The sequence below is a fragment of the Adiantum capillus-veneris genome, chromosome 22 (genome assembly GCF_014529385.1).
Source record: "Adiantum capillus-veneris isolate H3 chromosome 22, ASM1452938v2, whole genome shotgun sequence".
NCBI classification, from domain to species: Eukaryota; Viridiplantae; Streptophyta; class Polypodiopsida; order Polypodiales; family Pteridaceae; genus Adiantum; species Adiantum capillus-veneris.
This window is the reverse complement of record NC_140952.1, coordinates 103061340-103133428: the sequence shown is the minus strand read 5'-3', so window position 1 is coordinate 103133428 and position 72089 is coordinate 103061340. Positions and strand designations below refer to the sequence as shown.

The 72089-nt window shown below is 42.2% G+C and overlaps 1 protein-coding gene and 2 pseudogenes across 1 annotated transcript; 1 reads left to right on the top strand and 2 right to left on the bottom strand.

Annotated features, from left to right (window-relative positions):
- The first annotated feature begins 39152 nt into the window (after nucleotides 1–39152).
- On the top strand, nucleotides 39153–40182 carry LOC147429939 (uncharacterized). Its single transcript, XM_086495507.1, has one exon. The coding sequence runs from the start codon at nucleotides 39772–39774 to the stop codon at nucleotides 40117–40119; it is 348 nt and encodes a 115-aa protein (XP_086351633.1). The 5' UTR covers nucleotides 39153–39771; the 3' UTR covers nucleotides 40120–40182.
- A 1984-nt stretch (nucleotides 40183–42166) lies between these two features.
- On the bottom strand, nucleotides 42167–43008 carry LOC147429938 (uncharacterized; annotated as a pseudogene).
- A 10796-nt stretch (nucleotides 43009–53804) lies between these two features.
- On the bottom strand, nucleotides 53805–55518 carry LOC147429937 (uncharacterized; annotated as a pseudogene).
- Nucleotides 55519–72089: the final 16571 nt, after the last annotated feature.

Here is a 72089-nt window from a genome sequence, read left to right as displayed (position 1 = left end):
CTCAGTGGAAAACCACAACAAAAATGATGGATACCAAGATCTTGCATGAATTGATGTCTTCTCCTAGACAACGCACACTTTCTCTCTCAGAGTTGTAAAAGTTAGACCGCATCTATGGGGCCAAATGGAAAACCACTTGGAAAAGATGGGATTGATTATCCCTTCACATTACCAACTTGCATATGAAAACATGGATGACACCTCGCCTAAGAAACCACGGACAAAGCTGGTACCAGTGAATAAGGTGGGTGATTACTGCGAAGGCGATGAAGGAAACACCACCTTACCACTTGAGTACAAAGGAGTAAAGACTGTTGCGATATTAGATAGTGGGGCACGAATTGCCATTACAACCAAGGAGATGTGGGAAAAATGGGAAAGCTTGCTCTAAGGAAAACTTGAATGAAACTACAATCAGTAGATGGATACATGGAAAAATTAATAGGAATTTTAGAACAAATCATTGTATCCTCATGTGGCATTGAGTATGAACACACCTTTGCCATAATGAATTTTGCCGAGAGCAGCAACTTTGATATCATATTGGGCAGAACATTCATGCGTTAGCTCAAAATAGTATTGTCATAAAATATAATATCTAACTTTGCGAAATGATTTTCTCATATTAAACTGATCATTTAATACGGGCAGATAAAAGGGGAACAAGATTTAGGATAAGATATGTGCTTATAGACCTATCTCAACAAGATTTAGGATATAGATATGTGCTTATAGACCTATCTCAACAGGGGACCAAAAGGAGAAATGGTTGCATCTTAATAGGGGTCCAAAAGGACACGGTCTACCAAAGAGCAATGTGCAAAAAGTGCTTGTAGATTTACCTCAGCAAGGGACTAAGAGGAGAGATGGTTACATCTCAATAGGGTTCCAAAAGGAGTTACTCCATCAAAGAGAAACCTGCATCTAATGGAGCTTAAAAGACCTTAGGATTAGCTTCATTAAAGACCTCCAAAAGTTAGTGTTAAAAAGTCCTTTGACCTTAGGCAAGCTAGGGATGACCGTGAGGTGGGAATCCTACCCAAGCATGGGGTGCTTGTTGGCTTGCTAACTAAAGTTCTTAAAGTGTTTGTGGGAACCTTGCCCAAGCTTGAGGTGATTCTCATGCTTAAATGACTAAGGTTCTTGAAGTGTTCAATGCAAAGATAAACTCTCAAGAGGCATAAACGGTTTCCATGCTTAATTGACTAAGTGCTTCAAGTGTCCAATTCAAAACCAAATGACTTAAGAAACATAAAAGACACATGTCAAAATTCTCCACATGTGGCCCTCATGGTGTGCTTGAATCCTACTGGATAGGCTTTAAAGGGGCCCAATGAGAATTTAGATGCATAAAAATAAATAATTAAATTATTTCCTTCAAAGAGGAAAAAGAGGACACATGTCCAAATGATATAATTAAATAATACGAGAGAGAGAGAGAGAGAGAGAGAGAGAGAGAGAGAGAGAGAGGTGGACCAAGCTTGAGAGGGGGTATACTCTCCCACACACACACATTCTATCATTGTGTGGAGTGCAAAGTGTAAGAACTCCATCTCCTTCTCCAAGCTTGTTGAGAAGTTGAGAGCCTACACCAACAATCTTGGCTATGGAATGCAAATCCAACCAAGAGCCATGCTTCAATGCTTAATCTTGCTATCTTCTTCATCTTCATTGCTACGCTATTATGCTATGCTAAGCAAGAAGAGTGATGATGAATGATTCTTCTTCCTATTCCCTACCCTCATTCCCCGCTAGCTCTCTCCACCTTCAAAGGTGTTTGAGGCCTTGGGACTGAGGCTTGGGATAGTTAATGATTTTTGCAAAGTTTATCTTATGTCTGTGATGCATGAAGCTTTCCATCTTCATAGCATCACCAAGGTCACAAGTATTTTTTTGTTTTCTTGAAAAGAAAAATCTAACTTCTGCTGAGATATCCACTTTAAAGTTTGTAATCAATAATTTCACAACACAAATGGTGGATGCCTGGGGGGAGACACACATAACACATTACATGGTGGGTTGAACACCTTGTCTTTGCAGTAAAAAGACATCAATGTTTGAACTAAAGGTTTATATTTTTGCAACGTATTCTTTTTGCTCATAGCTCATTTGTTCTCCACACATTCGGCTCATTGGGAATTTGGAGTAGCCAATGAATGGAGCTCTCACACTATCAAACAAGAGCAGTGTATTTCAAAAATACAAGGCATGGAGGTGGGAGGAAAAATAACAATGCCCTGCACAAAATGTTCAATTGGTTCTACAGAGTTTTAGGGGCAAGAGAAAGGAAGAAGACTAGAGTGCAAAGAAGCTTGAAAAGCAGAATAGAGAAAGTGGTTAGCATGAGGCGATCGCAATCATATCATGCTTCTAGTGCAAAAGATCAATTTTGATGGTGGTTGGTGAGACAAGGCGACGAAATGGTAGACATTGGGTGCAAAACCAATAAATTTCTGACTCTAACCATTCCCATATTACGCATACATTGTAATGTCACGTGATTTGTTGACGCCCCACTTAGTGGTTTCATGTAACAAATCTCGACAATTTTGGAGTTTCTTTGGATTTTCAATGGTATTATTGAGTTTTTTAAGTTTTTTTTTTTTTAGTACTTTATAAGTCAAAACTCACAACTTGAAGTTTATTTCTTGTTTGCACATTCTAGAAGATCCACTCGAGCACAAACGCACACGCACTCACATCTTGTACCACATGGACGATTCACATGAGCAGGTTGGCACTATGTACAACAATACCACCACAACCACTCACACCGCAAAAAATTCATAGTCGGAACCCCATGCAGAATCTACGGCTTCAAATCCACATCCCGAACCACAAGTGGATAACCCAGTGACCCAGCCTGCTCCAAACACCCAAGAGCCTCCCCAACCATCAAATTCAGATGATCTAAGAAACATGCAACACATATTTGAAGGTGTTGGCGATATAACCCATGCCACTCGTACATCTCTTCTAGATCCCCCACCAATTTCACCTCTTCATAGAGCAACGCAAGAAACTAGAGAAATAGAAGAGGAATATCGAGGTCCGCTTGAATATCCACTGCAATCGCCCCCTGCCACAACCACTGGTGCTCAGGCCGCCCCACATACTATGCCGTGAAAGTTTCCACAAAGAAAGAGTAATCAAGGTAATACTAGGCGACCCGGTAACTAAAGCAAAAGAGGCGAAGAGTAGAAAAAGACAAAGGGAGAGGGGAAAGAAGGAGGCAGCTGAGAAGGAAGCCCTTAGAGTACAAGAAGAGCAGAGAAGACAGAGAGAGAAAGAAGAAAGGAAAAGAGCTGAGGCCAAGAGAGCTCATTTGGACAACCTACAAGCACGAGTAGAGGTAGAGAAGAAGGTGGCATAAGATAGATCTCAAGCCACCCAACAAGCAAAGGCTGGGAGCTCAAAGCCTTAAAAAATCCCTTAGAGAGCCAAGCAATGTGCCAAAAGAAAAAGGAACAAGGTGACACAAGAAGAGCAGCAAACCCAAGAGAAGAGGAGGAAAAAATGCAAAGATGATGCTCCTCAATGGGCTAGGCAGGCGGTTCCTCCACCACCACCAACAACACAAAAAAGCGGAGATGGAAGCCACGCACAGTGGCTATGCATGAGATCAAGAAATATCAAAAGAGCAGTGAGACAATCATACCCAAAGATGCCTTCTCTTGGGTGGTGAGAGAGATGATCGATGAATATAGTGACTCCGTTACAAGAATACAACCTGCAGCTTTACTGGCCCTACAGGATGCCGCCGAAGACATTTTGGTGCATCTTTTTCAAGATGGTGTCTCCTGTATGGCGCATGCAAAGCGTGTAACTTTAAAAAATACGGATTTATCCTTAACATTAAATTTAAGAAATGAAGGATTCCTTCATAAGATGTAGCTTATCCCATGTACTCTCTCTTTATGAGATTTGTAATATTTTTTTGGAATATTAAATGACGAATTTCTACCATTTCGTGCAATTGTTCAATTTTAATTTGTACATTTTTTTTTGTAAGTATTTGAATTGTTGGATATGTTAAATTTAAGTTCAGCATCATGGCTCCGTTTTTGCCCGCTGAGGCACACACATGCCTAGAACCTCGAACATGCAGCCATCGGGCGGTCGAGGGGAGTGTCTCGGAGGTAATTTTACGAAACAGAGTGACAGGGGGGGCGTATGGGGTCAAGAAGGGCATGTGACGCATCGACGGCGCCGGGTGGGGTCGGACGGGGCATAAAAAGCCCCTTTGTGCCACGGTGCACAGGGAGAAATTCTGTCAATGGATTTCTCCCTACGTGCCGTAGAGCATAGGGGTTTTTTATGCCCCATCCGACCCCGCCCGCCATCGTCGATGCGTCACATGCCCTTCTTGACCCCATACGCCCCCCTCGTCGCACCGTTTTGCAAAATTATCTCTGAGACGTTCCCCTCAGCCGCCTGATGGCTCCATGTTTGAGGTTCTGTGCACGTCTGTGCCTCGGCGGGAAAAAATGGAAATTATTGAGCAATATGAATAAAAAAACAATTATTGAATGGTGAAAAAAATCATTGAGCAAAACATTTATTCTTTATTGATTCGGATATTACATCATGGTTGATTGGTTTTTCTACAAATTACATCTTTGGGTATTGGGTGAATGGCTGACTTGACACGAAGGGATTTTACAATTTCCTCTGGGTTTGTCAACCCTTGACCTAGGCTCAAGGCGCAGTAGGAGAGGATCGAGCTTGGGTGTTTTCCTGTAAAGGCAAACGCCTATAAAGGCATACAATGCTACCTCTCGGTCCACCAATATACATTTGTGAGCATTTAAGGTGAGAGAATCTTCAACGAGTATGCCACTTAATGCCTTACACTTTAGCAGCTCTACAGAACCATTCTTGGAGAACTCTGTGTGAGCAATTCTAAGAATCGATGGCCCCAGATGTCTCAGGTAGTGCTAAAGAGAGCTATCCCTACCCGTGGAGACGTTGCACAAACCTCCAGTATGCATTGCAAGCTTATCAACATGATAAGCCATCTGTAAAACATTTTAATTGATGTTAACACTTGTAGTAAGGAATACTAGAAATTCTACCAGGTTAAGGTTTATTTACCTCAGTTTCTTCATCCCTCTCTTCAAGATTTTTCTTTGTAAGATCAATGCTAGATTGATCATCTTTACCAAGTGCAATGAGTGGTTTGTGTGGATGAAATGTGCTCTCCGGTACGTTTTCGTAGAAAGAGGCACATGATTTTATTTCCACTAGTGTACTTGCTACTGTTTGCATCAACTGTTGTTCGTTTTCACTGGGGAGGAAAGAGAGGATTGCTGGGAGATCTTGGTCTTCGAAATCAATTTGAAAATTGACTTTCTCTTCCTTCCCACTGGGATCCTTCATGCCTGCATAGATAGAAAGCATTGCAACTTCTCTGAGTCCTAACATTTTGGCAATGTTGTCAAGGAAGAGAAACTGACGATCATCCACCACCACTAGATGAAAAGTGAGAATTTGGAGGTCCGGGACCTGTTCCAGCACCTCATCTCCCTCTATCATTTGATCTTCCTCCTCGGTGGCACTGGGTCTTGCAACAGTACGAGTGCCATAGATGCTTGGGCCTGCTCATCTATGTTTCTGATAACTTCATTTGATTCCTCCACAATGGTCACAGGAGGTCTTTGGTTGAACTTTTCCTTTGATTTTCCCTTGTCCATGCCCTCAAGCACAAGTAATGCCCGAACCATGTCCCATGAAATAAATTGGGTGCCTATGCAACCCATGCCCAAATCCATGAGATCAACCTCATCCTCTATCTTGAAGTCCCATTCCGTGAGGCCTTTAACATACCTCAACAAGTGAAACTGGACATTTTTGTCAGCCGCATATGGCAACCATGCCATGTTGGATCCCTCGAAGATTACGGCATATTCCTCCATGTGCTGTGCCATGTAGTCAAGAAAGCTTTTGAATGCCTCTGCATGAAGGTTGGCAGTGGCCTGCATGTCAATTGTCCCCCAAACACACTGAGTAGTTCATGTGCTCGATCTACAAGTCCTACCTTTTCTAATTGTGTGAGAAGTGCATCAGTAGAGGCTGCCATGGGTTCATTCGCAAAGAAAATGCGAAGAGAGCTTAGAGCTAGATTTTTGTTTGTGAGAAATGAAGTTTAAAAACTAGAGTGTCACTTATATACCCAAATCCACTTTTTAAAAATCACTTAAATTAATGTCAAATTAACTTAAAACTTTAATTTTAAACAAAATCACACACGACAAAGCATTGAAAGACACCAACATTGAAACATTTGTCTTGCACAACAAATGAATTGCACGTTTCAATTGAAAACTTGAACAAGTTGAGAATAAACAAGTATGCGCAGAAACGAGATTCAAAACACCTATGTATTAATGTGGACAAAATCCATGTCAGTTACAAGCTTTTACAAAAATACATCGTGGAAACGGAACGTTCTCACACAGAAAGCTCTTCTCTTTCCTGGAGCGAACAATCTTTTTCATTGATTACAAAGAGATATTGATTGGGCAAGGTATATCTGAGATTAAGATACTCACGAAGGTGACTCAGATGCCAGTCATTGTTCACTGTAATGTGGTGCACTGCGTCGTCATGGAGATGTATTTGTAGGTCAATTGATTCTCTAGTAGCAACCCTAGAGTCCAGTGCCTCCCATTCTCCCATCGTCAGCTTCCGTCTTCTATAGGGAAAGACATTCGACAAGCTTTGCTTCGCAATATGGTATCTGAACACCACCTTGTCACAATGACACTGCACATACTTTTATGGGAAAATCACCTTACGGGGTAAAAGGAAAGATCCAAAAGTCCCTTACCACTTAAAGTACATAATAATATCTTCGTTTTGCTGATGAATATAGCCGAGACTCACAAGAATCTTTTCCAGAGATTTAAGAGGTTATATCCATCTCAAAGCAAAGGCAAAAGGGCTGCTGCTAATAAGCACAAAAGAGCCTTAGACTTTAAGGAAAATAATTGGGTCTTGCTAAAGTTTCTCAAGGCTCGTCTAAAGCATACTACGGGCAAGAATCCCATGAGCCACCAAGAGTATTATGCTAAACTAGCAAAAAGATACTATGGTCCTTTCTTTTAAAAATTCTTAAGCCAATCAATGAGATGGCTTATTAGTTAAAGTTACCCAACCATTGGCTCATTCACAATTCTAACCATGCGAGTCTACTTAAGCCTTACAAAGGAGCACCACCAAAAGAAGCAATAGTTGCAAAACCTCCAAAAATCAAAGATCAAGAAGAATTACTTCAATGTGAGTCCATCCTATGACATGAAGACAACATATTAAGAAACGATAAGATTATCCGACGGTATCTTATCAAGTTTAAGGATTATCCTTTTAAAGATGCTAGAGGAATGCAGGGAACCTAGATTAAGGATAATATGAACCTTGTCAGTGCTTACAATGCTACACTATAGTAAGCAAATGATAATGCATTTTAAATCAACAATGTTTTTGTCTTATAAGACTCGTTCTCTTCTTTTATTGTGCACAAAATTTAAGAAATATGCATGCTTAGAATCATGTTTGTGGTGACGACGTCTCCCAAACACCAAGTAGAACATGTCACTCTACTTTGGAAGTATGATATGGACTAAAGAGCAGACATGCTTTCCATAGCTAAGTCTCTTGAGCACCAAATGGATTAGTCATCCATTCTGGAATGATGTAGTAGGGTAAAAAAGAATCCTCTACCTACTAAGAGACATGGACTAATGACTAGGCTTTATCTTCTACCTAATAGTCGAGGACAATTATGATTTAAAGAGAGAGGTAATGTCATAAAAGATAATATCTAACTTTACCAAATGATTTTCTCGTATTAGACTGATCAGCTAATATGGGAAGATAAAAGGGGAACAAGAGCTAGGACATAGATATGTGCTTCTAGACCTATCTCAATAGGGGACGAGAAGGAGGAATCATTGCATCTCAACAGGGGTACAAAAGGAGACGGTGTACCAAAGAGCAATGTGCAGTAAGTGCTTCTAGACTTACCTCAGCAAGGGACCAAGAGGAGAGATGGTTACATCTCAATAGGGGTCCAAAAGGAGGTAGTCTATCAAAATGCAATGTGCATCTAATGGAGCTTAAAAGACCATAGGGTTAGCTTCATTAAAGACCTCCAAAAGTTAGTGTTAAAAATTCCTTTGACCTTAGGCAAGCTAGGGCTGACCTTGAGGTGAGAATCCTACCCAAGCATGAAGTGCTTGTCGTATTGCTAACTATAGTGCTTAAAGTGTTTGTAGGAACCTTGCCCAAGCTTGAGGTGATTCTCATACTTAAATGACTAAGGTTCTTAAAGTGTCCAATTCAAAGATAAACTCTCAAGAGACATAAACGGTTTCCATGCTTAATTGACTAAGTTCTTGAAGTGTTCAATTCAAACCAAATGACTTAAGAAGCATAAAAGACACATGTCCAAATGATATAATTAAATAATAAGAGAGAGAGAGAGAGGTGGACCAAGCTTGAGAGGGGGTATACTCTCCCACACACAGACACACATTCTCTCATTGTGTGGAGTGAAAAGTGCAAGAGCTCCATCTTTTTCTCCAAGCTTGTTGAGAAGTTGAGAGCCTACACCAACAATCTTGACTATGGAATGAAAATCCAACCATGAGCCATGCTTCAATGCTTAATCTTGCCATCTTCTTCATCTTCATTAGTATGCTATTATGCTATGCTAAGCAAGAAGAGTGATGATAAGTGGAAAACTATTTCTTTCTCCTATGAATGACTCTTCTTCCTCTTTCCTACCCTCATCCCCCGCTATCTCTCTCCACCTTCGAAGGTGTTTGAAGCTTTGGGACTGAGGCTTAGGATAGTTAATGCTTTTTCCAATGTTTATGTTATGCTCGTGATGCATGAAGCTTTCCATCTTCATAGCATCACCAAGGTCACAACAAGGAACACAAAGATTGTATTGTACCAAGTCTCTCTTGATGGGAGAATCTATAATACAAACGCATTTTGGAGGGGGGACTAGCTCCAAGTAAATTTGGTCCTCAACTATTATTATGTTCTCTAATACTCTTTCTCTTGCAAAAGTATTGTTCATGCCAAGTTAATTAAGTTCTATGTTCATGTTTCTACCATCAATTAAGTTCACCCTCTATGTTCTCAAAATAATCTCACAAAAATGCTCACTCTAATTCTCTTAATTTGGCTATTCTCAAAGGTCATAGGGCATTTCCATTATAGATACAAGACTGGGGCTATGACTATATCTAATTGAGACACAAAGTGGTCACTAAAGAAATCAGTGTTAAAAATCATAGTTATAGAGATGTAGAGCAAACACCGGGGGAAGACTTACACTTCACAATTGAACAAGAAAATGAGGCACCGACTGGGTAGCAAAGCAAAGCGCATATTTGGATGTGCAAAGCATCAGAATGCGGGAGTCTCAGAATGGAAGATTACATATTGGAGCATTCAGTGGAAGATGAAGCTCACATTAAGGAACCATTTCTAAAGAATTTGTTTGACCCCTTTGGATGGGATCAAATACTGGCAACTCTTGCTGTCTGTGTAAATGAGGCAACCAACACCAAATTTTGCGATGAAGATGGCTATGATATAACTCCCTTATTTACGATAAAGGTGTTGAAGGAAGCTAATGAGGTTTGTGAGTGTGAAAGAAGAAAAGTTGAGAGAGATGGCTATGTAATGGGGTATGATACCAAAATGCACATAAAGAAGGCAGAGCAACAACAAGAATATGTCATCATTGACATACATGAAGAATCGACAAAGGTTGTTTAAAAGAAGCCAACTCCAAAAAAAGTGCAAACGAAAGTAGATGAAGGAGCAAAGTTTCCAAGTTCAGCATCAAATATCCAACAAACACAAGGTCAAAAGAAGAACATGGACAAGAAAGAAGATCTACTGTCTCCTACGAAGATCAAATACAGCATAAGCGGAGAAACAAGACTTAAAATCACATGCTCAGCTGTGATAGATCCATAAGCAAAAAATATATAATGTATTATGAAACATGGACAATGATGGGAAAGCCACCAGTCATTGAGCTAGAGCAGATAGTGTAAAAAAGTTCCAAAATGGCAATTCCTAGCTTTGGCATGGTAGAAGCCGTAATCAAGTTGAGTACTGGGGAGTATAAGGATACTTTCCACATAATTGACTCCCATTACATCAAGGAGAATCTGGTCCTAACAAAAAGCTGGAGGAACGTCTTCTTTCAACCACAAGGAAAAGGTTCAACAACAACTCCAAAAGCCCCAGAAAAACCTCAAGTACATGTAAACAAGAAACAACCAACCATCACGGAGAAAGGTAAAGCTAAAGCAACCACTAAAGTTGATCAACCGTGCAAGATGATTTTACCCTCAACAAGCTTCCATCAAACTTCCGGCGAAGCGTCTACATCAAGAGCCACACCATCAACAATGAAATGGAAACCAAAACAAAAAGTTGATTAGAGCAATGTTCCACTGATGCACAGTGTCACTAATCATTTTTCTGCCAAAATGGTCTCTGGGGTACATGGATCGCGATCCATGTTCCTTCAAAGATTCTGGCCAAACTTTCCAAATTGCTTCTAGAAAGTCTGGTAATTCTCTTATCCAATTTTTTAAAAACTTGAATCATTGAGGTCTCTACCATCAAATTTTTAGAATTTCAGAGTTATGGTCATTTCGGCCAAACTATGGTTTTTACCCTTTTTTCCCTCAATCTTTTAGCCCAAATTTGATGGTGGTAGCTTCTACTTACCCTAGTCCTAAGTACGGAAAAGAAACATGAAACAAAAACAAACAACACGGTACAAAATAAAGTCAGAACGGAAAATGGAAGAACACTCTAAAAGAATAGAGAAATTTGAAGAATGAAATGCTTTTGGCTATCTCACTCACAACTCTCTTTACCTCTCGAGAATAGATCTAGCAAGTCCTCGACTTCTAGACTATACCAAGCACTAAATCCCGTATCTGGCTGCTTCACTGCTAAAGTGTAAATGGAATGGAGAGACAAATCTTAGAAAAGAACGCTCTAAATACGCACTAGGTCACTCACCATCTAAGGATCATATCCCCGACAATGACGCCAATGTTAGCGAGAAAGTTACAGTATGATTAGTGGTGCAAAGGTAGAGAAGATCACCTAAGTTGGGAGCATTTTGCATATTTGGGAGGAGATAAATAAAGCTAATGTGAAGGGGGGGGGGGGGGGGGGGGGGAGAGGGAGAGAGAGAGAGAGAGAGAGAGAGAGAGAGAGAGAGAGAGAGATTTGACTATATAGGTCTTTTCCAAAGCAAAAACTTGTAGAAATAGCATGTGTATGGGTTTTTCAAATCACATCAAAGCACTATGCTCTTTCAAAGTGGAAAACTTGTCAAGGCTCTCCAATCCCACAAACACTATCGCCTACGCGTGCATCTTGAAGGCATGTGAATCTACGCAAGATGCTCTTGAAAGAGATGTTGTGCTTGGCTAGGTCAATATGTATGCCAAATGTGGTGCACTTGAGAAAGCAAAAAAGTCTTGAGGGGCTGACTCTTTGGAACGACATGTACTAATTGTGGGATACGCATAGTAGGTCTAGAAAGTTGTAGTCTGTTTTCAGCAATTGCAAAGGAGGGACTTTGTCCAGATGCAATCACCTATGCGTGCATCTTGAAGGCATGTGGCTCTATGCAAGGTTTCAATATGGGCTTAAAAATTCACTTGGATATTGTTAGTTAGGGGCTATTGAAAAAAATTGTCGTGCTTGGCAATGCCTTGGTTGATATGTATGACAAATGTGGTGCTCATGTGCAAGATATTGTCTTTTGGACTGCATTGATTGTAGGATATTCTCGACAAGGGCAGGGCTAAGCTCTGGGCTATTTTTAGCAGGTGCAAAGCGAGAGTCTTTCTCTAGATGCTATCACCTACGTGTGCAACTTGAAGGCAAGTGGCTCTATGCAAGATGCTCTTGAAAATAGATGTCGTGCTTGGCATTGACTTGGTTGATATGGATGCCAAATGTGTGGCGCCTTAAAAATCACAGAAGGTGCTTGATGAGCTTACCGCTCGAAACAATGTGCATTGATTTTGGGATACGCACAATAGCAATAGGGAAAGAAAGATCTAGGTTGTTTTTAGCGGATACAAAGTGAGGGTCTCTATCTAGATGCAATCACCTACATGGCATTTTGAAGGCATGCGATTTTGTACAAGATGCTGATATGAGCTTAAGAATTCATTGCTCCTAAGATGGTTTGTGGTAGAAGTCTCTGTGGGATTTTCCAACCCTACCAACACACAAAATGTGCCTTCCCTAGAAGAGCATGTAGAATCATGAGGAATATGTAGAGATAAAGCTCTTTGGCTTGGCATATCAACAAGGGTGTACCTTTCCAGCAAATCATGCCTTGTGTTGTCACTAGCCGTGCGAAGCATGTGCCTTTTTCCAGACGCTATCACCTACACGTGCATATTGAAGGCATGTAGCTCTACAAATGATGCTCTTGAACAGAGATGTCATACTTGGCATTTCCTTGGGTGATATGTATCCCCAAATGTGGTGCACTCAAAAATCACAAAAAGTACTTGAGGAGATTAGTCATTGGAGCAACATGCATTGATTGAGGGATATGCACAACAAGAACATGGAGAAAAAGATCTAGGGTATTTACAACAGATCCAAAGTGAGGGTCTCTATCCAGATGCAATCACCTATGCATGCATATGAAGGCATGTGATTTTGTGCAACATGTTGACATATTTATTCCTCCTATGTTAGTCCATGGCGGAGGACTCTATGGCATCTTTCCGACCTTGCCACGTAGAACATGCCTTCCCTTAAAGAGCACATAGAATGATGAGGAATATGCAGAGAGAAAGCTCTTTGGCTTGGCATGTCAACAAGGGGTGTAACCTTTCCTACTAGTCATGCCTTGTGTTATCGTTGGCCAAAGGTAGTCAGGCATCCATGCAAGGCTTAGGGAACATGCTGGTCAATATGTATGTCAAGTGTTGTGCACTTAGTGGGGCACAACAAGTATTTGGTGATCTTTCTGTGCAAGATGTCGTCACTTGGAAGGCATTGATTGCAAGATATGCCCAAGAGGGGTAGGTCCAGAAAGTTGTGGGCTATTTTCAGCAGATGCAAAGCAAGGGCCTTTCTCTAGATGCAATCACCTACACGTGCATCTTGAAGGCATGTGGCTATACGCAAGATGTCGATATGGGCTTAAAAATGTACTTTGACATTGTTAGTCAGGGGCTATTGCAAAAATTGTTGTGCTTGGAAATGCCTTGGTTGTTATGTATGACAAATGCGGTGCTCATGTGTGGAATGTTTTCTTGTGGAACGCACTCATTACAAGATATGCCCAACAAAGATAGGACAAGGAAGCTATGGGCTATTTTTAGCAAGTGCAAATCAAGGGCCTTTCTCGCATCTTGAAGACATGTGGCTCTATGCAAAAGAGATGTTGTGCTTGGCATTGCCTTGGTTGATATGCATGCCAAAATTTGGTGCACTTCAAAAATCACAAAAAGTTCTTGAGGAGCTTATTGTTTGGAATGGCGTGCATTGATTGCAAGATACACACAACAAGAGCACGGAAAAAAAGATTTAGACTATTTTTAACGAATACAAAGTGAGGGCCTCTATCCAGATGCAATCACCTACGCGTGCATCTTGAAGGCATGGGACTCTACACAAGATGCTGATATGGGCTTTAAAGTCAGTTTGATACTGTTAGTCAAGGGCTGTTGCAAAACATTTTCATGCTTGGCAATGCCTTGGTTGATATGTATACCAAATGTGGTGCACTTTAGAAAGCACAAAAAGTACTTCAGGAGCTTTCTATCTCGAATGCCGTCTCTAGGAGTGCATTGATTGTGGGATATGCGCAATAGGAGCAAGACCAAAAAGCTCTCAATTGTTTTTAGTGGATAGAAATCAAGGGCCTCTATATAGATGCAATCACATGTGTGTGCATCTTGAAGGCATGTGGCTCTATGCAAGATACTCATATGGGCATAAAAATTCATGTTGAGTTTGTTAGACAGGGATTGAAGAAAAAAGATGCCATGCTTGGAAATGCCTTGGTGGACATGTTTGCTAAATGTGGTACACTTTAGAGAGCACAAAAACTGCTTTAGGAGCTCCCTGTTTGGAGTGTGGACTCCTGGAATGCAGTAATAATAGGATTTTCCCTACATGGGTAGGGCCAGAAAAATTTCAGTTGATGCAAAGCTAGGGCCTCCCTCCAGATGCAATCACCTATGCATGCATCTTGAAGGCTTCTGGCTCTATGCAAGATGCTAATATGGGAACACAAAATTTACAATTATATTGTTGTTTAGGGTCTATTGAAAAAAGATGTCATTCTCCTGGTCAATATGTATGCCAAATATGGTGCACTTTGGAAAGCACAAAAAGTGCTTAAGGAGCTTTTTGTTTGGAATTTTTCATCACTTATAGAATTCATTGATTGCAGGATACACAAAAAAAAAGAACAGGGCCAAAAAGATGTAGGTCATTTTTAGTGGATGAAAGCGAGTGTATCTCTTCAAATTTAGTCACCTATTCTTTTGTCTTGAAGGCTATGATTACATCTCGAAGGAATTACGCAGGACGATGACATTTGTAATGAGATTCTTAGCTAATTTTTCTTCCTTTTGGTCCTAAGCATGACAAATAGGTGGAGAGCACTCACCAAGGGAGTAAAATTAGCAGGAGGGTGAACATGGTCGGGGAACCTTGAGAGTACATTAGGGCATGACAATTTAGAATACCACAAGCATACATAAATCGGCGATTAATGAGTTCTTTGTTGTGCAATTGCAAGATTTTTGAAATAAGAAAGTCACTCCAACAGTGGAAGAGAAGCATAAGTCCCCCTTCAACACCGGAGGAGATAAAAGTGTGGTGGAGGAAGGGCACATTATCTATGGTATTATTTTAAATGTGAAGAAAGATGTCAACTCCACACCATGCATATGTATGGTTTTTCTTTCTTTTAATGGGCACAAGCATCCCAATCCATGAGATGCATCTTCTTCCATCTTCAAAATTTACTGTTTGCAAATTTTCTCCTCCACACATTTGTTAATTCCAACTTCTATTTGTCTTGCAAGGTTGTGGAGATTCTGGTAAAAGCTTTGAGGTGAGATGCTTCAAAACCTCCAAAATAAGAGACGATATGCGGTGAAAGGTACAACGCTTCTCCTTTTCTTTAATTCACACATTTTTACAATGAGTCAATCAGGGCATACTATTTGTCACAAGATATCCAATAGGGGCAGATTGGCCAAGTAGTAGATTGTTCTCAGTGCAGAGTGAGGGTGTCTCGCTAGAGCTAGTCTCTTAGGATGTATGCAGTGGAAGATACAACCAACGAAGGTATGGAATGTTAATATATGGATGTGTTTTGTGTCATACATAACCCATATGCAACCAGCCGTATATTTAGTACATATAGTTTTGCTTTTCCATCCTTATATTGTTTCAATCTCCTATATAATGGGTCTAGCAAGGGAAAGTTGTGGGCAATTGTCATCGAATATGAAGGGAGAGGAGTGATTCTCTCATAATGGAAGTATAAGCTTGCATCTTGAAGAAATGTGGCATTATGCAATAAGCTATCATGGACAAATAAATTCATAATGATATTGTCACTCTCGAGCATTAGAAAAAATATGAACTTTGAATAGGCCTTGTAAGAAAGCCTAATTTTAAGGGATTAAGTCTAATACTGTGTATGGTTAAGGGGACAAGTGCATGTATTAGGCTATTTTTTCATAGGTTTCTCTAGCAACTTTTAGGCCCAAGTAGGGGGTGGGGTGGAGCTAAGAAGTTAGTTTATCTCTCTACCTTTTTGAAAGTGATGGGAGAAAAGGTGGATGTCATTAACTCCCCATAGTCAACATCTGTTTCCATGTCACATCATGAATAGCATGCATAACCAAGAGCCAAAAAACGACTTAAAAAAATTAAATCATTTGGACCCATTTTCAACTTAAAACTTCTTCCCAAATCTTATATTTTTATATTTATAAGACTTTTTAGGCAATTTTTTCTACATCTATACTCTATATCATTTTATGTTCTCTTTCTCCTTCCTAAAATGCTCAGTTCTATTGAACCATGTCCTTTCAAAATCTCCTCTCTCTCTCTCTCTCTCTTTCTCTCTCTCTCTCTCTCTAAGATTGCTTAACCTTCTATTCTTTAACATAGTACAGCTTAAACATTAATTTACCTCTATCAAAATTATTTTCTATAAATTTCAGGTTGATGCTTTCAAATCCACGGTTATTGGAGGTGGACAATCTCACCAAAATGTTTACATCTTTTAGTTCAAGTTGGAGTACTTGTAAATTAGTACACCCTATACATAGAAATCTTGTTTATTATACAAATTGCAAATGTTGAACGCATGCATGTTTTTTAGCAGATCTTTAAAAGAAAACCATGGCACAAGGTGGGCTCGTATGATGTTAGTTAAGTTATCTTCATGACAAAGGATCAAGATATTGTCATAAGATGACTCTCATAAGGCATCACAAAACTCTCCTCAAGCAATGTGATTGCTTAATGGAATGTGGCTCTCATACGTCAAGAACCTGTTCTAGATCACCATGAGCACACCATGTCATGGAATGGATGCAAGAAAAATCATAGAAATTCCCTTTGTAAACTCCTCTCATGAATGTATCTTGATCAAAGTTAATGTGAAGAAATTTGGACCTATTGTTTGTTGTTGTGCAAGATCACTCTAGCTCTATTATATTTTGAGCTTCTCGATAAATTTGTAAGCATTACAAATGTAAATTTATTTTTGGAAATATTTCACATAATAAGACATGATTGAGAAGAGACCAATCTACAAACAATGCCTAAGGAATAAACCTTGGTGAAGTTCCCACCGTGAAATTGTGGGATCAAAATTAAGCATCATGTTGTTGCAATAAATTTGTTGCATGACCACAGATTAAGGTCCATTTTCACCATCTTTTCTTGAGCCCTTTGATTTCTATTGCCATTGGGGGGGGGGGGGACATGTTATGGAGCCCCCTCCCCCTTTGGCGGAAGTGTTCGAGGGAATGAAGTATTTTATGATTACTCACATGGGATTAACAAAACCAAGATGGGAATTGCCACTCAAGTAGCGAAAAATCATCTTGACTTATTGCCAATGCTTAGACCCTAGGCTATGCATAAATCTACTGACCTGTGAGACTGCAAACTAGATATCTAGCCTTGTGTTGCATATATAGATAAGGCATCAACATAAGTTTGGTAAAGAGTGAAACCAAAACAATCACAAGCATCATGAAGACTCAATTTCAAACATGTTTCCATGGGAGTGGCAATAGGTTTTCAATTCTCAAGTCTAAACTTACATAGCAATGTCTCTATGTAACTTTTTTGACACAAGGCAATACCACCATCACACTGCTTAAACTGTATACCCAAGTAATGATGGAACAACCCCGAATATTTCATCTTGATAGTAGCATTCAAATCAATATTTAATTAAAAAATATGTCTCTCATTTGGTCCAATGATCAGCAAATCATCCACATAGAGAACGGCAATGTGTTTTCTGTGGGACTGTTACAAAAGCCTCGTTTGACCAAGTGAGTGTCAACCTTTGCATACCAAGCACGAGGAGATTTCTTCAACCTCCATACAAAGATTTCTTATATTTTCACACTTTATCCTCTTGTCCCTTTTTTCTATTCTTGGCAAAACCATGAGGTTGTGTTACATAAACTTCCTCAAATATGTCACCATTCAAGAAAGCATTAACAATGTCCGATTGATGCACATCCCAAACAAAATGAGCTGCCAACACACATAGAAAATTAATAGTAGTCATATGACAAGTGGGAGAAAAAGTCTCTTCATAACATATTCCTTTTTGATGTGCATAACCCTTTGCAATAAGTTGAGCCTAATAGCGATCAAACTCACCATCCGACTTGTGTTTCAACTTGTAAACCCACTTTGTACCAATGGAATTTTTGCTAGGAGGCAAGTTATGTAAAGTCCATATGTCATTTTTTATAAGTGCATCATATTCTAATTGTATGGAAGCCATCCAATTTTTTGAACATTGTGCTTCATCAAAAGACAGAGGTTCCTCAAAATCATGTAAGCTAGACACCAGTCAAAGCATAGAAATATGATGAATAACGTGCATGGCGAGAACCTGAACAAGGACGACTAGACAGAGGTGCATCCAATTTATAATCATGCAAAGTATGAACCAACCATTTTGGCTTACTCTAGCCTTCTCATTCTCGTCCCTTTCCTCATCAAGTACATCATGTACATCTGCATCAATAATGGGCCTATCTATTACATTTTCAAAAACCCCCATAGGCTATACATTTGCCTCATTGGAATTTACATTTGAATTTCCACCATTGAAAAGAGGCAACAAAATGTCATAAATGTCATGTGATCTTACATTACTGTCTCTAGTACATGACAGTAAGGGCTGAACAAAATATTCCACAAACACAACATTTTGTGAAACCAAGATACGCTTTGTTTGTGGATGATACAACATGTAACCTTTGCTTTTAGTACTATAACCAACAAAGATACATTTGACATCCTTATCATCCAATTTCTTGCACCACGTTTGTGACACCAATGCATATACCAAAGAGCCAAAAACATGCATGTGCTCAATAGAAGGCTTTCTATCATGTTGCCATGCTTCATATGGAGACATAGACTGCAAAGCTTTTGTAGGACAGCTGTTTAGTACATAAGTGGCACAATGATGGCCTCAAGCCAAAATGAAGGCGGTAAAGCTTGACTTTTGACCATGCATCGTGCCATTTCTATAAGTGATCGATTTTTCCTCTCAGCAACACCATTTTGATAAGGTGTATAAGGCACTATAAATTGGTGTTTTATCCCATGACTAGTGTAACATTTAATGGCCTAAAATCTTATGTGTAGCGGAAGTTAGCATGAACATAGTGAGCATTTCATTAGAGTTGATTCCTAATGAGAATTACAAGAGTGCTTGGGTGGAGAGAGCAACAAAAAGCACAACACCTAGTTAGATAGCATCGACAATACTTTCAAAAGAGAGAGCAATTAAACTATTGACAACAATTGAGGACCGGATTTGCATGGAGCCGGTCCCCCCTCCAAAAGGCTTTGTATTATGGTTTCTCCCATCAAGAGAGACATTGTACAATACAATTCTTTGTGTTCCTTCAAGACTAGCTAGTGCAATGAAGATGGAAGCTTCATACACCAAGCAAAACACTTAATCAAACACAACTTGAATTATCCCCGTTCTCAGACCCAAGACCTCACACACCTTCGAAGATGGTGAGAGCTAGCAGGGTATGAGAGTAGATTGAGAGGAAAAAGAAGTATCTTACGAGAAAGAAGTACATCTCCTCACATAATCACTCATATTAGCATAGCTTAGCTTAGTAATTAGCTTGGTAGAGAAGATGAGCATGCATTGAAGCTTGGCTCTTGGTTGGATTTGCATCCACATGCCAAGAGAGTGTTGATGTAGGCTTCTATCTCACAAGCTTGGAGTAGGTGATGAGCTCTCCATTAAAGCTTGGGAGGAGATAGAGTATTTTCCCTTCACACATGGTCAAGTGTGAGAGTGTTGAGAGTGAATGCCAAGCAAAAATCAGCCCCCCCTCTCTCTTGGGCGAGCCCTAGCTGCTAAATTAGGCTGGCTTTTGCCTCATTGGACCTCCCCAGGTCAAGCCAATAGGGATTAAGCACATAAGTGATAGCCTTCTGACATGTGTCCCCCTTTCCCCTTTTGTGAGAGCTTTAGATAATTAAATAATTAAACTAAAATCTCATTGGACCCCTTTGCCTCCTGGCCAATAGGAATCAGGCAAGCCATGGGGCTCCTGAATGCTCATTGGACCCCTTGGGAGACTGCCCAATAGTCTTCTAGGACACTTAATTCTTATTGGTTTCTTTTATTAAATGTTTTTAAATTAATTAAACTAGATTTACTCTAGCCTAATTCTCATTGGTCCACTTCAAGGGTCTTCCAATAGGAATTGGGCATACCTTGTGGGCATCTGGCCTAGGGAGCTGACATGTGTCCCTCATTCCCTTTGTGTAAAGGGAGCCTGTGTGTGTGTGTGTGGTTTTCTCTCTCATCCCCTAGCTTTGGGGCTCGCCCCCTCCCTTGTAGGGATGCAGAAAGACTTTTTGGGCACACACACTAAGCATCCAATTTTCCCTAAGGTTGACCTTTGGACACAACCTTTGAATTTTGGAACCTTAGCATTTTGGAAGTCTTAATGGGCTGAACCTTAGGGTCTTTTTAGCCCGTTGTTTCACATGGCTCTTTTGCAGATGGCCCCCCCTTTGGATCCCTATTTTCCCTCCTTTGGATCCCTACTGTGGCCGGTCTGCTAACTTAACCAATATTCTAGCTTTTTCTCCCTTGGCACTTCCCCACATTAAATGATCAGTTTAATATGAGAAAATCATTTAGGAGAATTAGATATTGATTATTATGACATTACCTCTCTCTTGAAATCATAGTCGTCCTCGACTATGGTGTAGAGAAGATAAAGCATATGCATGAGTCCTTTTCTTAGCGGGTAGAGGATCCCTATGTTACCCTACGACATCATTCCATAATGGATGACTAGTCCATTTGGCGCTTGAGAGCCTGAGGCTGCCGCAAGCATGTCTGCACATTAGTCCTATCAGTCTTCCATAGTAGAGTGACAAGCTCTACTTGGTGTTCGGGAGACGTCGTCTCCGCAAACTTGATCTAAGCATGCATACTACTTCATTTTTGTGCACAAATAAAGAAAAAGAGAGTCTTATAAGACAAAAATTTTTGTTCATTTTTAACATTTTGTACATTTGCTTACTCTTGGGAAGCATTGTAAGCATTGACAAGGTTTAGGTTATCCTTTAATTGTATGCCTTGCATCCATCTAGCATCTTCAAAAGGATAATTCTTAAACTTAATAAGATATCGTCGGATAGTCTTACCGCCTCTTAATACCTTGTCTTCATGTCGGAGAATGGACTCGGGCTGCAGCACCTCCTCGTGGTCCTCGATCTCCGGTGGGTCTTCAATAGTTGGTTCTTGAGGTGGCTCTCCTTTGTAAGGCTTTAAGAGGCTCACATGAAAAGCATTGTGTATGAGCCAATGATTGGGCAACTTAAGTTGATAGGCCATCTCATTGATTGGCCTAAGAATCTGGAAGGGACCATAGTACCTTTTTGCTAGTTTAGCATAGTACTTTTGGTGGCCGGTAGGATTCTTGCCCGTCGTGTGCCTTAAGCGAGCCTTGGGAAACTTTAACAAGACCCAATCGTTTTCTTTAAAGGTTTGGGCTCTTCTGTGCTTGTCAGCAGCAGCCTTTTGCCTTTGCTGTGAGATAGAGATAGCATCCTTAATCTTTTGGAAAGATTCTTGTAGGTCTCGGCTATACTCATCTGCAGCGAAGATCTTCCCATGTACCTTAAGTAGCAAGGGACTTTTTGATCTTCCCTCAATTACCTCGAAAGGTGCTTTTCCTGTAGAAGTATGTACAGTGTTATTGTAAGCATACTCTACTAAGGGTAAGTACTTCTCCCATTGGGATCTTTGATCTACTTCCGTTACATAGGCTTTTAGTAGATCGAGAATAGTTAGGTTAGCTATTTCACTTTGGCCATCAGTTTGTGGATGATAGGCCGAAGAGAAGTTTAGCCTTGTTCCTAAATTCTCAAAGAGACCCTTCCAGAAATTACTGGTCATTCTAGGATCTCTATCCGACACTATGGACATTGGCAAGCCATGGTACTTGAAAATTTGTGAAATGAAGAGGGTTGCCATTTGATGGGCTTTGATAGTCTTTTTGACAGGTATAAAATGAGCTTGTTTACTGAACCTGTCTACTATCGTCCATATTCCCGTATTCCCATGGATAGACTTAGGCAATCCAAAGATAAAATCCATGGATATGCTCTCCCACGGTGAATTAGGGATTGGCAAGGGTTGAAGCAATCCAAGTTGCTTCCCTCTATCAAATTTTGTCTTTTGACATACCACACATTTGGAAACATACTCATGTATGTTCACTTTCATGGTAGGCCAATAGAAATATGTTTCAATTCCCTTTAGGGTAGACTGAATCCCTCTATGCCCCGCATATGGGGGAGCATGAGATTCATACATTACTTTCTCACGTAGTGAGTTAGTAACGCATAGTCTATTGCCATAGAGAAGATAACCATCTTGTAAAGTAAATGGTTCTTCTTTCTTCCCTAAGGCAAGGGCTGAAATCACATCTCTAAAATCGGGATCAATAGCATACTCATCTATCATTAAAGATAGATCATTGTGAGTTGCTATGGAAACCGCATTCACTCTCGGTCGTCTTGAGAGTGCATCGGCTACTTGATTATGCTTGCCAGCAATGTGAGCAATATGAAAATGAAATTGCGAAAGGAAATTTGCCCACCTCATTTGTTTGTCGGAGAGCTTGGTCTGCGTCATGAAGTACTTAAGACTTTGGTGATCCGTTCGCAGAATGAAAGGAGTCCCCAATAAATAGTGCTTCCATGAGTCTAAGGCATGTAGAACTGCAAGGAGTTCTTTTTCGTATATGCCTAGAGCTTGCTCAACAGGGTCGAGCCTTCGACTCTCATAGCCTATGGCGTGCCCTTCTTGGAGCAAAACAGCCCCAAGGCAATCACCACAAGCATCACATTGGACCTCAAATGGTTTTGAGAGATCCGGTAGTGTAAGCACAGGTTGAGAGATAAGCTTTTCTTTAAGCTTTTCGAAAGCATTGTTCTCCTTAGCAGACCACGTATACCTAACATTTTTCTTTGTTAGGTCATGTAATGGTCCCGCAATTTGTGAGAACTTTTCTATGAAGCGTCTATAGTATGCACACATACCTATAAAGCTTCTTAGTTCATGAAGATTCCTTGGTTTAGGCCATCCTTTTATTACCTCTAACTTGGATGGATCCATTTGGATTCCATCTTGAGAGATAATGTGACCTAAATATTGAATCTCTTGCAAGAAAAATTCACTTTTCTTTCGATTAACATAAAGTTTATTCTCTCTTAAAACTTGAAATATTACCTGGAGGTGTTGCTTATGTTCCTCTAATGAATTAGAGTAGATGATAATATCATCAAAGAACACTCCAGTGAAGGTTCGATGAGGTCTGAACAGCTTCTCCATCAAGCGGTTAAATGTGGCTGGTGCATTAGTCAAGCCAAAAGGCATGACAATGTATTCGTAAAGACCAAATGTAGTACGAAATGCGGTCTTTACAATGTCTTGATCAACTATCCTTATTTGATGATAGCCACTTTTTAGGTCAATCCTACTGAAGTAGGTCGATCCTTGTAGCTTATCAAATAGGTCTTCTACCCGTGGAACGGGAAACCTATTCTTGATAGTGATCCTATTTAGTGCTCTATAGTCGACACACATACGATATGTGCCGTCTTTCTTTTGCACTAATAGCACAGGTGAGCAAAATGGAGATGAGCTAGGCCTAACCATGCCCTTCTCAATTAACTCATGCACTTGCCGCATAATCTCCTCTTGTTGAGCTTGAGAAACTCTATAAGGAGGTTTGTTAGGCGGTGAACTTCCTGGAAGAAGTTCAATTGCATGGTCGTCATTACCTCGTTTAGGAGGTAGCTCACAAGGGATGTCGTCAATAAAGACATCTTGAAACCCCTTGAGAAAATTGGATAACTCTAATTCCTTTTGGTTGCTTTTATTTTCTTTTGCTAAAGCATTAGGTTCATTTTGAGAATCTTTAACAAAAATCATGTACACGGAAATAGAGCTCTTTATTGACTTGTTGAAAGCTGGTGTATGTACAATGGGAATGGTGTTACCCATCTCCCTAGCATCTATATACATGTCTTTTTCCCTGAACTTAAAGGAGATTCTCCTTTCAGGAAATTTAACATGGGCAGCCAAACGGTCAAACCATGGTGCCCCTAGGATTACATCCTCATGCTTGAGAGGAGAGATAAAGAAATCCTCTTTGTCCACATAGCCTTGGACATGAAGCCTCAATTTCCCGATTAAGGGAGTGACTGAAGCTTCTTGCCCCTTGAAGGCACTGTCTGCGGGTAGGATATCTCCCATCTCGTAGGATTGTATGCCTAGCTTGGTGGCTAACTCCATAGATATGAAATTGTGAGTAGAACCAGGGTCAAAGAGAATAAAAGCATCATGTTCTCTTACCTTTCCCCAAGCATGGCATAGAGGAGATCCTTTGTGGTGAGTTTGGTGAATCTCCTCCTCTTGGATTTCAACCAAAGAAGCTCTAGGAGGATCTTGGCGGTTGTTCTTTTGGGGACAAGCGCGGTACGCATGCCCTTGTTCGCCGCACTTGAAACACCGGTTATCTTTACGATAACGCTCAAGCTCTTCAGGAGAGAGTTTATTCTTTCCTTTGTAAACTCCCTTCTCTTTAGCTTTGTTGGAATTGCCCTTAGGAGACTTTTGGACATTGTCCTTCCCCTTAGGCTCATTGGTACCTTTGTTTTCCGGGGGCTTATTATTTCTTTTACCCCCCGTTTGGAAATTGATTCGCGAGGCCACCATAGTATGGTGTATTACCGCCGATATGGTACGTGGCCTTTGGGAGTTGACATACTCCGCCATTTCTTCGGTTAAGCCCGCACAAAATTGTTGCTTTTGCTCTCCAAAATCCAACTTTTTGAAGACAGTGGCTTTGAGTTGTAGGTCCCAAAACTTGTCTACATATTTGTGGATGGATTCATTGGGAGAGAGCTTTAAGCTTCGCCATTCGGTGAGTACTTTGTCTTTGGCATCGGTGGCCAAAAACTGCTTCATAATGGAAGCTCTTAAAGCCTTCCATGTTCGTGGAGCTTCACCGTTGGCTCGTAGGCTAGACCACCATTGTTTGGCGGACTTTTGAAAGTGCATAGCTACATGGCGTAGCTTAGAGGACTCCGTGAAGCCCTCATCTCCAAACGCCGCATCGAATTGCTGGATAAAGGCCAAAACTTTGTCTGTAGCACCGAAGGTGCCATCATAGGTAAGGAAAGAGATGCTCTTCCCTCCCTCTTTGAATTTCTTCAGCTTGGACGACCTCTTCCATGCGGCATAGGATTTCCTATGGCCTCTTCTTTTTGATGGTTCAAAAGTTGCACCATCACTTTCTTCAGAAGATGAAGAATTTGAAGAAGGTGGAGAAGAGGGTGACCTCTTTCTCGCCTTTTTCTTGTCTTGATCTTTGTCGTCTTCACCATAGCTTTCATAAGAGGAAGAGGATAAAGAAGATGGAGAAGAGGGTGTCCTCTTTCTCGCCTTTTTCTTCTCTTGCTTTTTATCATCCCTCTTTGAATTATGGCGTGGAGAAGAGTGTGATGGTCTTCTCCGCTTTGGTGGTGATGGAGAGCGTTTAGCCCGCCGTCTTCGTGGAGCCATCTCCGCCGAGGTGGCGGGAGACTCGCTTCTTTCTCGTTCCTTCGGTGGAGGCTCTTGAGTTCTCCTTTGGGAAGGAGATGCATCATCAAGAAGTAAGTTCTTGAGCCCTTCATATGGATTCTCTTCTTCTTCCCGAATCGGAGAGAGACCTCTTTTGGTAGTCTCACAAGGAGGCTTCCTAGGTGTTCTCTCGTCATGGTGATGAGCTTGGAGAATCCCGTGAGCACGGAGCTGCCGTTGCACTTCACTTTGGAGAGATGGATTGCCCATGGCTTGTTGAAGCCTAGAAACAAGATAATTAACAAGCATTGAAGCATCATTAGTAGCTTGCTCATGAGCAAAATCAAAGTTATCAACATTAATTTCACTCTCTTTAATATTGTCAGCCATTCTAACAATTTTTAGGTGTAAACTTTTTAGGTGTACTTTGGCACTTCAAGCCCTAGTTGCTACTCCTCTTTACCCCTTTAGAAAAAGCACTCAAGCTACTGTACCCGCGGCTCGAATACCATTAATTGCAAGGAATAGAAGAGAGGGTCTTTCGACACCAAAACAGCACCGGCTCCTGTCAAGCTTCTAATAGCTCAATAGTGGTTAAGCCGTAGGCAAGCCCCGTAGGACTCCACTATTAAGACCATAGCTCTCGACGGTGATGCCCCGTTAACTGCACAAAGGCAGGCGCACTGCAAGGCTGAAAAATCCCTATTCTACTTACTCACAGGCAATTAATAATACCAACCATTTGTAGCTAGCTTGAGGACCTCCCTTCTTGAGCAAGAAAAGAGAAACCTTGAGCTCTGATACCAATGTAACATTTAATGGCCTAAAATCTTATGTGTAGCGGAAGTTAGCATGAACATAGTGAGCATTTCATTAGAGTTGATTCCTAATGAGAATTACAAGAGTGCTTGGGTGGAGAGAGCAACAAAAAGCACAACACCTAGTTAGATAGCATCGACAATACTTTCAAAAGAGAGAGCAATTAAACTATTGACAACAATTGAGGACCGGATTTGCATGGAGCCGGTCCCCCCTCCAAAAGGCTTTGTATTATGGTTTCTCCCATCAAGAGAGACATTGTACAATACAATTCTTTGTGTTCCTTCAAGACTAGCTAGTGCAATGAAGATGGAAGCTTCATACACCAAGCAAAACACTTAATCAAACACAACTTGAATTATCCCCGTTCTCAGACCCAAGACCTCACACACCTTCGAAGATGGTGAGAGCTAGCAGGGTATGAGAGTAGATTGAGAGGAAAAAGAAGTATCTTACGAGAAAGAAGTACATCTCCTCACATAATCACTCATATTAGCATAGCTTAGCTTAGTAATTAGCTTGGTAGAGAAGATGAGCATGCATTGAAGCTTGGCTCTTGGTTGGATTTGCATCCACATGCCAAGAGAGTGTTGATGTAGGCTTCTATCTCACAAGCTTGGAGTAGGTGATGAGCTCTCCATTAAAGCTTGGGAGGAGATAGAGTATTTTCCCTTCACACATGGTCAAGTGTGAGAGTGTTGAGAGTGAATGCCAAGCAAAAATCAGCCCCCCCTCTCTCTTGGGCGAGCCCTAGCTACTAAATTAGGCTGGCTTTTGCCTCATTGGACCTCCCCAGGTCAAGCCAATAGGGATTAAGCAGCATAAGTGATAGCCTTCTGACATGTGTCCCCCTTTCCCCTTTTGTGAGAGCTTTAGATAATTAAATAATTAAACTAAACTCTCATTGGACCCCTTTGCCTCCTGGCCAATAGGAATCAGGCAAGCCATGGGGCTCCTGAATGCTCATTGGACCCCTTGGGAGACTGCCCAATAGTCTTCTAGGACACTTAATTCTTATTGGTTTCTTTTATTAAATGTTTTTAAATTAATTAAACTAGATTTACTCTAGCCTAATTCTCATTGGTCCACTTCAAGGGTCTTCCAATAGGAATTGGGCATACCTTGTGGGCATCTGGCCTAGGGAGCTGACATGTGTCCCTCATTCCCTTTGTGTAAAGGGAGCCTGTGTGTGTGTGTGTGTGTGGTTTTCTCTCTCATCCCCTAGCTTTGGGGCTCGCCCCCTCCCTTGTAGGGATGCAGAAAGACTTTTTGGGCACACACACTAAGCATCCAATTTTCCCTAAGGTTGACCTTTGGACACAACCTTTGAATTTTGGAACCTTAGCATTTTGGAAGTCTTAATGGGCTGAACCTTAGGGTCTTTTTAGCCCGTTGTTTCACATGGCTCTTTTGCAGATGGCCCCCCCTTTGGATCCCTATTTTCCCTCCTTTGGATCCCTACTGTGGCCGGTCTGCTAACTTAACCAATATTCTAGCTTTTTCTCCCTTGGCACTTCCCCACATTAAATGATCAGTTTAATATGAGAAAATCATTTAGGAGAATTAGATATTGATTATTATGACAACTAGCCAGAAATGCATTAAATTCATGAGACATATACTCCCCTTGTTCATCGGAATAGAGGGTGTCCATAGTACATTTTGAGACATTTTCAACCATACCCAGATATTGTTAGAAGCACATAAGTAATTTGGACTTTTGTTTAAGTGGATATACCCATGCATGCATGGATTAACCATCAATAAAAGTCTTAAAGTAAAGGTAATTGCCCAAGGATGGAGTTTGCATGGGCCCGTAGACGTCACTATGAATAAGATGCAACCTGCAACCTAACTGTTGAACCATCCTTTGGAAACTTTGGACGCTATATCTTACCCAACTACAGCCTTCACAAACATGTTTGGCAGGTGCTTCAAGTGGAGGCAAAGAAGCAACCATGTCAATTTTTTGCAAACACAGCAAACTGAAAAAATTCAGATGTCCAAAATGTGACGCCGAAGTTCTGCATCTGAAATAGCCTTAGAATCCGCAACTGTATTTGGCAAAATCTTCCCACACTTGTCATACAAAGTGATCTTATACAGCCCATGATATAAAATGCAAGATGCAACAATCTTATCACCAAAATTGAGATCATGTATTGTACATCTGTCATCCACAAATTTGACTACAAGTCCAAGTCTAGCAAGTGTAGATACAAACAAAAGATTCTTCTTGATCCTAGGCATATACAATGCATCAACAAGTGTGAAAGAAATACCATTTGCAATATTTAGCACAATCTTTCCAACTCCCTTAACAGGAGAAGAGGCATTGCTTGCACAAGTAATTGAATTCCCATCAGGGACAGGACTAAAGAGAGGCAAACAAATCACAATGTGAGGTAATGTGCTTTGTAGCACCACTAACAAAATACCACACATCTGAATCTATAACAACTCACATGCTTGCATATGGAAATTAGGATTATAGGTAGACTCTGCACTATAAGCTCATTCTACATCAACATCAGCATCACAATCTCCTTTCATAGAAGACTCAACAATCGCTGCATTTTTAGTGGAACCAACATTAGTATGGAATGAGCCTCTTTCTTCTTAGCCTTTTTGGCCTTCAACTTAGGACATTGATTGATCAAATGATCATGCATAATCTTTGACTCCAGCTCTTTACGTAGTAATGCAATTTTTTCCTCATTGCAACTTACATAAAGTCTAGCTAGAATATCCCAAGTCTGTTTTACAGATTTCATTCAATGAATGTGAGAAGTATTAGTGCGCTTCATAGACAACACAATCAATGCATGAGTATGCGTATCTTTTACATCCTAACGATCTTGCTCAGTTGTAGGCAAAACAGCTCTGACAGCAGTAATGCTACCACCAAAACCTACAACATCCTCAACATCGCCTACATCCTCAGAACGAAGACTTATATCAATGCCTTGAACAATGTCCAGACGCCCTTTGACACAAGGACATGTTGCATCATGTAAGCCCACATAGGGTAATTGTCCCCATCTAATCTGTCATGAGAATCAAACAACTTGAACACATCTATGTTGTTGTCAGCCATGGCGACTGCTGCACCTGATGTGAAAATTGCCCAAAGGAGGAGAAACAGAGTGGGAACAACATGTGCTATATATCACAAAATGTAGAAGACTGTAAAGGACCTGTTATGCAAAAAATAGCACTGACAAAATTTTTGCACAAAATGACAAAATAGCCTACACAATACTGCCTATAGTGGAAACGGAGGCCGAAATGAGTCCGAATCAAAAATCTGAGTAGAGCAAGCTCTCACTACAAGAGGCTATTCATATTACCGACTCTCACACAGCGACGCTCAAAAAAAAAATTCCCGGCATCGCTATGAGCGACGCTCATAGCGACGCCGGCTGGGCTAAAAAAAATAACAGAGAGCGCCCAAAAACTCAGATCTCAGATTTGAGTTTTTCGGCGCCCTCAAGCAAGGAGCAGGTAACGCTCTCCCTCTCTCCCTCTCTCTCTCTCTCTCTCTCTCTTTCTTCTCCACACACACACACACACACACACACACACGAGGAGAGGAAGAAGAGCCAGGTATGCTCCTTCCCTCTCCTCACTCTCATGTTCCCTTCCCCTCTTTCTCTCTGCCTCTCTCTCTCTCTCTCTCTCTCTCTCTCTCTCTCACACACACACACACACACACACACACACACACACACACATAGTGTTTTTGAGAGAGAGAGAGAGAGAGAGAGAGAGAGAGAGAGAGAGAGAGTACAAACATAAACAAAAACGCACACACACATACATAAACAAAGAATGCAAACACACATTGAGAGAGGAAAAGAGAGAGAGAGCATGCATAAACAAAAAACGCACACATTGAGAGAGGAAAAGAGAGAGAGAACATGCATAAACAAAAAACGCACACATTGAGAGAGGAAAAGAAATAGAAAACATGCATAAACAAAAGAACGCACACACATTGAGAGAGAAAGAGAGAGAAACTAATTTAACGTCGTAGGAAACTAATTAAAATTAAAAGACCTAAAAATTAAAAGACCGACGAGGAGTTGAACTCAATACCTATTATTCAAGAGGGAAATGGCATAACCAATCCATCATACTTGGCATGGGTGATAGAATGGTTATACCATTTATCTCTTTTTATTGGCACACACATCCACACACGCGCACACACACAAGAAGAAGAGAGTTATAACGTCGTAGGAAACTATCCTAAAAGACGTTAAAGATTAGGTTAGATGTAGACTTACGTTAAATTAGATTTAGGTTTATTTAAGTTAAATTAGATTAGATTTAGGTTTATTTTTAGTTAGATTTACGTTTATTTACGCTAGATTTAGATTTACGTTATATTAGATTAGATTTAGGTCTACATAGACTACGATGCCTGCATGAAGCGGGTGAAGAAAGCCCTCAATGGAATATAGGGTATTGCTGCCTTCACTCATGGTGGGCTCCGTCGATCCAAAAGTACTGGTGAAATGTCTTCAGAAGATAGGGAAGAAGGTGGATCTTCAGGGCGGCAAGAGTCACTACATCCCCGACAATGACCATCTAGACAACCTCTAGTCATTCAACAACAACTTCAAAGTTAGTAACAAGAGCAAGAACGGTCCAAAGGGCCAATTGCTGTCGTCAGATGTGGATGGAGATGAGGCAGCATCACCGCCCAAAGTTAACCCTCACATATTTAGTGATGAGAATGCCAACTCTTGCCGAGTTATGTGAAAAATTATGTGTTAAATCAGTTTTAAGGTTCTTATAATCCCTGTTAGTTTAGTTCTTTGTTTTTAATATAACATAATTTACGTTAGATTTAGATTTATGTTATATTAGATTAGACTTAGGTTTATTTAGGTTTACCCATACACACACACACACACACACACACACACACACACACACACACAAGAAGAAGAGAGTTTTAACGTCGTAGGAAACTATCCCAAAAGACGTTAAAGATTAGGTTAGATGTAGACTTACGTTAAATTAGATTTAGGTTTATTTTTAGTTATATTTACGTTTATTTAGATTTATGCTTATTTACGTTAGATCGAGTGCACGCAAGAATTACTTACGGTTTAGGGTTTAGAGTTAGACGAACAGTGAAAATATCTATTGTGAAAAGATGTTAAGATGCTGTGAAGTGCTACAGCTAGAGAAGAGGCAAAGGGGTTTTGTCCACTACCTGCAGTATCATGTAGACGTGGGTCTGTAGATTTCTTGTACCCACAAATATAGGTATTGACCAATAAAGACGAGATTATAACCCGGTGGTTCTGATCTCCGTGCACCTCTAGACCGAGGTGTGCGGGGATTGGACATGACTAGAGAATGAGAGAGAGAGAGAGAGAGAGAGAGAGAGAGAGAGAGAGAGAGAGAGAGAGAGAGAGAGAGAGAGAGAGAGAGAGAGATAAGACGAAGAATGCCAATAGAATATTAAATTTGTTGTCCAGGTTATAAGATTTTTATCGTCATTATGAGTAGTGACGAGGATGTGGGACCGTCCAACCGAAACACCTATCTCTCAACGAGGGTCTTATGTCCTTGTAATCAATGGAAGCATGCTGTGCGACGGACAAGACGTGTTTCTTTGCAGCACGTTCGCGAATTTGGCGAGTTTGATCCATCCATTATAGATCGAGTTGTTGCCAATTATAACTCGTCGGACTCTGACGCTGGCCAACAAGCAGCAATCTTGCAACCCAATAGACGTGTTTGCAGGCGCTTTGGTCAAGCAGCATATGTGAGGCCACAAGATGTAGCGTATGACAGCTCGGGGGATGATCATGCATAGCACATTCCCAACGAGGCAATGTTTGAGCCCGAGATTGATGAAATGATCGAGACGATCATGGATTCAGAAAGGCTTATCTATGATGATTATGAAAAGTGAAGCCGATACGCCATTGTATAATGGAGCACGTATGTCTAGATTGAAAGCACTCCTGGTTCTTCTCAACATGCAGGCAAAGTTTGGATGGAGTGACACTAGCGTCACAGCGCTTTTCAGGTGATCTATTACAATTAGTTTACTTTAATAAAACTCTAAATGTATAATGATCTGATAGATTTTTACATGACTGTATCGTATTTTTATGTTGTGTAGATTGCTTAAAGAGCACATACTACCAGCTAACAATGTGATGCCAGATTCCCGAGATGAAGCAAGAAGGATTTTGCGAAACTTGGGGATGGATTACAATTCTATCCACGCTTGTCCTGATGACTGCATTCTTTTCAGAGGGGAATACATAGACATGGAGAAGTGTCCGAAATGTGATTCCGAAAGATATCGAGTAGATCTCCACGGGACAAAAATTCCACAAAAGGTTTTGCGACATTTTCCTCTGCTTCCTCGCATCAAGCATTTCTTCGAATGTAAGTCCATGGCCACCCTAGCATCATGACATGAGGAGAATAAATCTTCGGACGGTGTGCTACGAATTCCTGCAGATTGCGCAGCTAGCACAGTTCATTCCAGATGGATGTTCTTCTTAGAATGTTTCATGAAAACACTTAAGGGATATGTGTGTCAAAAGGCACGTTCTGAGGGTAGCATGGCAGAAGGTTGGTTGGTATCAGAGTCCCTAGTGTACATTGGAGAGTGGCTAGACGGATTTGATAAAGCCCGGGACATGCTATGGCGAACCATAGATGATGAGCGCATATATGGGATTGTCATGTGCAATCTTGTCATGCTACTACTCTATATGGGGTGCATGCAAAGGAGCTACAAAATGAAACAGAGGATATGTGTTTAAACATATGGCTGATGAGGAGTTTCTTTCTTCTTTGTCACCGCAGCAGAGACAGTGGTACGTGGAGCATCATCGCTCTAGCGCATCATCGCGCGTTCCTACTCCATCCGCATCTCCCTCTCTTTCGGAGCATTCGGCGCGCTCCGAAGCTTCGGCGTCGACGAGACGATCTTCACACTCGTCTAGACACTGGCGCTCTAGTGGTGGCGGTGGCGGTTGTTGTGGGGATTCCGCCGCTGATGCCTCCACACCGCCTCGTGTTCGACGAGGCTCTTTACCCTCCCCTTCTTTTCCCGCCCCCACACCAGCCACAGCATTGCCATCTACGCCAGGTTTTGCGTGGCTGACTGTTCCTAGCAGCTACACACCTCTACCTACTCCGCCAGAAGCCACCCCACTCGACACTCCTCGCTTCGGGGCCCAAACGCCGGTGGAGACACCTGACGTACGTACCCCCATCGACACGCCGCTAGAGACCCCTACCAGGACACCCAGGTTCACGCGTCACCGGCCAGAGGGCTTGCCTTACTCCGTCGACATCAGCGGCGGCATCATCATGGATGATGACGGCAAGAATGTGATCTCGTGCATGCGTGGTCTTTGCTCTCAGCTATTTAGACACTACATACTAAACAAATGGAGTGAAGTACCAAGTGATTTAAAAAACAAAGTCATCAGCATACTTCATGATGAGTTTCCGGTTCCAACACGGGATCAACGCTTCAATGAAGACCTGATGAAGATTCGAATGCGCGAATACTACAAACACAAGCGTTCCGAAGTGCAAAAAGCAATCAAGCATGGGTGGAACAGACCAGATTGGCTTGCCAAAGAAGATTGGAAGAATGCGAAGAAAGTAGCGCGCGAGAATCCAGACAAGTGGAAGCAACAAAAGGATGCAGCCAGAGCGCGAGTAGAGACAGGGAGCTCGCACCACTTGGGGAGCGATGGATGGGCATCATTTGAGGCCGGTTTTGTAAGTGTTTTCGCATTGCTCTTTATGTTCGATAGTTTAGGGTTTATGAGTTTTTTAATTCTAACATAATGAAATCTTTGTATGTTTTGACAGTGGTCGATGACAGGACGTGATCCCACACCGTACGAGCGCGAGTACGCAGGCAGGAAGGGCTTGAACGCCCTGATGGACATTCTCAGTTCTCGCGGCGGCATGGTTAGTATTAGGGTTTACTCTTTTCTATTTTTTGTATTGTTTTATAAATGTCGTTATATGTTTATACTTACTGAAAGCTGTCTTATTGTCTTTTTTTGCAGAATCCGACAGATACGCCGCTTGGACGCGATGAGACGTCTGACTAGACGACGTCAGTTTAGCCGTAGCTAGATAGCATTAGTTTAGGGTTTCTCATAGCTTATGTATCATGAGACGGATTTTATACGTCTTTTTGAACCATGTATATTATTACATTTGTCACCGCAGTTCATTTTGCTAATCAATTCTTTATGCCTATGATGTTGTACAATTGTCATTATTACATTTGCCAATCAATTCATTTTGCCTATGATGTGTACAATTGTAAATTTTACACTTGTCAATTTTGCAAACAATGCGTCTTGTGGGTGACTATTTTGGGTCTATTATCTACCCTTGCACTTTTTTTAAAAAGTGAATCAAGTACAATATGGTTGATGGGTGGCAGGGCATTCAATGCCCTGTCACCAAAAAAATTTCTCTCGGGCGTTGCTATAACCGTCGCTATTTATGGCTCTGGAGCGTCGCTATAAGCGTCGCTATAGACTTCTGTGTAAACGTCGCTATGAGCGTCTTTATATAGCGACGCAGATAGCGACTCCTATAGCGTCGTATATAGCGACGCTCTCGTAGCGACGCTATTAGCGACGGTTTTAGCGACACCGGGGGTTATAAAAACCCAGTGTATTTCCGTCGCTAACAGCGTCACAAGAGCACACAACCTCTTGTAGTGTCTTGAGCCATCTCAAAATGTTTTTTGACCTACGAATTCTCACCAAAGCTCACAAAAATTGGAGAAAGTGAGCAAGCGTGTGCTGGAGCTATTGGCGACTATGCTCGGGAGGACGCAACCTGCTCTATCCTAAGTGTATTCACATAGATTACTACCACATGTATATGGTAACAATGCACAAGACCCTCAGTCAGTCCCTCGGAAGCAGGGATCCTTAGTGTCCAAAATGTGATCTATGGGCATCGTCATGGCTTAGAAAGCCTGATGCAAAAAAAAGGGCTTTCGCCACAAGGCAACACCATTTGGTCAAACAATGGCCAAAGCCCTTTTTTTTGCATGAGGCTCTCCAAGCGTCACGGATGCTCGTAGAGAATACTTTAGACACCAAGAACGCCACATTCAAAGACTCAATGAGTGTTTTGTGCGCCTAACCATTTGGTGTGTGATTAGAGATCCCATAAGATGCCTCATCAACAATCCATTATTCCCCATCAAAGCAGAGCCTTTGTAGTGTCTATAGTTCATCATAGCCCTTTTTTGCTAGAGCCAAATGTGGCATGTAGCACACAATGAGCTTCATTTTGATTTTGAGGCATATTTTTGTAAAAATTACATCTCTAGTTACTTCTTTAGCTCCTCATTCTCATTCTGGAGCTCTTGCTATTGTTTTTGTAATCTTTCTTCTGATGCCAAATATCCTTTTGCCATGTGCAATCTTTGCCACTATTCTAACTTTAGCTCTTTTTAGAGTGCTATGATTTGGGCTTCCAAAGCCTGCACAACCTGGCTATCAGCTCTAGCCGCTTGCTCTTGTAGCCCTTGGGGTTGCTCTGAGTCTTTGTATGGTGAGTTCTTGGAGCACTAATTTTTCCTTTAGCTCCACTACCTCATCCTTGCCCGCTTCCAACTCATCTTCTATCTTGTGTTTCTCATCATGCAGGCTCTTTATCTCGCTTGAGACCTCTATCATCTGCAGTGTAAGGTTGTCTCTTTCGCTCTCAACATCCCTTAGTATGTTAGTGAGAGCGTCCATCTCTTGCTCCACCATCTCAGTTCTTTGAATTTTTATGTGGAAAATTCTTGTAAGGTTGTCATATTCTTCTTGTGTATTTTGCTCCCTTGCTCGGAGCATATTGTTTTCCTCTTCTAGTGTGAGAGATCATGATTTGACTCTTTCCAATATCCAATGGGCATCTCTCACATCTTCTTCATTATTAACCATTATGTTTCTTGCCGATGGTTTGGGGAGTGGGCATAATAGTGGAATCAAATGCCCTAGACTTAGCAATACACCCACTAGAGGAGGTCTCCAAGGGCTGGCCAAAGGTATCCATTGTGGTACAGGTGGAATATGTACCAACCCTGGTACTCCAGATTGTGGTGACTACATTTTTGGCGTCCTTTGTGAATCTTGGTCCTTGGGCTTTGCTTCAACTTTCTCTTCATCCTTTGTAGCCCATGGTGGGATAGAGGTGCCATATACATCCTCAAATGCATCCTCAATCTAGCTTTGAGGAGGTCTTCATAGGTGCATCTTTTGGCCTTTTCTTTCTCTTTTGGTGTTAGTTCAGCCTCGGATTTCTTCTTAGGTAAATACTTCTCTTGAGATGCCGGGGGTTTCGGGCTTGGAGGTTGAGAGATAGGACTTGGGGAAGGTTCCTGTGGTGGGGTACTTCTTGTTTGGTCACTTTTCTTCTCCTCCTTCACTTGTGTTTTTGGCATCTCTTTCATCTTCCTTTTGATATCTTGGACCTCTTTGACAGTGAAGGGTTGTTGTTCGATCACTCTTTCAAATCCTTCATAAGCTCATATATAGTGATCAAACTGGTCTTCTAGCAGCCTTGAGGAGCTTCCCTCGCCGATCTTCTCTGGATCTGGCACCTAATACTCCTCAAAATCCCATTTTAGAGCTTGTTCAACTATGAATTTCTCGATCAATCTCTCAATTTATGTTGCCTTTTGACTAGTTGTTTCTTTTAGCTTCTACTCCTTTGCCATTACCCTTTTCCCTTTCTTCTTTGGTGGCTATTCAGATTTTTCCTCTTGTAGTATTGGCTCTAGCTTTCTCTTGAGCCGTGTTGTGGCAGGTGGTTCATCTTCTATATCTTCTTTAAGTCTTAACCACTCATTTTGGGTTGGTGGGTCTGGCCATCGTCCTCTTGCTCCAATAGCTTTGTATGTGATCTTCGTTAAGACTTCTCCACCTCAAAGTACTTTGGTTTGTCCATTCCCATTCCGACTACTTGCTCATGTAGGTACTCTGCATAATTGACTCCCTTGGGCATGTTGCTTCTCAATGTCCATGTGATGGTGGTAGCTACTGGATGTGGCAGTGTTGTATACTTTTGTGGCTGCTTGTTGCATACATGAAAGTATTGGTTGTATAACTTGCATATCTTTGCTACCCTTGGATCCTTTAGATCTTTGAAAGTGGAGTTGGTTTTCTTGTGAGAGTAGCCATTCACTTTGTCTCTTCTTTCTCTCACTGAGCTACCAATATTGTGTAGCCCCAAAGCATCTGCAATGATTTGAGAGGTAGTTATCACCTCAGTCTTTTGGCCATCTAAAGCAGTAAACTCCACTGTGCCATCTTTTTGAATGAAGCTGGCAAGCTCATAGAATCTTTGTGTATCCACACTTGTTGGTTGAGCTTTAAAGAACTTTGCAAATCAGCTGTCTCCAGCTAGGTGAAGGTCTCTTTTTTACTGGCATAGTCCATGATTTCTCGTGGATTCATGGGGATATCCACGGTATTTCCCTGGGGGTCTCTAAATCTACCTTGGTAAACTGTCAGACCTTCCTTTTCCAGAGTTACTTCATCCACCCAAGCCTTTACAGGCTTCAGTGTCTCATTGGGGATTGTATAGGGATTTTCTACTGCAATTATATCTTTCAAGGAAAGTCTCTTCTTCTTTGCTGGCGATTTACTGGTTTCCATTGATCTTGTGTGCACTCCAAGTGCAAAAGTTAACGTCTTTTACAAATCTGACAATTTGTTAGATTCTAGCCATCCAAATGACTTCAAAATTGAAACATAAGCTAATTAGGGCCTAAGGGTTCTATGCATATTAGCAAAAGTGCATTTTGATACTTGAGTCATGTTGTGAGACATCATATGCGTATGATGTCCAAGTGCTCAGATGAGTTGATATGTCATATGTGCATAGCTCATAGCATGTATATCATGTATATATGCTTGGATTTCAATTTTGATGTCATTTGGGCAAGTTGTGACCATTATATCTCTTTTCAGGTCTTGGAGTTATATTCTGGCTTAGGTTTGAGAAAATGAGGTTCAAATGGGGCGAAACTTGGTACATGCTTTCATAATCATGTAATGAAGGCTTAGAATGGGTCAAGTTAGCTTCTAGGTTTATTTTCAAGCTAGGGAGACATCATACGCGTTGTCAAGAAGTGTGCAATGCGACAAGGAAAGTGTCGGGCCTCTGATTGTGAGGATTTATAGCAAATTCAAGCAAAAGGAGTAGATGATTTGAAGCTAAAAATACACTAAAAAAGAACAAAACTCCAGCCATGAAAGCTCCACTTTGAAAAAGAACCATGATTTAACTCAAAACTCTTGTGTGTGTGAAGATTAGGCGTAGCCTCGCTCCCAATTGCACAGATGCATTGCTCATTCGCCCTGTTTAAAACCCTAAATTTATGCTTAGATTCTTCATCGTGACCATTTCATGGAAGCTTGAGTATTTCATTGGAGAAGCCCAAGTAGTTATTTGAGGAGGGGAAACCCTAATTGGAGGCCTCACAGCCTCAACCATGTACTGGAAGCAGCACGGGACTACACTAGCACCCTGTAAAGGAATGGCTGTATCTCCTTGCTCATGTGCCCAAATGAGCTCATTATTGCTATTTCCCCCACAGCTTAAAAAAATATGGCACCATCATGGATGTGGCATTTTGAGCTATTTTGAGTTGTTTTTAGGCTATTTTTGACCATTTTTAGTCCAAAAATGACCCGTTTTGTCTGTAAAAAGCCCGAACGAGCTGGGAAAAATCCCTAAATTTGTGGAAAAATCCTTAGGGCTAAAATTTAATGTTGAACCTCATTTTTCCACTTGGTAAGCACTTTGGACATGTCTTTTACACCCACGTACAAAACCTGCTATTTTTGGTCGAGCTTGTCCGCATTGAACTTTCTAGGCAAAACTAACATTGGAAAGGGGGAAATGGAAAAACCACTAGTACATAAACTCGATGCCTCTATATAGCTCAATGATCTCACAACACCCCTATCTGCTAGCAAACACACACCACGATACGCAATCTGCAAACAATTACTGTCCAAGCCCGATCCCGACCAACCCTGACTAGATAGATCCGATTGCAAAGTAGGTTCAGATAGCCTCCATCTATAACACTGTAGAGCACCATGTGACATATAGGCATTCCAATAACAATCAACACTCAAATTCCTATCCAATCCTTGACATATCCCCGTTTATCTTCAAGGTTGCAGACTTATACACATCAACATCCATATAGAAAGCACATATACACCATCGCCTTCCGAGATACACATATACTGGACCAATAGATAACAGAGAAAGAAAGAATTGATAAATTCGCGGATAGATGTAACCAATATCAGGTAGACAATAACTTCCAAAAAGGGTGTACAATGATGGATCCCCATACAGACTACCATCCTAGTTTGATTGCTTGGCTCACTTTCTGGTGGCTCACAACAATACACCTTAGCTCCCACAGGCTGCTCTCGACCTTCCTTTCTTTTCACATGCCGTCTCAATAGATGGCGCACCCTGTGATATGGCCGCCCCTTCAGGCCCTCTTGTTCTCCTCCTCTGCAGCCCACTCCTCAAGGTGGTCCTCTGGCGGCCCTTCTCAGGCCCTCCCCTTGTCCTCGCTCTCGACCATGCCACCTCCACACTGCAGTGCTGCTCTACTCACGCCACCCTTCCTGCCCCGTCAACTTGGCGAGTCCCATGCAACCTCCGGCTCCTCCTTTAATCAAGCTGCCCTGCAGTGCCTCCCTCTGCAGAGCTCCCTTGGTGAGCCCAAGCATTGGTGGCCCTTATCCCCTTCTCTAGGCGGCCCTCGGCCGCGCCCCTCTGGCGACCCTGTCTTCCTCCTCTGCTAGGCCAATAACAACCTCGCTATTGGGCACTCCCTCTGTAAACTGGCCTCCCCCCTTCATGCAACTGTCGTGCCCCTTTTGTATTCACCTGGCGGGCTTGCCTTATGCAACTGGCCGTGCTCTCTCCTTTCTTTCCATGGCACGCCACCAAATGGCCCTCTGGCTTTCAGCGGACTGCAAACTGCAGCGTTTTTTTTTTTATATATAGCTTGGCCATTTAAAAAATCCTTACCTCGCGACTAAGCTGCCGTTCCCACGAGAGGCAACCCGCGGTCCGTCCAATTGTCTGCAAGTGGCAGCCCTTCAACCATGCAGCCCATTGGCGGTCAATCAACCTATGCAGCATGCGTTCTTTTCAAGGTGGTCTTCATGCCGCCCTCAACTCTCCTCTCTGGCCCCGACTTTCCATGCAAAACTCCCACCGGCGCTCTCCTTGCCCATCTGCTGCTCGTCGACTCCGCTTTAAGCTATGCTCAACACAAAGCCTTATAACATGACCTTATGGTTGCCGGAATGGAGCCACCATTTTGTACACACTACGGCACCATTTGATAGAGGTATCCATCATTCTCTATTACCTTTGAGCACCTCGACCAATATGGTGGAAAGCCATCCTCACTCTGCTAGAAGCCACATTTGGCATACACATCTGGATAGTCGAGTGTCTTGCAGAAAGCCTGCCCCAAATCCCATATCACAAACTTGATGATACTTGCATCCAGCACCTCTTGCCTCGTTCCCAACCATGTGATAGAAGCATATGCTCCTGCTACTTGTGATAGCAAAAAACAATTGCACTTTTGACTAGCGAGTGCTCCAACTCGGTGTACCTTGCTCCTGGATCCATCAAATATCTGCTCAAGGTCTTTGCCATTTGCCAATAAAATGCCATGCCTCGACTTCTTGCACTTCCATAGATCGACACAGTTTTGGCTGTACGATCATTGCCCACCCCCTCGTTGAGCATTTATGCTCAACCGTAGTATTATTTAGGTAAAATAAGTCTGTATAGAGAGAATGATATAACATAGATCTATAGACTGCATAAGAAAAATGACAGTGGCTATATAGATAGGATAGAGATAGAGAGAAAAGCATCTGCTATTGCATCACCCCCCAGGGTCAAATGGAAAGCTCGAAGCTTCCCCAATCATAGTGTAGGCTCCGCCTGGATCAAAAACAAAACAATGGTCGTGGCCATTCACCTGTAAGGCATTCACATTCCAGTCTTCCTTTGCACCTGTAGGCCAATAGATAGGCCATCCTTCCAGTTCTTCATAACATGGAGCCTCCTCACCCTGCATCCACAAGCCCTCATGCAAACCATAAACATACTTTTGACCACTTGAAGCATTGGTACCACAAGCAGCTGCCCTATGACCTGCTAGAGAACCCTCCATAGTGTAGTCTTCTACAAAAAAACCTTGCCACTGACACAAAAACACCTGTAAAGCAACCTCCAATAACATAGCTATCAATAGAATCACATAGAATAGCAAAACCCTGCCGCTAGCCTCCACCTGCTGCATAGCAAGGAAAACCTGATCCCTTTGCAAACCTATATCCAAACCCTCTATAAACGACGCCAAAACCATCTCTTCATACTCAAGAACATGACCTGCTAGAGCGACAACCTGTTCTTGAAACACCTCATCACCTGCAAGGTTGGCGACACCTTCCTTGTTGCATGGAGCCTCACTCTCATAGGCTGCACCTGTATCAGCTTCCATAGAGTCACCTGCCGGAGTTAACTCTCCGCAGCCACAAGCCATCCTCAAAAACTTGCTCTTCAACTAGGTCTGATGCACAATCAAACCATATTTCTTCCTCCAATAGGGACTCACCATCACAAGACACAAGAGATGGCTGCTCGACTCGCAGATTCACACAAGGTGAAACACTATACTTCTCTTCGACCTTCAAATGACTGGCAGGAAACTCGCATACATTGCTCTCCACTTCATCTACATGAAAAACATAATAAGTTTTGTACCTACAAGACATGGACTCCGTCTCCCACATGCTATCTGTGTCCAAACTGCTGCTGGAGCTATGAGAACTGTCGAACTCCTCTTTCGAACTTGCCAATTCCTGGACCACTGCTTCCTTTCTCGTTGCTGGTTCTGGAACTGGCACCTCTTCTTGAAAAACTTTTACCACCTCGCTCTGTTGAGGAAGAAAACTGGGTGGCGCCCTGAGTATACCTCTCTGCATCATGTGAGTCCTGGTTGGCACTTCTTCTACCTCTTCTAGCCTGGCATCAGCTTCATGTGCTTTGATCAAATGCATATCAAGAAAATGAGCTTTTACCTCTTGATGCTCATTGATCTGCTTGGGCCTGGGTCCACTGGCTACCGTGATGGCCGACTGTAGCAATCCTACCTCCATTTTTTTGTTCATCTTTTGGCTCTTTGCTCTAGCAACTCTGACAGCCTCATCAAAGGTCCTTGGATCTTCATACTCCACTCTCTCACGAAAAAAGGGATGCAAGCAGGATAGAAACCTTTCAAGCTTCAAATATCCCACATTGATTGCTTGGGTAGCAGCCACCAAATCCCCCCAATAAGCTTCAAATTTAGCAACAAAAACATCAAAACCTACACTTACGTCCTGCTGCAAGTCTTTGATCTTTGCATCTGCTTCCGAAGCCGACACCACCTTTCGATACCTTTGTAAGAATTGCTCGCGAAACCCGATCCAAGTCTGCTTGTGCACATCTTCTAAGACATAAAACCAAACTTTTGCTTTACCTCGCAGCAACAAAGGTAGAGTTTGGAGCTTTGCTTCATCCCCTGGCATCCGTAGTAGTTTCAGCATAAATAGCTCAAAATCTGCAAGCCAATCATCTGCATCCTCATCTCCTTTGAACACTGGCCCAAACTCCTGCTTCATCTTGACTCAAGAACACCTTGTTAGGAAGCAATCAGTGGGTCCTCCGTGGGGGCACCACAACATGGAAAGGGGGAAATGGGAAAACCACCAGCACATAAACTCGATTCCTCTATATAGATCAATGATCTCACAACACCCCTATCCCGTAGCAAACACACACCACGATACACAATCTGCAAACAATTATTGTCCAAGCCCAATCCCGACCAACCTTGACTAGATAGATCCGATTGCAAAGTAGATTCAGATAGGCCCCATCTATAATATTGTAGAGCACTATGTGACATATAGGCAGTCCAATAACAATCGACACTCAAATTCCTATCCAATCCTTGCAATATCCCCGTTTATCTTCAAGCTTGCAGACTTATACACATCAACATCCATATAGAAAGCACATGTACACCATCACACCTCGACCAATATGGTGGAAAGCCATCCTCGCTCTGCTAGAAGCCACATTTGGCATACACATCTGGATAGTCGAGTGTTGTGTAGACAGCCTGCCCCAAATCCCATATCACAAACTTGATGATACCTGCATCCAGCACCCCTTGCCTCATTCCCAACCTTGTGAGATGAGCATATGCTCCTGCCACATGTGATAACAAAAAAAATTGCAGTTTTGACTAGCGAGTGGTCCAACTTAGTGTACCTGGCTCCTCGCTCCATCCAATATCTTCTCAAGGTCTTTGCGATTTTCCTACAGAATGCCATGCCTCGATGTAAGGTCTCTTATCTCGAGCTAAAAGAACACCATTGTACCATGAAACAATCATAATGAAAAAAGTTACTATTTTTAGCAGTTTTTCAAAATCTGTCAATGCCATGATGTTTAGAATGTCATAAAGCTTCCAAAAGTGAATTAAAATAATTTTTGTGGAAATTTTCCAAAAATACTAAGTTTTTGGTCACCTGACCCGTCAGTTTTGATCGTCTCAAAAACTGCACCCGTATCCCAAATTTGAGACTCTAGGGCTGTGTGCGAATCGGCTCCAGGACACTGCTGAGTTGATATGGCACGTAGAAGGCGCCCTCACACACAGATAGGGCTCGTGGGCTACTTTCCCAACTTGAGAGATAGTGAGTGAGTGAGTTAGAATAGCAAACGGGACACTTTGCAGCCCATGCACCCCATGCAAGTAACCCTGTCCATGAAGGCAGTGGACTCTAGACCCGGACTCTAGACCAGCATAGCAGGTGATTTCAAAATTTTGAGCTTGTGAGCCTATATAAGACCATTCTCACACATACACAAGCACATATATTCTCACACACACATTCAGTACACACACACACACACACACCTTGGGGAGGTGCTGCCGGCACACATAGCCTTTGGAGAAGGAGCAAAAGACGGAAGTGCTGCCCAATTCTCGCCACAAGAAGCTCCTTTGGATCACCAAATTGATTCAAATGCAGCCCAAACTACGGTAACATAAAGCTAATTTCACGTTATGTTATAATTCCTTCTATGGTTCTCATAATTCCGCTGCTAGTATGCATAATCACAGTTAAATTTCTCATTAGACACTCTCTAAATTGCTATATGATTATTCAATTACACATTATTAATTCTAATTCTCAATTATGCAAACAATTAACCTCTCCTCATCATAGATTAATGCATGATTAGCAATAAGAGAATTATCCACTAAGTCATTATAGTTAATGAATGATAGAATCCAGCCAGCAATGTGGTAAGGTTAGTCTATTTCATTCTATTACCACACAATGTTTATATAGCTATGTTTAGATTCAATTTGTTCAAATATTAGGATGTAATTAGTGTAATTAATTCCATAATTAATCCACTAGGAAAAAGGAATCCTCTCACCTATGCATGCGTTAAATTTGCAAATCTCTACTTGCATTAGGAAGTCATTAAGCATGTCTAATTCATCTCTAGTAAATAGATCAAGTAGAAATGTGAAATTCTTAATTACCTAGGCCAAATAATTAACCTTAAGGCCAATTCCCATAGAACAAGTAAGGGGCTATCAGAAATCTCTATGTCTTGAAGTAATCAAACCTCTCGTATAAAGGAGTTTGCTTATTGAAACTAATCCGTAATTTTGGTGGTATATACTCTTGAATATTAGCTCTCTTTTTCCAAGTTGTCAATTTAAGTAGTGAGTATAATATGGCCCCGATAAAGAGAACTCGTTTCGGTGGTTCCCATGACCGCGAGGCTGGGACAAGCAACACACATGGAAAGGGAAAAGCTCCCATGGTCGACCAAGTACCGGCAAACTCACGGAGCAATGATGAGAAAATTGCGGAGGTAGGTCACATTTTTAATTCATGTTTTGCTCAATTTAACATTGCATTCGATAAGTTAGGAAAGAACATATCCCTAAACATGTTGGAGAAATCCAACGGAGATCACGGCATTTGAGTTGAAATATATTTTGATTTCCAAGTAGGAAAGAATGATTGTTGGATATACTGTTTGAGATAGGAAAGAATGTTTGCTAGGGAAAATTTAGCTCGCCCTGTTCATTTCTGTTTCCAATGTTGATACTAGTCCGAACCCCCCATTGATCACAGGGGGAGAGCTCCTGGTTAAGGGCTCTTGAATGCATGTCTGGTTAAGCGGTGGATACCCACGTCTATTGGTTAACCGATGGGAACCCACGTCTTGCGTTCTATGCGGTGGGAATGTCCACGTCTGCTGGTTAAGCGGTGGACATACCTAGTTGTATGGGCAGCTAGGCGACAACAGAAGGAGTAAACTTTCGTTGGAGGGGGGATGTTGTACCTCCAGAAAATTGGAATTTTAATGAATAAGTTTTGAGTAAAATTTTTACTAGAGTTACTATCTTGGTGCCGCTTTGCAATATTGCTTGAAGGGTTGTCTTAATAAACCTTGTGAATCTGAACCTAATCAAGGAACTTATATGTTGAACAACCATTGTGGTAGTAATTAGGACACACAAAGGAAGTGTGAGTATGGGGTGGAAAGTGGGGGCTTGGCTTGGGTTGCCAATGCCTATGAGAAGGGTGGTCCCGATTAGTCGGGAACTCTTCGTCCCCATAGTGTTATAAATCGACTCTAGTATTACTCATTGCCCCAAGAGCGGCGAAGCCTCAAGTGTACCTGCCTCTGAAACATGGGGAAAAAGGAACTCAGGACTTCTCTTCTCTTGGAAGGTGGGTCTTAGGATCGCTAGATAAGTTAATCACGCTTCCCCTGCGGGGTGAAACTAGTTCTCGATGCTAGTAGGCTCGAACTCGACTCACTTTCTGATGAGAGATCGTCCGCTAGATGAACCATAAACCACTTTGTTTGCTTCCGCTGTAGATCTAGTGACCACCAGGTTTACCATCAGATCCATCGTTTGAGACGACGGGGTGGGGACCTCACACCTGGTGAGGGCGAGCTTTTTGAAATGGGGCCTCTAAACCCAAACCAATGGGCCTACCCTAACAAAATGTTCGTAAAGAGGTACACACACTACTTGGGGCACCACCTTCTTTTGGGAGTGGAGAAGGAAACCAATCAAAATAACACTTGCACTCACCCACTCAAGCAGCACACTTTGAAAACCCCCCTACTCTATATACACTTTGGACACTTGAACACCATCAACGATTATGCAACCCAATGCCGTGCATCAAAATGAAATATGCAATTTGTGGAATAGCATTCACCTTCTCCCCATAAGAATACCCATAATACATCCAAAATCTTCCTCTCTCAAGCACTCATCAAAAAATCATGCGCACAAGACTTGCCTCTCAAACACACAAGAGAATCACTTACATCAAACTAACACACTTTGCATAGAGAGCTCATCTCCATCTATGCAATGCCGTGACACAAATAAAATCACCATGAGAGGTAGCCACATGCATATGTAATGAAGCAAAAGAGAGTTGGAGTGAGAAATTTCTTTAGACCAATTGAATAAGTGTGGAGAAACAAACCAATGGTAAATTGAGAATAGAACACTTACTTGATTTCTCGCACACCTTTTAAGGGGAGGACAGACGCTGGCTAACCATCACGAATTGGGACACTTAAAAGTTTTGAAGATGATTTCATGATCATTAACATAACCATGAGAGAGATCATGATGTATTTACAAGTTATTGAGGTGCTACAAATGATTTATTGGGTTGATGGAGTAAGAGATTGTAGAATGGAAAGAGTGGAGAATAGAGTTGCACTTCCTCCAAAGAGGAGGGTTAGGAGGGAGGATGTGAAAGAGGGAGAGTTGGGGTTTTCTCTACTATTGATCAAGAAACAACATGAAGTTGAAAATATAGGTGTGTGTCCTTGAGTCTCTCCAAGGGGGGCTATTTATAGTTGTGTAGGAGTGGGATTATGCGACACTTAATTAGAGTAAGTGATTAGACCTAATTAAGTGTCCTTTGACCACTCATTGAATATTGAACATAAAAGGGACTATTTATTCACCAAAAATATCATTTTAGACCGTGAAGGCTCCATAGGGGTGCATAATGTAGGTGGGCCCCACCATGAGGCCCTACGGGTGGCTCCTGCGGGGTATCTCAACTTGTCTGTCTTGGCATTTAGAAAGCATCTTTAGGTTGGTCCCATCACATGCAAGTGACCTTGAACACTCATTGCTCTTTTAGAATATGAGTAGGGGAAAAATAAGATCTCACCCTCTTGATTTACTTGATTCACAGTTCCCTTTTGCTGCGAATCTGACAGATTTACACTATTTTGACCATAACTTTTTACCTGTAGCTCGGAATGACATGCTTCAAAAGGCAAAATTGACCTTCTCAACACGTTTGATATGAATTTGGACTATTCTTCACGCTCATGCACCAAGGAATTGGGTTTGGAAGGTCCACACTAGGCTAGGGAACCTTTTTCTTCCAAGTCTTCTTGTATGGGCCCTTTGCTTGTATGCATCCAAGGGAAATCATGCTTTTTCAAAAGACTATGGTGCTTAAACAAATAGAGGAGGGCCCAATATTATTTTCTTGTGAAAAGAATATACAATTGGAGTCTTTTTGAAAGGAGAGAAACTATATGTATATTCTTAAGAGATATTGGGCCACCTATGTAGGGGGCATAGCAGACTTGTAGAGAGGGACCATAATCTTTGGTAAAGACAAGTGGAGAGTTGATTTCCATGGGAATTTATCTATATGGGGTGGAAGATGGATATATTATTTTTCTACTACTAATTCACAAGAGGTAAGAAAGTTTGGGGGTATATAGTTGGTTATTGTATGCTTATTCTATTTACAAAGCAAAAAAGAAAAGGGTGGTAATATAAATATATGACTAAGGTGACATTTTTGGGAAGAGTATAATGTATGTGTCGCCACAAAGGTTAAACGAAGAGGGGGAATTTACTCTAGATAACTTAATAGCGTAGAAAAATATATACACATATGAGGAAGAGGACGTTGTAGGCTGACAAATGTTGCGAAAATATGGTTACCATTTTGTGCCACTCACTGGTATCAGGGCCATAGGTTTACGAACTGGAAAATGATGTTGTTTGAATTTTTTTAAAAATAAGGTATAGTTGGATTGCTCGTACTCCGAGCTTGAGCATGATGTTTCCCAGAATAATGACATTGGATTTGTCTAGTGGATTGTCTCCTGAGTGATGTTAAAGATTTTTACTCATTGAGCTTGTTGGGATTCAGTGGGTTCCACATGATGTTTTTTGAGAAGTCGTTGGTGCGACTAGTGCTACGGGCAGGTAGCCTGTTGATGTACATAAAGTTATAAGTATGGATCAAAGCTCTAGAGTAAAGTTTTTATCATTATTTATCTGAAAATTTTGGATGTATTCAATGGAATTTAAACTAATGGTGGGATGGTTGAATCCTTTGTGATAGTTGTACAAATTAAGTAGGCTGGTTAAGCCCAAAAAGTTAAATTTCTTCTTGAGTATGGAAAAGCCTAGGTTCATATGAGAAGAGTGCTATAGTAATGAGTTTTATATCATTGGATAGGTACCGTCTACTGCGCTATATACTTCCGTTCAGGAGAAAAAGCTTCTCCTTAAGCAAGCTCATCCTCCAAGCTTTAAAGGCGAAGGGGTTAATGTGGAGAGAGATGCAAAAGTATGGATGGAAGCAATGGATGACTATTTCGAAGCTACGGGAACTCAACCTGAGAACCAAACCATGCTTGCGATGTTTCGCTTGTCTGGCGATGCCAAGATCTGGTGAAAACAACATTGTAGGGACTTGGATATCAAGGGATCTTCCCAGTCATGGGAGGACATCAAGGCTGCTGTGATGGAGAGATGCTTACTACCTGCTCACAAAGCCTTGAAGATGAATGAGTTTTTCTCACTTCGACAGTTGACTTCTTTCGTCAAAGAATACTAATCGAAGTTTGTCACACTTTGGAGATATGCTCCTAGGATGACATTGGAACAGCAAGTAGCACGGTTCTGCCAAGGACTCATTGACCCCTTGAACAACCGACTAGAAGCTCTCAGGCCAGCAACTCTGCAAGATGCCTTGCTAAGGGCCAAACCGTTAGCTAAAGAGATTCAGAGGACTACCCAAGATAGTGAATACTATTTGTCAAAGAGAGCCAGGCCAGACAACTGGAGTAACAGACCAATCAACCCTGCATACGACCATCGTCTGGTAGTAGCTACTACGGCAGCTACCGAGTTTCCCAACGTAAGATGTTTTGAGTGCCAGGAGTATGGACATTACAAAAGACGATGTCCAAAAAGGATTTCCCAAACATCCGGTGCTAATAATGTACCTCTAAACATCGACGGGCGAGGTCAACCAAACGGAAGAGGGGGCCGAGGAAGAGGAAACATAGGACAAGGAAGCGGAGCTTTCGCTAATGCCGAAGTGAGATTACCAACTATGGGTGACGAAGCTGATGAGAGAGCAGCTCTATATGCTGCAACTGCTAATCCTAGTGAGTAATAATTCAAGCACCAGGATCTCATCAAAGTTCAGTAGAATAAAACACATAAAGCTAAAGACTATTCTATTATCAAAGGATGTCTTTACTTTAGACAAAAGATATATGTACCTAAGTAGTTGGCATAGAGTTTATCCATATGTATTCTTGAGATGAGGACATCTCAAATTTTTCACGTTGGAGAGGATATAAGGTCTCCGATCCCGAGCTAAAAGAACACCATTGTACCATGAAACAATCATAATGGAAAAAGTTACTATTTTTAGAAGTTTTTTAAAATTTGTCTATGCCATGATGTTTAGGATGTCATAAAGCTTCCAAAAGTGAATTAAAACAATTTTTGTGGAAATTTTCCAACAATAGTAAGTTTTTGGTCACCCGACCCGTCAGTTTTGATCGTCTCAAAAAACTGCACGCGCACCCCAAATTTGTAAAAAAAGCATTTACGGACGTCGGGGGCTGCTAAATATGGCAGGTACCCAGGTTAATACACCTTAGTTAGAGCTTAGTATAGCAAGTTTCGGCATTAAATTCTGATTCGTATTGCCCATCTTAGGTTAAAATTAAATTTTCCTAAAGTTGTGCGGGGAGGCACCGGGACTCAGGGGCTGTGTGGGAACCGGCTCTAGGATTGTGGGCTACTTTCCTAGCTTTAGAGATAGTGAGTGAGTGAGTTAGAATAGCAAACTGGACACTTTGTAGCCCATGCACCCCATGCAAGTAACCCTGTCCATGAAGGCTTGAGTGGACTCCAGACCAGCATAGCAGGTGATTTCGAAATTTTGAGCTTGTGAGCCTATATAAGAGCATTCTCACACATACACAAGCACATATATTCTCACACACACATTCAGTATATACACACACACACCTTGGGGAGGTGTTGCCGGCACACATAGCCTTTGGAGAAGGAGCAAAAGACGGAAGTGCTGCCCAATTCTCGCCACAAGAAGCTACTTTGGATCAGCAAATTGATTCAAATTCAGCCCAAACTACGATAACATAAAGCTAATTTCACGTTATGTTATAATTCCTTCTATGGTTCTCATAATTCCGCTGCTAGTATGCATAATCACAGTTAAATTTCTCATTAGACACTCTCTAAATTGCTATATGATTATTCGATTACACATTATTAATTCTAATTGTCAATTATGCAAACAATTCACCTCTCTTAATCATAGATTAATGTATGATTAGCAATAAGAGAATTATCCACTAAGTCATTATAGTTAATGATGATAGAATCAAACTAGCAATGTGGTAAGGTTAGTCTGTTTCATTCTATTACCACACAATGTTTATATAGCTATGTTTAGATTCAATTTGTTCAAATATTAGGATGTAATTAGTGTAATTAATTCCACAATTAATCCACTAGAAAAAAGGAATCCTCTCACCTATGCATGCGGTAAATATGCAAATCTCTACTTGCGTTAGGAAGTGATTAAGCATGCCTAATTCATCTCTAGTAAATAGATCAAGTAGAAATGTGAAATTCTTAATTACCTAGGCCAAATAATTAACCTTGGGCCAATTCCCATAGAACAAGTAAGGGGCTATCAGAAATCTCTATGTCTTGAAGTAATCAAACCTCTCGTATAAAGGAGTTTGCTTATTGAGACTAATCCGTCATTTTGGTCATATGTACTCTTGAATATTAGCTCTCTTTTTCCAAGTTGTCAATTTAAGTAGTGAGTATAATATGGCCCTGGTAAAGAGAACTCGTTTTGGTGGTTCCCACGACCGCGAGGTTGGGACAAGCAACACACATCAGAAGGGAAAATCTCCCATGGTCGACCAAGCACCGGCCAACTCACGGAGCAATGATGAGGAAATTGCGGAGGTAGGTCACATTTTTAATTCATGTTTTGCTCAATTTAACATTGCATTCGATAAGTTAGGAAAGAACATATCCCTAAACATATTAGAGAAATCCAATGGAGATCACGACATTTGAATTGAAATATATTTGATTTTCAAGTAGGAAAGAATGATTGTTGGATATACTGTTTGAGATAGGAAAGAATGTTTGCTAGGGAAAATTTAGCTTGGCCTGTCCATTTCTATTTCCAATGTTGATACTAGTCCGAACCCCCTCCTGATCCACAGGGGGCAGAGCTCCTGGTTAAGGGCTCTTGAATCCACATCTGCTGGTTAAGCGGTGGATACCCACGTCTGCTGGTTAAGCGGTGGGAACCCATGTCTTGCGTTCTATGCGGTGTGAATGTCCACATCTGCTGGTTAAGCGATGGACATACCTAGTTGTATGGGCATCTAGGCGACAACGGAAGGAGTAAACTCTCGCTGGAGGGGGGATGTTGTACCTCCAGAACATTGGAATTTTAATGAATAAGTTTTGAGTAAAATTTTTACTAGAGTTACTGTCTTGGTGCCGCTTTGCAATACTAGTTGAAGGGTTGTCTCCCAGGGGATTCGCCATGGAAAACTTACCGTACCACGTAAGTGCAGGGAGGGGGGGTTTTTTACAAGTTACATAATCGTATAAGTTATGGGTAGGTCCCCAATAATTTATCTCCTAAGCTTAAAAATAAGGGAGGGGTTATCATATTTAGGGGCGCAAGGGGAAGTGAGAAAAGGGGAAAATGAAATTAATTTTTTGTGTTTGAAAATCATGGCTTCCCAAAAGAGTCTTCCCTCAAACTTGCAGTGACTCAATAGCTACCAAGACACATGCAAGAACCAACATTGCTTTGTATCAATTGCTTGTTTTGTTATTATAGTTTATTTGTTGAGGGATGAAAGCTATAAAGAGTTTGTATAGATGAAAATTTACATGAAGAACCTAACGCAACTTATAACCATGTTTTTTGAGTAATTTAGATGGGTCAAAATGGACGAGTAGCTAGAGTGCAGGCTGAACAGGCACATAGTTTGAAAGTCAAACTAAGACACATTGAGGGTACATCTAGTTATACAAAAGTGGTTTCTTAGTACATTTTCAATCACTATGCTACACGCTCTTTGACTAGTTTTACTCAGTTGGATCATGTGAGACCTAAATTTTATATGTAAGATAGGGGTATGATAGTTTTCTGCATTGACTTTCGTATAACCATAGAAAGAGGGCTCATATTCCCTAATATGAGTCGTATATAGGGGTTTTATCAAAGTTGTCCGCTTGCAGGTGGCGTCCCGTTTTGTATATAGAGTGAATCCCCCGGGGGTTGTCTTAATGAACCTTGTGAATCGGAACCTAATCAAGGAACTTATATGTTGAACAACCATTGTGGTAGTAATTAGGAAACACAAAGGAAGCGTGAGTATGGGGTGGAAAGTGGGGGCTTGGCTCAGGGTGCCAATGCCTATGAGAACGGTGGTCCCAATTAGTCGGGAACTCTCCGTCCCCATAGTGTTATAAATCGACTCTAGTATTACTCATTGCCCCAAGAGCGGCGAATCCTCAAGTGTATGTGCCTCTAAAACATGGGGAAAAAGGCACTCGGGACTTCTCTCCTCTTGGAAGGTGGATCTTAGGATCGCTGGATAAGTTAATCACGCTTCCCCTGCGGGGTGGAACTAGATCTCGATGCTAGTAGGTTCGAGCTCGACTTACTTTGTGATGAGAGATCGTCCGCTAGATGAACCATTAACCACTTTGTTTGCTTCCGCTATAGATCTGATAGCCACCAGGTTTACCATCAGATCCGTCGTTTGAGAAGACGGGGTGGGGACCTCACACTCGACTTCCTGCACTTCCATAGATCGACACAGTTTGGATGTACCATCATTGCCTACCCCCTCGTTGAGCATTTATACTCAACCATAGTATTATTTAGGTAAAACAAGCCTGTATACAAAGAATGATATAACATAGAGCTATAGACTGCATAAGAAAAATGATAGTGGATATATAGATAGGATAGAGATAGAGATAAAATCATCTGCTATTGCATCACCCTCAAGGGTCAAATGGAAAGCTCGAAGCTTCCCCAATCATAGTGTAGGCTCCGCCTCGATCAAAAACAAAACTAGCGAACCCTCCATAGTGTAGTCTTCTGCAAAAAAACCTTGCCACTGAAACAAAAACACCTGTAAAGAAACCTCCAATAACATAGCTATCAATAGCATCACATAAAATAGCAAAACCCTGCCGCTAGCCTCCACCTGCTGCATAGCCAAGCAAACATGATCCCTTTGCAAACCTATATCCAAACCCTCGGTAAACGACGCCAAAACCATCTCTTCATACTCAAGAACATGACCTGCTAGAGCGACAACCTGTTCTTCAAACACCTCCTCACCTGCAAGGTTGGCGACAGCTTCTTCGTTGCATGGAGCCTCACTCTCATAGGATGCACCTGTATCAGCTTCCATAGAGTCACCTGTCAGAGTTAACTCTCCATGGCCACAAACCAACTGCAAAACTTCAAAGTGCACCTCTACATGCTCACCAAGGTAAGGTTGCCTCACCCCCTGCATAGATAAATCAACTTGACCTACCACCGCTTCTGCTTCCAGCTCCTGCACTCCATCCTCAAAAACCTGCTCTTCAACTAGTTCTAATGCACAATCAAACCATATTTCTTCCTCCAACAGGGACTCACCACCACAAGACAGAAGAGATGGCTGCTCAACTGGCAGATTCACACAAGGTGAAACACTATACTTCTCTTCCACATTCAAATGACTGGCAGGCAACTCGCATACATTGCTCTCCACTTCATCTACATGAAAAACATCATAAGTTTCGTACCTAGAAGACATGGACTCCGTCTCCCACATGCTATATGTGTCCAAACTGCTGCTGGAGCTACGAGAACTGTCGGACTCCTCTTTCAAACTTGTCAATTCTTGGACCACTGCTTCCTTCCTCGTTGCTGGTTCTGGAACTAGAATCTCTTCTTGAAAAACTTTTACCACCTCGCTCTCTTGAGGAAGCAAACTGGGTGGCACCCTGAATTTACCTCTCTGCATCATTTGAGTCCTGGTTGGCACTTCTTCTACTCTTCTAGCCTGGCATCAACTTCATGTGCTTTGATCAAATGCATATCAAGAAAATGAGCTTTTACCTCTTGATGCTCATTGATTTGCTTGGGCCTGGGTCCACTGGCTACCGTGATGGCTGACTGTAGCAATCCTGCCTCCATTTGTTTCTTCATCTTTCGGCTCTTTGCTCTAGCAACTCTGACAGCCTCATCAAAGGTCCTTGGATCTTCATACTCCACTCTCTCACGAACAAAGGGATGCAAGCAAGATAGAAACCTTTCAAGCTTCAAATATCCCGCATTGATTTCTTGGGTAGCAGCCGCCAAATCCCCCCAATAAGCTTCAAATTTAGCAACAAAAACATCAAAACCTGCACTTACGTCCTGCTGCAATCCTTTGATCTTTGCATCTGCTTCCGAAGCCGACACCACCTTTCGATACCTTTGTAAGAATTGATCGTGAAACCCGATCCAAGTCTGCTTGTGCACGTGTTCTAAGCCATCAAACCAAAGTTTTGCTTTACCTCGCAGCACCAAAGGTAGAGTTTGGAGCTTTGCTTCATCAACTGGCATCCGTAGTACTCTCAGCATAAATAGCTCAAAATCTGCAAGCCAATCATCTGCATCCTCATCTCCTTTGAACACTGGCCCAAACTCCTGCTTCATCGTGACTCAAGAACACCTTGTTAGGTAGCAATCAGTTGGTCCTCCGTGGGGGCACCACAAGATGGAAAGTGGGAAATGGGAAAACCACCAGCACATAAACTTGATGCCTCTATATAGCTCGGGGGGGGGGGACACTTTGAGATACGGACTTCATAGTGTTATTGCGACCTGAAGCAGAATTTTGATAATTTGAGGGATGCTAACACGCATTTACAGATAACTTGAAGGATGCTATCATGCATCCGGAAACCATTTTACAAAGGACTTGGCTTACTAAAGCCAGAATAAAACCAAAAAATAGAAGGGGTTTATTGCTTGAATGCTTCATCAGCCTGCTCATGTTGTATGTCCTTGTCTTTTGACTACTCCTCCGCCAAAGATGTTGTTGTCTGTGTCATGCAAAATCTGTTAGTACAAATGACTTCTTGTTATTATGCCACCATGTGTGTGTTATGAGTTTGTATGTCAGTGATCTCACAACACCCCTATCCCCTAGCAAACACACACCACGATACGCAATCTGCAAACAATTACTGTCCAAGCCCGATCCCGACCAACCTTGACTAGATAGATTCGATTGCAAAGTAGGTTCAGATAGCGTCCATCTATAACACTGTAGAGCACTTTGTGACATATAGGCAGTCCAATAACAATCGACACTCAAATTCCTATCGAATCCATGACATATCCCCATTTATCTTCAAGCTTGCAGACTTATACACATCAACATCCATATAGAAAGCACATATACACCATCGCCTTCGGAGATACACATATACTAGACCAATAAATAACACAGAAAGAAAGGATTCATAAATTTGCGGATAGATGTAACCAATATCAAGTGGACAAAAACTTCCAAAGAGGGTGTACAATGATGGATCCCCATACAGACCACCATCCTAGTTTGATTGCTTGGCTCACTTTCTGGTGTCTCACAACAATACACCTTAGTTCCCACAGGCTACTCTCGACCTTCCTTTCTTTTCACTTGCCGTCTCAATAGATGGCGCACCCTGTGATATGGCCGCCCCTTCAGGCCCTCTCATTCTCCTCCTCTATAGCCCACTCCTCAAGGTGGTCCTCTGGCGGCCCTTCTCAGACCCTCCCCTTGTCCTGGGTCTCGACCATGCCACCTTGACACTGCAGCGCTGCTCTACTCACGCCACCCTTCTTGCCCCGTCACCTTGGCGAGTCCCATGCAACCTCCGCCTCCTCCTTTAATCACGCTGCCCTCCAGCGCCTTTCTCTGCAGAGCTCCCTTGGTGAGCCCAAGCATTGGCGGCCCTTATCCCCTTCTCCAGGCGGCCCTCGGCCCCTCTGCCATATGCAGCCCCGCCACCACCGTGTGGCGCCCCTCCGGCACCCCTGTCCTCCTCCTCTGCTAGGCCAATAGCGACCTCGCTATTTGTCACTCCCTCTGTAAACTGGCTTCCCCCCTTCATGCAACTGTTGTGCCCCTTTTGTATTCACCTGGCAGGCTTGCCTTATGCAACTCGCCGTGTTTTCTCCTTGCTTTTCATGGCACGCCACAAGATAGCCCCCTCGCTTTTAGCCGACTGCAGATTGCAGTGTTTCTTTTTTTATATATAGCTTGGCCATTTAAAAAAACCTTACCTCGCGATTAAGCTGCCGTTCCCAGGAGAGGCAACCCGCGGTCCCTCCAATTGTCTGCAAGTGGCAGCCTTTCAACCATGCAGCCCATTGGCAGTCCATCAACCTATGCAACATGCGTTCTTTTTAAGGTGTGGTCTTCATCACTACAAGAGGTTGTGTACTCTTGTGACGCCGTTAGCGACGGAAATACATTGGGTTTTTATAACCCCCGTCGTCGCTAAAACCGTCGCTAATAGCGTCGCTACGAGAGCATCGCTATATGCGTCGCTATATAGAGACGCTCATAGCGACGGTTATAGCGACGTTTACACAGAAGTTTATAGCGACGCTCTAGAGCCATAAATAGCGACGGTTATAGCGACGCCCGAGAGAAATTTTTTTTGGTGACAGGGCATTGAATGCCCTGCCACCCATCAACCATATTGTGCTTGATTCACTTTTTAAAAAAAGTGCAAGGGTAGATAATAGACCCAAAATAGTCAACCACAAGACGCATTGTTTGCAAAATTGACAAGCGTAAAATTGACGATTGTACACATCATAGGCAAAATGAATTGATTGGCAAATGTAATAATGACAATTGTACAACATCATAGGCATAAAGAATTGATTGGCAAAATGAACTGCGGTGACAAATGTAATAATATACATGGTTCAAAAAGACGTATAAAATCCGTCTCATGATACATAAGCTATGAGAAACCCTAAACTAATGCTATCTAGCTACGGCTAAACTGACGTCGTTTAGTCAGACGTCTCATCGCGTCCAAGCGGCGTATCTGTCGGATTCTGCAAAAAAAGACAATAAGACAGCTTTCAGTAAGTATAAACATATAACGACATTTATAAAACAATACAAAAAATAGAAAAGAGTAAACCCTAATACTAACCATGCCGCCGCGAGAACTGAGAATGTCCATCAGGGCGTTTAAGCCCTTCCTGCCTGCGTACTCGCGCTCGTACGGTGTGGGATCACGTCCTGTCATCGACCACTGTCAAAACATACAAAGATTTCATTATGTTAGAATTAAAAAACTCATAAACCCTAAACTATCGAACATAAAGAGCAATGCGAAAACACTTACAAAATCGGCCTCAAATGATGCCCATCCACCGCTCCCCAAGTGGTGCGAGCTCCCTGCCTCTACTCGTGCTCTGGCTACATCCTTTTGTTGCTTCCACTTGTCGGGATTCTCGCGCGCTGCTTTCTTCGCATTCTTCCAATCTTCTTTGGCCAACCAATCTGGCCTGTTCCACCCATGCTTGATTGCTTTTTGCACTTCGGAACGCTTGTGTTTGCAGTATTCGCGCATTCGAATCTTCATCAGGTCTTCATTGAAGCGCTGATCCCGTGTTGGAACGGGAAACTCAACATGAAGTATGCTGATGACTCTGGCTTTTAAATCACTTAGTACTTCACTCCATTTGTTTAGTATGTAGTGTCTAAACAGCTGAGAGCAAAGACCACGCGTGTGCGAGATCACCTTCTTGCCGTCATCATCCATGATGATGCCGCCGCTGAAGTCGACGGAGTAAGGCAAGCCCTCCGGCCGGTGACGCGTGAACCTGGGTGTCCCGGTAGGGGTCTCTAGCGGTGTGTCGATGGGGGTACGGACGTCAGGTGTCTCCACCGGTGTCTGGGCCCCGAAGCGAGGAGTGTCGAGTGGGGTGGCTCCTGGCGGAGTAGGTAGAGGTGTGTAGCTGCTAGGAACAGTCAGCCGTGCAAAACCTGGCGTAGATGGCGATGCTGTGGTTGGTGTGGGGGCGGGCAAAGAAGGGGAGGGTAAAGAGCCTCGTCGAACACGAGGCGGTGTGGAGGCATCGGCGGCGGAATCCCCACAACAACCGCCACCGCCACCACTAGAGCGTCGGTGTCTAGACGAGTGTGAAGATCGTCTCGTCGACGCCGAAGCTTCGGAGCGCGCCGAATGCTTCGAAAGAGAGGGAGATGCGGATGGAGTAGGAACGAGCGATGATGCACCAAAGCGATGACACTCCACGTACCACTGTCTGTGCTGCGGTGACAAAGAAGAAAGAAACTCCTCATCATCCATACGTGCATTAAACACACGAATATTTAAACTTAATATTGAATGAATAGAGTAGACAATGACGCAAAGACCATTAAATACAATGACGTAATGACGCATATAAATACAATGACGCAATGAATTGAGTGATAGAAGAGGCAAGTCGAAAACTCAGAATTTTCAATCAAAAGATGTGAGCGCGAGTAGAAAAGAGCGTTATACAACATGGAAGGTACTTAGAGAGCCAGAGCTTTTACAACACGGAGCAAAATTGTTCAAATACAATATTTGTGGTTTTAAGAGATCTCTCTCTCATCCTCGCATAACTCAGCATAACTTCCTATATCTATATAGAGCTCTCCGTTTAAACACATATCCTCTGTTTCATTTTGTAGCTCCTCTGCATGCACCCCATATAGAGTAGTAGCATCTTGATGCTCGTCTGGCACCACCGCAGCGGCTTCTGATTGAGCATCTTCTCTGATCTCCTCCATTGATGCCGTTGTGATTGGCACATGGTAGCCTTCATACGTCCTTGCACTACGAGGGGCTACCTCTATGACGTACCACCAGTTTGATGTAGACTTTGTAGGATGAAATATTACCTGCCAGAGCCACATAACTTACATGAGAGCTTTCAAGCACATAACTTGTAAAAGGGGGATGTTAACTATTTACATACTTACTTGTTCACAATGCTCGGGTAGTACGAAAGTGTCTTCCTCAGTCACTTTTTCACCGCATTGTTGTGCGCTTTTCAATTGGTTGTGCAACCATCTTAAGCTCATGAATGTTGGTAGGCTCTCGAGAACCGTCGGATAGTGCATCGGTGGTCGTCTTCCCCGTCTCCACTCGATTTGTGCCCTTTGTCGCTCTTGCTTTGCATCCTCATATTGTGAAATCCACTTTTGCATCACTGGATTGTGAAGCATGCAAAATCGGTTGATTTTAACCTCTAGATCTTCCGTCATCTTCTTCTCAACACCGAGATTGCACATGACAATCCCAAATATGCGCTCATCATCTATGGTTCGCCATAGCGTGTCCCGGGCTTTATCAAATCCGTCTAGCCACTCTCCAATGTACACTAGGGACTCTGATACCAACCAACCTTCTGCCATGCTACCCTCCGGACGTGCCTTTTGACGCACATATCCCTTAAGCATTTTCATGAAACGTTCTAAGAAGAACATCCATCTGGAATGAACTGTGCCAGCTATTTCCACCTCATCAACTATGTGAACAAGAAGATGCACCTGAATGGTTAGCATGGTAGTACGAAAATGTTTCTCAAACATGCACACAAGCTCCGTAGCATTTAGTTTGGCAAATGGTATGGAGTCTACGTTGATCTCCTTTTGTGAGATCCATTGCACCAGCTTTGCAAGTTTGTAGATTGTGTTACGGATGTCGAGAGACAAACATCCCTCAATGGCAACCGGTAAAATAAACTGTAAAGTATGTGCAGCAATGATATTAAAGTACACATTTTATGCAATGATATTAAAGTCCACTATGAACGTACCTGACACATTTTATGCCAATCGTGTGACTTCAAACCGGTAAGCTTTCCTTCTTTAGTAAAACACGTTCGGAGCGAGTGCATTACGCCAGTATGGGTCCGCAAAGATCGAATGGTCTCTTTTACTTTGCGTTCTTGGGCTCCTGTGAAAATCCATGGTGCTTTAGGGAGTTTTATCGATCCATCAGACGCTGTTTGCGGCTAATATTGCTCCATACGATCCACATTTCTAAGGTCAACTCTGGCTCCCAAAGTATCTTTCTTGCCGGTCAGATGGTCCCATAGTAGATTACCGACATTCTTGAATATGTGCATTGGATCGAGCAAGTGATTGATCATGAGACGGGGCCAGTATGGTAACTCGTACCATAGAGATAGTCTCTTCATCCCTGGAGGCAATCCGTCATCGCACATCTCCTTCTGCTCTAACCATGCTTGTGCAGACATCCTTGGTGGCTCTCTTCCCAAAAAGCCGTCGCGTAACACAAGATTCTCTGTAAGATACGCTTGATGACCTTCGTAGATTTGCTTCTTCAGTGAGGGCACCCTACGTGCATTCAGTCTAGGTCCACATGTGACACATGCTCTGTATCCGCTTGTTTGAAGCCCTGCATGTACACATATGATAATAGATCAACTATGGGAAAAAACAAGATTTACAGTGTTTGAGTGAGGAGTGTCAATAGATCACCTGAGCATTCTGTTAGCCCGGGATAGTCATGCATGGTCCACATTAGAATGTCTCTGATCAAAGCATTCCGTCGTCTTGTGTGTCGGCTCATATCCACCACCTCTATGCCAATCCACAATTGTTGTAGCTCTTCCAATAGTGGACGAAGATACACATCCATATTCTCCACTTTATATTGCCCTGGCACAATCAAGCTTAGCCATAGGTGCCCCTTCTTCGAAGTCAACCACGGGGGAATGTTGTAGTTGACGATGACAACGGGCCATACACTGTAAGATGTTGATCTTTGACCAAATGGATTTACGCCATCCATAGCCAGGCCTAAGTGCAAATTTCGAGCTTCCCTGGAAAAATCCGACCATGTTCCATCTATATATTTCTAGGCTGCGCAATCTGCAGGAATTCGTAGCACACCATCCGAAGATTTATTCTCCTCATGCCATGATGCTAGGGCGGCCATGGACTTACATTCGAAGAAATGCTTGATGCGAGGAAGTAGAGGAATTTTTGTCCCATGGAGATCTACTCGATATCTTTCGGAATCACATTTCGGACACTTCTCCATGTCTATGTATTCCCCTCTGAAAAGAATGCAGTCATTAGGACAAGCGTGGATAGAATTGTAATCCATCCCCAAGTTTCGCAAAATCTTTCTTGCTTCATCTCGGAAATCTGGCATCACATTGTCAGCTGGTAGTATGTGCTCTTTAAGCAATATACACAACATAAAAATACGATACAGTCGTGTAAAAATCTATCAGATCATTATACATTTAGAGTTTTATTAAAGTAAACTAATTGTAATAGATCACCTGAAAAGCGTTGTGACGCTAGTGTCACTCCATCCAAACTTTGCCTGCATATTGAGAAGAACCAGGAGTGCTTTCAATCTAGACATACGTGCTCCATTATACAATGGCGTATCGGTTTCACTTTTCATATCATCATAGATAAGCCTTTTTGAATCCATGATCGTCTCGATCATTTCATCAATCTCGGGCTCAAACATTGCCTCGTTGGGAATGTGCTCTGCATGATCATCCCCCGAGCTGTCAGAGGCTACATCTTGTGGCCTCACATATGCTGCTTGACCAAAGCACCTGCGAACATGTCTATTGGGTTGCAAGATTGCTGCTTGTTGGCCAGCGTCAGAGTCCGCGAGTTATAATTAGCAACAACTCGATCTATATTAGATGGATCGAACTCGCCAAATTCGCGAACGTGCTGCAAAGAAACATGTCTTGTCCGTCGCACAGCATGCTTGCATTGATTACAAGGACATAAGACCCTCGTTGAGAGATAGGTGTTTCGGTTGGACGGTCCCACATCCTCGTCACTACTCATAATGAGGATTAAAATCTTATAACCTGGACAACAAATTTAATATTCTATTGGCATTCTTCGTCTTATCTCTCTCTCTCTCTCTCTCTCTCTCTCTCTCTCTCTCTCTCTCTCTCTCTCTCTCTCTCTCTCTACCTCACATTCTCTAGTCATGTCCAATCCCCTCACAGCTCGGTCTAGAGGTGCACGGAGATGAGAACCACCGGGTTATAATCTCGTCTTTATTGGTCAATACCTATATTTGTGGGTACAAGAAATCTACAGACCCACGTCTACATGATACTGCATGTAGTGGACAAAACCCCTTTGCCTCTTCTCTAGCTGTAGCACTTCACAGCATCTTAACATCTTTTCACAGTAGATCTTTTCACTGTTCGTCTAACTCTAAACCCTAAACCGTAAGTAATTCTTGCGTGGACTCGATCTAACGTAAATAAGCGTAAATCTAAATAAAAGTAAATCTAACTAAAAATAAACCTAAATCTAATTTAACGTAAGTCTACATCTAACCTAATCTTTAACGTCTTTTGGGATAGTTTCCTACGACGTTAAAACTCTCTTATTCTTGTGTGTGTGTGTGTGTGTGTGTGTGTGTGTGTGGGTAAACCTAAATAAACCTATGTCTAATCTAATATAACATAAATCTAAATCTAACGTAAATTATGTTATATTAAAAACAAAGAACTAAACTAACAGGGATTATAAGAACCTTAAAACTGATTTAACACATAATTTTTCACATAACTCGGCAAGAGTTGGCATTCTCATCACTAAAGATGTGAGAGTTAACTTCCGGCGGTGACGCTGCCTCATCTCCATCCACATCTGATGACAGCAATTGGCCCTTTGGACCGTTCTTGCTCTTGTTACTAACTTTGAAGTTGCTGTTGAATGACTAGAGGTTGTCTAGATGTCGGGGATGTAGTGACTCTTGCCGCCCTGAAGATCCACCTTCTTCCCTATCTTCTGAAGACATTTCACCAGTACTTTTGGATCGACGGACCCACCATGAGTGAAGGCAGCAATACCCTATATTCCATTGAGGGCTTTCTTCAGTTGCTTCATGCAGGCATCGCAGTCTATGGAGACCTAAATCTAATCTAATATAACATAAATCTAAATCTAGCATAAATAAACGTAAATCTAACTAAAAATAAACCTAAATCTAATCTAATTTAACTTAAATAAACCTGAATCTAATTTAACGTAAGTCTACATCTAACCTAATCTTTAACGTCTTTTAGGATAGTTTCCTACGACGTTATAACTCTCTTCTTCCAATGTGTGTGCGCGTGTGTGGATGTGTGTGCCAATAAAAAGAGATAAATGGTATAACCTTTCTATCACCCATGCCAAGTATGATAGATTGGTTATGCCATTTCCCTCTTGAATAATAGGTCTTGAGTTCAACTCCTCGTCGGCTAGATCTTTAGGTCTTTTAATTTTAATTAGTTTCCTACGACGTTAAATTAGTTTCTCTCTCTTTCTCTCTCAATGTGTGTGCGTTTTTTGGTTTATGCATGTTTTCTCTCTCTTTTCCTCTCTCAATGTGTGCGTTTTTTGTTTATGCATGTTCTCTCTCTCTTTTCCTCTCTCAATGTGTGCGTTTTTTGTTTATGCATGCTCTCTCTCTCTTTTCCTCTCTGAATGTGTCTGTGCATTCTTTGTTTATGTATGTGTGTGCATTTTTATTTATGTTTGTACTCTTTCTCTCTCTCTCTCTCTCTCTCTCTCTCTCTCTCTCTCTCTCTCTCTCTCTCTCTCTCAAAAACACTGTGTGTGCTGTGTGTGTGTGTGTGTGTGTGTGTGAGAGAGAGAGAGAGAGAGAGAGGGAGAGAGAAAGAGGGGAAGGGAACATGAGAGTGAGGAGAGGGAAGGAGCATACCTGGCTCTCCTTCCTCTCCTCGTGTGTGTATGTGTGTGTGTGTGTGTGTGTGTGTGTGTGTGGAGAAGAAAGAGAGAGAGAGAGAGAGAGAGAGAGAGAGAGGGAGAGCGTTACCTGCTCCTTGCTTGAGGGCGCTGAAAAACTCAAATCTGAGATCTGAGTTTTTGGGCGCTCTCTGTTATTTTTTTTAGCCCATTCGGCGTCGCTATGAGTGTCGCAAATTTACTTGTAAATTTGCGACGCTCATAGCAACACCGGGAATTTTTTTTTTTGAGCGCGCTGTGTGAGCGTCGCTAATATGAATAGCCTCTTGTAGTGCATGCCTCCCTCAACTCTCCTCTCTGGCCCCGACTTTCCATGAAAAACTCCCAGCTGGTGCTCTCCTTGCCCATCTGTTGCTCGTCGACTCCGCTTTCAAGCTATGCTTAGCACAAAGCCTTATAACATGACCTTATGGTTGCCGGAATGGAGCCGCCATTTTGTACACACTACGGCACCATCAGATAGAGGTATCCATCATTCTCTATTACCTTTGAGCACCTCGACCTATATGGTGGAAAGCCATCCTCGCTCTGCTAGAAGCCACATTTGGCATACACATCTAGATATTCGAGTGTCGTGCAGACAGCTTGCCCCAAATCCCATATCACAAACTTGATGATACCTGCATCCAACACCCCTTGCCTCGTTCCCAACCTTGTGATATAAGCATATGCTCCTACCATGTGTGATAGCAAAAAACAATCGCAGTTTTGACTAGCGAGTGCTCCAACTTGGTGTATCTGGCTCCTGGCTCCATCAAATATCTGCTCAAGGTCTTTGCCATTTTCCTGCAATCTGCCATGCCTCGACTTGGTGCACTTCCATAGATCGACACAGTTTGGTTGTACCTACATGCCACTTTGATACACTTGAAATTTGTACATTTCTAAAGAAAAATAGGCATATATTTATGTGAAAAATCATTGCATAGTGCCACATCTAGGGCCTTGTCTACCAGAGAGGGTATGTATACGACTGCAACCATGGCATCTATTTTTGCATATATCACACTATGTACATTATAGCATTCGGTCCCACATAAGAAAAGCATTGAGAGTGAGGTAGATATTTTAGTTTCACATCATGCACGTGCCACAGCATGACATCCACCCCTCTAAACCTGCAGATCCTCTTGCATGTGCCACAGATATCTTTTGCAGGTTCAATCTTCATTTAAGTCAACACACATATCGATCTCATCATCACTTCCATCAAATTCTAATGCATCATCCACATCCATAACGTTTTCATCATAGCCTTCATTGTGACTATCCTATGAATCAAAGGGATCTGTATCACCTCTTCTTTTGAATAACTTTATTCTTTTCCCTACAATGGGAATCTTCATTTTTGTCCCATCTAACTCATGCAAGATATAAGTTGCATTCCCATGTACGTGCTGAACCACATAAGGACCAAACCATCTGTTTAAAAGTTGTCTTATTGTTGAATGTTGGTTTTCAAGACTACTATCGTACACCAACACCCAATCACCTTCCTCAATAACTTTGGGTCTAAGCCTATGCCTCTTATCAAATCTATCATCTTTCAATCGTGCTACTACAATCTCAATATCTTGGGGCATTTTTTCTAACTGTTGTATGCGCAAAGCAAGAAGGTCCTCCCTAATCATTCCATCTTCCCAAGGAAATACATTCCATGTGGGAACTACATCCTCAATTGACATTATAGGTTTCTGACCATACATCAACTTAAAAGGCATATAACAAGTAACTGCTATGAGTTGTACGATCAGCCCATAAAGCATAAGGCAATAACGTAGGCCAATCTCCCATTTCACCTTTGCAGGCCTTAGCCAAAGATTTAATAATAGGATGATGCCCACACTTTGATTTACCACGTCCCGCAGGATCATATGTAGTAGTGAGAGCAAGTTTAATGCCCAACCTAGAGAAAAACTCCCTTGCTTTGTCGCATCCAACTCACCCCTATCCGTTGTTATTTTCCCAACACAGCCATAACGGCTAATTACATAATCTAAGAGGAACTTACATACCCCTTTTGTGCTTTTTGTTCTTAGAGTACGACCTTCAAATTGGTTGGTTAAATCTTCCCGTGCAAGCACTATGTATCTCATTTTCCATAAGCCCAATGTCATTGTAATGAGATCTACTACCCACTTATAGTGGTTGGCCAATGGGTAAGTAGAGCGCAACCCATGACGATGACGTGTATTTGAATACATTTGACAGGTTTCACAAGACTCCACAAAGTGAGACACATCTTCACCAATACCTCTCTTTCATTTTAGTAAAGGTGGCCCATACGCCTCTATGTCCAACATAAAGACTCTCATGAAACTTTTTCATAAGCTTGTTTTGAGTGTCCTTATCATTCACAACTCTCAACGGCATTTCATTTCTTTGTTTTGGACGCTTCCATAAGTACCAATCTTTCAAAAAGTATCCATAGGCTTTTCTCTGTATTCTTTTGAACTCTTGATCAGTCCACCCTTCTTGCCTTTTCAAAGTGCTTAGATAGCGTCCAATGAGCAACCAGTCACCTTGATATAGGTCCTCTGTAAATGACTCAAGTGCATTTGATAGACAAACATGATCACCCTTGGCATGAGAGATACTATAGAACTGTGTGCCTATATCATCGCCCTCGACAACCATGTCTTCTTCATTTGCATACCTTGCTCTTGAAAGTATATCCGCAATTGGATTATCTTTCCCTGTAATATGCTTGAATTTTGGATTATGGGACTTTATGTAGGCAATCCATCTCAACATAGCAATGTCGGGAGTTAGGAAGCTTGTGATCATTCCAAGAAGGGGTAGACACTACAAGACGTTGTGTGCTCTTGTGACACTGTTAGCGACGGAAATACACTGGGTCTTTATAACCCCCGGCGTCGCTAAAACCGTCTCTAATAGCGTCGCTATATGTGACGCTATAGGCGTCGCTATATGCGTCGCTATATAGAGACGCTCATAGCAACGGTCATAGCAACGGTTATAGCGACGCTTATAGCGACGCTCTAGAGCCATAAATAGCGACGGTTATAGCGACGCCCGAGAGAATTTTTTTTGGTGACAGGGCATTGAATGCCCTGCCACCCATCAACCATATTGTACTTGATTCACTTTTTAGAAAAAGTGCAAGGGTAGATAATAGACCCAAAATAGTCACCCACAAGACGCATTGTTTGCAAAATTGACAAGCGTAAAATTGACAATTGTACACATCATAGGCAAAATGAATTGATTGGCAAATGTAATAATGACAATTGTACAACATCATAGGCATAAAGAATTGATTGGCAAAATGAACTGCGGTGACAAATGTAATAATATACATGGTTCAAAAAGACGTATAAAATCCGTCTCATGATACATAAGCTATGAGAAACCCTAAACTAATGCTATCTAGCTACGGCTAAACTGACGTCGTCTAGTCAGACGTCTCATCGCGTCCAAGCGGCGTATCTGTCGGATTCTGCAAAAAAAGACAATAAGACAGCTTTCAGTAAGTATAAACATATAACGACATTTATAAAACAATACAAAAAATAGAAAAGAGTAAACCCTAATACTAACCATGCCGCCGCGAGAACTGAGAATGTCCATCAGGGCGTTTAAGCCCTTCCTGCCTGCGTACTCGCGCTCGTATGGTGTGGGATCACGTCCTGTCATCGACCACTGTCAAAACATACAAAGATTTCATTATGTTAGAATTAAAAAACTCATAAACCCTAAACTATCGAACATAAAGAGCAATGCGAAAACACTTACAAAATCGGCCTCAAATGATGTCCATACACCGCTCCCCAAGTGGTGTGAGCTCCCTGCCTCTACTCGCGCTCTGGCTACATCCTTTTGGTTCTTCCACTTGTCGGGATTCTCGTGCGCTGCTTTCTTCGCATTCTTCCAATCTTCTTTGGCCAGCCAATCTGGCCTGTTCCACCCATGCTTGATTGCTTTTTGCACTTGGGAACGCTTGTGTTTGCAGTATTCGCGCATTCGAATCTTCATGAGGTCTTCATTGAAGCGTTGATCCCGTGTTGGAACGGGAAACTCAACATGAAGTATGCTGATGACTCTGGCTTTTAAATCACTTGGTACTTCACTCCATTTGTTTAGTGTGTAGTGTCTAAACAGCTGAGAGCAAAGACCACGCATGCGCGAGATCACCTTCTTGCCGTCATCATCCATGATGATGCCGCCACTGAAGTCGACGGAGTAAGGCAAGCCCTCTGGCCGGTGACGCGTGAACCTGGGTGTCTCGACAGGGGTCTCTAGCGGCGTGTCGATGGGGGTACGGACGTCAGGTGTCTCCACCGACGTCTGGGCCCCGAAGCGAGGAGTGTCGAGTGGGGTGGCTCCTGGCAGAGTAGGTAGAGGTGTGTAGCTGCTAGGAACAGTCAGCCGCGCAAAACCTGGCGTAGATGGCGATGCTGTGGTTGGTGTGGGGGCAGGCAAAGAAGGGGAGGGTAAAGAGCCTCGGCGAACACGAGGCGGTGTGGAGGCATCGGAATCCCCACAACAACCGCCACCGCCACCACTAGAGCGCCGGTGTCTAAACGAGTGTGAAGATTGTCTTGTCGACACCGAAGCTTCGGAGCGTGCCGAATGCTCTGAAAGAGAGGGAGATGCGGATGGAGTAGGAACCCGCGATGATGCGCCAGAGCGATGACGCTCCACATACCACTGTCTCTGCTGCGGTGACAAAGAAGAAAGAAACTCCTCATTATCCATACCTGCATTAAACACACGAATATTTAAACTTAATATTGAATGAATAGAGTAGACAATGACGCAAAGACCATTAAATACAATGACGTAATGACGCATATAAATACAATGACGCAATGAATTGAGTGATAGAAGAGGCAAGTCGAAAACTCAAAATTTTCAATCAAAAGATGTGAGCACGAGTAGAAAAGAGCGTTATACACCATGGAAGGTACTTAGAGAGCCAGAGCTTTTACAACACGGAGCAAAATTGTTCAAATACAATATTTGTGGCTTTAAGAGATCTCTCTCTCATCCTCGCATAACTCAGCATAACTTCCTATATCTATATAGAGCTCTCCGTTTAAACACATATCCTCTGTTTCATTTTGTAGCTACTCTGCATGCACCCCATATAGAGTAGTAGCATCTTGATGCTCGTCTGGCACCACCGCAGCGGCTTCTGATTGAGCATCTTCTCTGATCTCCTCCATTGATGCCGTTGTGATTGGCACATGGTAGCCTTCATACATCCTTGCACTACAAGGGGCTACCTCTATGACGTACCACCAGTTTGATGTAGACTTTGTAGGATGAAATATTACCTGCCAGAGCCACATAACTTACATGAGAGCTTTCAAGCACATAACTTGTAAAAGGGGGATGTTAACTCTTTACATACTTACTTGTTCACAATGCTCGGGTAGTACGAAAGTGTCTCTTGGGTGAGTCCATTTCTTAGTAGAATCCACCTCAAGAAAACCAGACTCTCCTCTACGCACAGTAGCGTTGCGACCCTCCATGATTATCTTGAACCATTGCACGTTGAACAAGTCGACAAAAAATCCTCTGTAATCGATCCTCAAAATCTCTTGTAGCATGCCGAAGCAAGTGAGTTCCACCACAACAGGATCTGCGTCAGAGGAACGTCGTCGACTAGACTGTTCAAATTTTGCCATGATTCCACAATCTTGAGTAAAACGCTTTTTGTCGATCCGTTCCACCCTAAAATGTCGACCTTTACACCATGCTGCTGTGTATGACTTATACTACAACGAACAAAGATTATGAGTGGCCGTTCAAACGTTTAGAAATAAAGTCACTAGCTAGTCGTACATTGCAAACTTACTTTGGTCGCGCAACCCCGAGAGTACTCCCACTCTTCCTCAGTCACTTCGTCACCGCATTGTTGTGCGCTTTTCAATTGGTTGTGCAACCATCTTAAGCACATGAATGTTGGTAGCAATGATATTAAAGTCCACTATGAACGTACCTGACACATTTTATGCCAATCGTGTGACTTCAAACCGGTAAGCTTTCCTTCTTTAGTAAAACACGTTCGGAGCGAGTGCATTACGCCAGTATGGGTCCGCAAAGATCGAATGGTCTCTTTTACTTTGCGTTCTTGGGCTCCTGTGAAAATCCATGGTGCTTTAGGGAGTTTTATCGATCCATCAGACGCTGTTTGCGGCTAATATTGCTCCATACGATCCACATTTCTAAGGTCAACTCTGGCTCCCAAAGTATCTTTCTTGCCGGTCAGATGGTCCCATAGTAGATTACCCACATTCTTGAATATGTGCATTGGATCGAGCAAGTGATTGATCATGAGTCGGGGCCAGTATGGTAACTCGTACCATAGAGATAGTCTCTTCATCCCTGGAGGCAATCCGTCATCGCACATCTCCTTTCTCTCTAACCATGCTTGTGCAGACATCCTTGGTGGCTCTCTTCCCAAAAAGCCGTCGCGTAACACAAGATTCTCTGGAAGATACACTTGATGACCTTCGTAGATTTGCTTCTTCAGTGAGGGCACCCTACGTGCATTCAGTCTAGGTCCACATGTGACACATGCTCTGTATCCGCTTGTTTGAAGCCCTGCATGTATACACATGATAATAGATCAACTATGGGAAAAAACAAGATTTACAGTGTCTGAGTGAGGAGTGTCAATAGATCACCTGAGCATTCTGTTAGCCCAGGATAGTCATGCATGGTCCACATTAGAATGCCTCTGATCAAAGCATTCCGTTCATCCTGTGTGTCGGCTCATATCCACCACCTCTATGCCAATCCACAATTGTTGTAGCTCTTCCAATAGTGGACGAGGATACACATCCATATTCTCCACTTTATATCGCCCTGGCACAATCAAGCTTAGCCATAGGTGCCCCTTCTTCGTAGTCAACCACGCGGGAATGTTGTAGTTGACGATGACAACGGGCCATACACTGTAAGATGTTGATCTTTGACCAAATGGATTTACGCCATCCATAGCCAGGCCTAAGCGCAAATTTCGAGCTTCCCTGGCAAAATCCGACCATGTTTCATCTATATGTTTCCAGGCTGCGCAATCTGCAGGAATTCGTAGCACACCATCCGAAGATTTATTCTCCTCATGCCATGATGCTAGGGCGGCCATGGACTTACATTCGAAGAAATGCTTGATGCGAGGAAGCAGAGGAAAATGTCGCAAAACGTTTTGTGGAATTTTTGTCCCGTGGAGATCTACTCGATATCTTTCGAAATCACATTTCGGACACTTCTCCATGTCTATGTATTCCCCTCTGAAAAGAATGCAGTCATTAGGACAAGCGTGGATAGAATTGTAATCCATCCCCAAGTTTCGCAAAATCTTCTTGCTTCATCTCGGGAATCTGGCATCACATTGTCAGCTGGTAGTATGTGCTCTTTAAGCAATCTACACAACATAAAAATACTATACAGTCGTGTAAAAATCTATCAG

Bases quoted from the DNA above. Each gene is read 5' to 3' on its own strand.
- LOC147429939 (XM_086495507.1), top strand. From the start codon at position 39,772: ATGGCGCACCCTGTGATATGGCCGCCCCTTCAGGCCCTCTTGTTCTCC.